Source organism: Eleutherodactylus coqui, chromosome 1, assembly GCF_035609145.1.
Source record: "Eleutherodactylus coqui strain aEleCoq1 chromosome 1, aEleCoq1.hap1, whole genome shotgun sequence".
Lineage (NCBI taxonomy): Eukaryota > Metazoa > Chordata > Amphibia > Anura > Eleutherodactylidae > Eleutherodactylus > Eleutherodactylus coqui.
This window is the reverse complement of record NC_089837.1, coordinates 6,310,070-6,382,158: the sequence shown is the minus strand read 5'-3', so window position 1 is coordinate 6,382,158 and position 72,089 is coordinate 6,310,070. Positions and strand designations below refer to the sequence as shown.

Genomic DNA, 72,089 nt, shown 5'->3' with positions numbered 1-72,089 from the left:
TGCTTGGCGAACTGTCGTTTTACCTTTTTTGCGTACATACAATGTATTGAAGAACTTTCATTATATTTTGCTGAAGGGCAAGAAGAAAACATCAATTCTGCCATTTTTACAGAACTAAGCATACAGCATAAATGACATGATTCATTTTTTTCTGCAGCTCTGTACGATTACCATGTTTTTTTTTTAGATTTTTCCACTATTACTTAATAAACACACTTTCATTGATAAGTATTTTTTTCAAATCACTGCATTAAAAGCCCAATAACTGTTTTATCCTCCCATGGATGGAGGTCTGCGAGGGCTTGTTTTCTTCAGTAACGAGCTGTAATTAGTACTACTACAGTTTTCAGGTATGTGTAGTTTTTATGATAAATTTTATAGCATTTTTTGGGAGGCAAAAATAAACAAAAAAGCTGCTTGGCTTTTTTTCTGCTTTTTTAAGTGCATGCTCTCAAAGATAAAAAGTATGTATCATTTATTCCACAGGATATTGAATTCAATGGGCAACTCGAGCATTTTTGTATGGGACCGATGCTTTGCATAGCTGATAACTTGTCAAACACCAGAAAACATCAGACAGTCATGTAAACACCACAGAAACGGATAGGGAAGGGCAGGGACAACATGCATGGCTGCATCTGAGGCTTCCAGGTTCCACTATTAGGCCAAAATAGGGGCAAGAGCCTGGCGGTCACCCCCCTAACTATTTACTTGGGACAGACCATAAGAAACAAGGCATACACGCTGGCACATCTTAGCTAAGCACCACACTAGCTGCAACCAAGGACAATCACTGCCTGCGGGTGACACCGCTGCCTCTTCTCCTGGGTTACATGCTGGCATTGCTGTCCCACCCCCCTCACAACCCGGCGTCCACAGCACACACAACATTTTCCCTGCACAGTATTCAGCTGGCCTCATGCCACACACTCACTTTATAGCCACACCACCCTCATGTCTATTTCTAAGTGCGTCTGCAATGAGGAGGAACGGGAGGCATACACTGCAGAGGGTTGGCAGGGCCAGGCGGCGACCCTCTTTGAAAGTGTGGGCGATAGCCCAGAATGCTGATGAGAATTGATGATAAATTGACGTACGATCATCATTCCGATCCCGTGTCACCTCCGTCACAAAATTGTCAGGAGCCGCAAACGTGGACATAAAGGGGACTCTGGTGCCAGCACTTCTACACATCTCCATGATGCAGCAGCACATACTAACACCAAGGACTGGTTTGAAGCAGGAGGTATCACAAAAGTAGCGACAACACGTATACAGTGACCCTGTGAACGTCTCATGAAATCAGTTCATTCTGTGTAGGTGACAGATAGTTACAGATAGACAAACACCGTAATGGAAAATCTTTGTGCACCCACAGCATTATTAACGGACGGTATTACACATGAAGAAATCAGAGTGCCCATACAAGGCCGAGTTTCCCCCCGTCAAGGACCTCAGCCTTGGCCCACATTTCTGTCCAATTCATTCTTTGTATGCGCCAGATAGCTGAACAACGCAATGGGAAAACCTTTGTGCACCCACAGTATAGGCGAGCCCCTGGAACATAGGGACAGAATTAAACAGGTAGAAAAGAGAGTGCCCAAACATGACAGAGTTTCACCCCACCAAGGACCTCAGCCTTGGCCCACATTTCTGCCCAATTCATTCTGTGTTTGTGTCAGATAGCTGAACAATGCAATGGGAAAGTCTTTGTGCACCCACAGCATAGGCGAGAACTTGAAACTCAAAGACAGTACTAAACATGAAGAAAAGAGAGTGCCCAAACCCTGCCCAGGTTCTCAGCCCGCACTTTTGTCCAAGTCATTCAGTGTATTAGTGCCAGATAGGTAAAATGACACAATGGGAAAGCCATCTGGACCCTAGCCAAGTCAGTCAGTGTAATTGTGCTAGACAGGTAAAACTCTGCAATGGGAAGTCTTTGTGCACCCACAGAATAGGCAAGCCCCTGGAACCCAAGGAAAGTATTAAACATGAAGCAATTACAGTGCCCAAACATGGCAGAGTTTCACCCCACCCAGGACCTCGGCCTCTGCCCATACTCTCAACAATCGTGGGCATAAAGCGGACTCGGATGCCAGTTCAGCTGTGAACGTCTCATTAATTCAGTTATGCTTCTTCTGATTGGTCCGAACAAGTGTCTCAGATAACTGTGGTAACACGAGAGATAATACATAGTGCCCAGCACTAATCCCCAGACTCCCAGAAGGGGGAGGAGGTGGCATAATAAGCCCGAGAAACCATGACCGAGGTAGCACCCGCAATACTCTGTGTGGGAAGCACGTGAGCGGGCCCAGGGTCAGGCTCGGCCCCAGCCTCCACCTTGTGTGACCCAAGGTGCCGTGAGTTACATAGCAATGGGAAATTCATGTGTCCCCACACACTTCATTCTGTGTATGTGTCAGATAGCTAAACACCGGGCTGGGAAATCTTTCTGCACTCTGTACCCTATCCAAGTCATTCAGTGTATTTTTGCCAGATAGGTAAAACACCGCAATGGGAAGTCTTTGTGTACCCACAGCATAGACGAGCCCATGAAACTCAAAAACAGTATTACACATGAAGAAATCAGAGTGCCCACATGGCAGAGTTTCACCCCGCCAAGGACCTCGGCCCACACTTCTGTAATTCTGTGTATTTCTGCCAGATAGCTGAACACCACTATGGGAAACTTTTGTAGCAAGTATATAGACGGACCCCCCAAACCTCTTAGTAGCAAATGTATAGGCGGACCCCTGAAACTTTTCTGTTGCAAGAGTATAAGCGAATTCCTTATACATTAGTGTACCAAGAGTATAGGCGAAAACCTGAAAAAGTTTGTTTGCCAAGAGTATGGGCGAGGGCAGGAAAACTTTGTTGGCTAAGACTATAGGCAAGGAGCTGAATAATTGGTGTACCAAGAGTATAAATGTACCCCTGAAAAATTGGTGTACCAAGAGTACAAGTGTACCCCTTAACAATTGCTTAACCCCGAGGGCAGGTGAAAGCAATAAACATTTTTTAAAGATGCAGCTCATTGTCACTTTATTTGTAACAGACCCTGGAGGCAGCCCTCTGAAAACATTGGTTTTAAGAAAGCCTTTTGGCCCGCAAAAAAATTCGTAGTTCAGCGTGGTGACATGCTGTTTTAGGAAGAGGGGGAGGAGTAAGTTCCGAAAGGGATAGACAAAGCAACTTTTCCCCTTTTTTGGGGTTAGAAAGAGGAAGCATATTTCTTGTATTGCAGCTAAAAGAACCATTATGTTCCACTGCTTTCCACTGGTGGAAAAGAGAAGTCTGGGGAAATCCAGCCTTTGTTCATCTTTATGAGTGTAAGCATGTCGGCGCTGGCAGTTGACAGGCGGGTACGCTTATCCGTGATGATTCCCCCAGCCGCACTAAACACCCTCTCTGACAAGACGCTAGCCGCAGGGCAGGCCAGCACCTCCAGTGCGAGAATTCGTGCCACGTGTCCAGCTTTGACACCCAATAGTTGTATGTAGCAGAGGGATAATAGAGGATTGTGGTACGATCAGCTATGTACTCCCTCACCATCCTTTTACATTGCTCCCTCCGACTCAGCCTTGACTGGGGAGTGCTTACACAGTCTTGCTGGGGAGCCATAAAACTGGCAAAGGCCTTGGAAAGTGTTCCCCTGCCTCGCTGGATATGCTGTCTGATCCTTGCGCCTCCACTGCTAGTTGGCCCTCGGAATTGCGTCCTCTGCCGTTAGCGATGTCAGATGGCAACATTAGCATCACTTTTTCCACCAGGGCCCTGTGGTATTGCATCACATTTGTACCCCTTTCCTCTTTGCGAATGCGAGTGGAAAGGTTCTCCTTATACCGTGGGTCTAGAAGGGTGTACACGCAGTAATCTGTGTTGGCCAGAATGCATCTAACGCGAGGGTCACGGGAAAGGTGACCTAACATGAAGTCAGCCATGTGTGCTAGAGTCTGATTACGCCACACATTGCTGTTCTCACCAGGAGGATGACTTTCAGGATCCTCCTCTTCAGCCCAAACATGCTGAACAATTGAGAGGCAAGCAGCATGACTACCCTCTGCATGTGGGCAGCAGTCTCTCCTCCTCCTCCTCACCCTCCCCTCCTCCTCCTCTTCCAAAACATGCTGAGAAATAGATATGAGGGTGGTTTGGCTATCAAGCGTCATACTGTCATCGACCTTAATGTTCAGCAGCAAACTTCTCAGCAGGCAAGGCAGCGGGATGGAAATGCTAATGTTGGCTGCATCGCTGCTCACCATTTGGGTAGACTCCTCAAAGTTTCCGAGATCCTGGCAGACGTCTGCCATCCATGCCCACTCCTCTGCAAAGAACTGCGGAGGCTGACTACCACTGTGCTGCCCATGTTGCAGCTGGTGCAGCGTAGAATTCCAGCGCGTGGGAACGTCGCACAGCAGTCAGTGCTCTTTACTGAGGAGTGGTCATGGGTGACAGATATCTGCTAGGTCCTTGGAAACTTTTAGGAGTCTACCCAGATGGTGAGCGGCGATGCGGCAATCATTAGTGTTATCATCCCGCTGCTTTGCCTGCTAAGAAGTTCGCTGAAAAGCATAAAGGCCGACACTTTGCGGTTGGAACAGAAGACGGGGGATGACAATATGTCACTTGATAGCCAGACCACCCTCATGTCTGTATCTCAGCATGTTTTGGAGGGAGAGAGGGAGGGGGAGGAGAGGAGGAGGAGGGAGAAGGGACAGTTGGGCGCACTGCAGAGGGTACCCAAGCTGCTTGCCTGTTCAGCGATGTGTTACGTACTGGGACCCTGGCACACATGGCTGACTTCAAGTTAGGCTGCCTTTCCTGTGACCCTCGCGTTAGACGCATTCTGGCCAACACAGATTACTGGATGTACACCCTTCTTGACCCCCGGTATAAGGAGAACCTTTCCACTCTCATTCCCGAAGAGGAAAGGGGTACGAGAGTGATGCAATACCACAGGGCCCTGGTGGAAAAAGTGATGCTAAACTTCCCATCTGAAAGCACTAGTGGCAGAAGATGCAGTTCAGAGGGCCAAATAGCAGGGGAGTAGCGGGAATCAGGCAGCATGTCCAGCGCAGGCAGGGGAACACTCTCCAAGGCCTTTGCCAGCTTTATGGCTCCCCAGCAAGACTGTGTCACCACTCCCCAGTTAAGGCTGAGTCGGAGAGAGCACTGTAAAAAGATTGTGAGGGAGTATGTAGCCGATCATACCACCGTCCTACGTGATGCCTCTATTCCATACAACTATTGGGTGTCAAAGCTGGACACGTGGCACCAACTTGCGCTGTACACCCTGGAGGTTCTGGCCTGCCCTGCTCCTAGCGTCTTGTCAGAGAGGGTGGTTAGTGCAGCTGGGGGAATCATCACGGATAAGCGTACCCGCCTATCAACTGACAGTGCCAACATGCTAACACTCGTAAAGTTGAACAAAGCCTGGATTTCCCCAGACTACTCTTCTTCGGAAAGCAGCAGAACCTAATGTCCTTTTTGCTGCAACAAGAGAAAAATGCATTCTCTATCATACTATACTTTTGCTACAGAAATGTTACTGTGGTCTCACCTATACTTTTGCTACAGAAATGTTACTGGGGTCCGCTTATACTTTTGCTATAGAAATGTTACTGGGGTCCGCCTATGCTCTTGGTACACCAATGTTTCAGGGGTTCGCCTACACTCTTGCTACAGAAATGTTAGAGTGGTCTGCCTATACTTCTGCGACAGGAATGTTACTGGGGTCGGCCTATACGTTTGCTACAGAAATGTTACTGGGGTCTGCCTATACTTTTGCTACAGAAATGTTACTGGGGTCTGTCTATTCTTTTGCTACAGAAATGCTACTGGGGTCTGCCTATACTTTTGTTACAGAAAGTTTACTGGGGTCTGCCTATACTTTTGCTACAGAAATGTTACTGGGCTCGGCCTATACTCTTGGTACACTAATGTTACTTGGGGTCGGCCTATACCCTTGGTACACCAATATTTCAGGGGTTCGTCTACACCTTTGCTACTGAATTGTTACTGGGGTCCGCCTATGCAGTTTCTACTGAATGGTTTGAGGGGTTCACCTATACTTTTGCAACAGACATGTTACAGGGGTCTGCCTATACTTTTGCTACAGAAATGTTACTGAGGTCCGCCTATACTCTAGGTACACCAGTGTTTCAGGGGTTCGCCTATACTCTTGCTACAGAAATGTTACAGGGGTCCGCCGATGCAGTTTCTACTGAATGATTTAAGGGGTCCGCCTATACTTTTGCTACAGAAATGTTACTTGGGTCTGCCTATACTTTTACTACAGAATTGTTACTGGGGTCTGCCTATACTTTTGCTATAGAAATGTTACTGTGGTCTGTCTATACTTTTGCTACAGAAATGTTACTGGGATCTTCCTATACTTTTGCTAAAGAAATGTTACTAGGTTTTGCCTATACTCTTGGTACAGAAATGTTACTGAGGTCCGCCTATACTCTAGGTACACCAGTGTTTCAGGGGTTCGCCTATACTCTTGCTACAGAAATGTTACAGGGGTCCTCCTATGCAGTTTCTACTGAATGATTTAAGGGGTTCGCCTATACTTTTACTACAGAATTGTTACTGGGGTCCGCCTATACTTTTGCTACAGAAATGTTACTTGGGTCTGCCTATACTTTTACTACATAAATGTTACTGGGGTCTGCCTATACTTTTGCTATAGAAATGTTACTGCGGTCTGTCTATACTTTTGCTACAGAAATGTTACTGGGATCTTCCTATACTTTTGCTAAAGAAATGTTACTAGGTTTTGCCTATACTCTTGGTACAGAAATGTTACAGGGATTTGTCTATACTGTGGGTGCACAAAGACTTCCCATTGCGGTGTTTTACACATCTGGCACAAATACACTGACTGACTAGGGTAGAAATGTGGGCCAAGGTCCTTGGCGGAGTGAAACTCTGCCATGTTTGGGCGCTCTGATTTCTTCCTGTGTAATACCATCTTTGTGCACCGACAGCATAGGCGAGCCCAAGGAACTCAAAGACTTCCCATTGCGATGTTGATCTATCTGACACCCACACAGAATTAATTGTGTGGGGACACATGGATTTCCCATTGCTAGGTAACTCTTGGCAACTTGGGTCACACAAGGTGGAGGCTGGGACCGAGCCTGACCCTGGGACCGCTCACGTGCTTCCCACACACAGTATTGCTGCATTGTGGAGATGTGTAGAAGTTGTGTAGAGTCCTCTTTATGCCCACGTTTGCGGCTCCTGACAATTTTGTGATGGAGGTGGCACAGGATTGGAATGATGATCGTACGTCAATTTATCATCAATTCTTAACAGCATTGTGAGTTATCGCCCACACTTTCAAAGAGGGTCGCTGCCTAGTCCTGCCAACCCTCTGCAGTGTGTGCTTCCGGTTCCTCCTCATCCAGTACGCACTTATAAATAGACATTAGGGTGGTGTGGCTATAAGCGAGTGTGTGGCATGAGGGTAGCTGAACGCTGCTCAGGGAAACTTTTGTGTGCGCTGTGGATGCAGGGGCATGCGTGGTCAGCAATGCCAGCATGTAACCCAGGAGAAGAGGTAGCGGTGTCACCCGCAGGCAGTGATTGTCCTTGGTTGCAGTTAGTGTGGTGCTTGAGTAAGATGTATGAGCACATGTGCCTTGCTAATGAGGGTTTGTCCAAAGTAAATTGTTAGGGGGGGTGACGCCAGACTCTTGCCCCCATTTTGGCTTAATAGTATGACGTGGGAGCCTCAGATGCAGCCATGTATGCGGCCCCTGCCCTTTCATATCCGTTTCCGTGGTGTTTCTATGACTTTCTGATGTTTTCTGGTGTTGCACAAGTCATGACCTATGCTGAGCATCGGTCCCATACAAAAATGCTCGAGTCGCCAGTTGACTTCAATGGGGTTCGTTACTCGAAACGAGCTCTCGAGCATTGTGAAAAGTTCGACTTAAGCAACGAGCACCCGAGCATTTTGGTGCTCGCTCATCTCTGTTTGTTGGTGATGAACTTTAGTGTAATATAGGTATATGCTTCCTGGACGCCATTGACTGGCAAACAGTTTCTGTAGTAACCCATTGGACCTCTGGGATTACATAGCGAAGGGTCAATGGTGTCACAAAGGTAGCACTCTGCGAATGTTTTACTGTACGTTGATCACAACATGATAGGGTTAACACTAGGGATCCATGTTCTTGCAGTTAGTTATATTTGGTACATAGTATATTAGCTATACATTCTACATGTTTAGGGAACTTTATATATATATATATATATATATATATATATATATATATATATATATATATATATATATATGTAATCAAATTTATCAATATAGCAAAAGGGGTCAAGAAGGGACCCTGGTAACTACAGGCTGGTAAGTCTTACTTCAATAATTAGAAAAAATATTCAAGGGGTTTCTGAGAGACGCCATCCTAGAATACCTCAATGAGAAAAACGGAATAACTCCTTACCAGCATGGGTTCATGAGGGGTCGATCATGTCAGACCAATCTGATCAGCATCTACAATGAAGTAAGTTCTAGGCTGGACCTAGGAGAGTCTGTTGATCCTGTATTTCTGGACCTCTCTAAAGCATTTGACACAGTGCCGCATAATAGGCTGATATATTGAAAACAAAGATCTGATATAGGCTGATATATAAAATGAGACAGCTCGGACTGGGTGAAAATGGGTAAATTACTGGCTCAGAGATAGAAAACAGAGGGGAGTAATAAATGGTTCATACTCTGATTGGGCCACCATCATCAGTAGGGGGCTACAGGGTTCAGTATTAGGCCCCATTCTGTTTAATATATTTATCAACAACCTGATAGCGGGGCTTCACAGTAAAAAATCAATATTTGCAGATGATAGAAAATTATATAATACAACAGAGGACAATGTGCGGCTACAAAAGGACCTAGATAAGCTGGGGGCTTGGGGAGAAAAAGGGTAAATGAAGTTCAATGTGGATAAATGTAAGGTTCTGCACATGGGCAGGAGAAACGGATGTCTCCAGTATACACTAAATGGGGTATTGCTAGGGAAAAGTGATATGGAAAAAGATCGGGGGTGGTGGAGCCTGGATGCCGAGCGGCATGGTAGTGTGAGAGCAGCGCTCCCGATAGTAGGCTTCTCCCGAGACCCATAGCAGCGGCAGACAGACAGCAACATGGGCAAAATCACAAAAAACAAGGCAGCAGAACATCAGGGAACCCGCTGGACATCTAAGGGGCAAGTGGATATGCAGCGTTTCTTCAGAGACCGGAGCGCTTGGCCCCTGCGCCCCCCCCCCCCTCCAAGATGGCGCCGGCTCGTGAGCTTGTTCCCGCTCCTAGCAAAGGAGATGAAGAAGAGACCCTGTCAAAGGAGGAGGACAGCGAAGGGGTGTCCAGAGGCTTTATGAAGGAGCTAATAACACAAGCCCTGCGCCCCATCAGCTCTGACTTGGCTGAAATCAAAGAGGTGCTCAGGCAGATGGGGCACAGAGTTAAAGATTTGGAATCTACTTCTGCAGCTATCTCTACCCATGCCATGCAGCTTGAGCAAGTGGTGAAGGACCAGCACTCACGCACACCTGAATAGGGTGCTATTGATGCAGGAAGACCTGGAAAATAGAAATCGCCGCAACAATGTGCGCATCAAGGGTCTTCCGGAAACCTTCACGGGTGAGTGCCTTCCTAACATTGCGAAATAAATTTTCAACACGTTACTAGGCGCGGATAGAGCTTCCACGATATGCATTGAAAGAATACATAGAGCTCTTAGGCCCCCACCTAGTGCGTCTGAACCACCTAGAGACGTCATTTGCAAACTGCTAGCCTTTCCTGACACAGCAGCTGTATTGAGAGCTACTGGAACCCACAAAGATTTAAAATATGCGGAGACCCCGATACAAATTTTCCAGGACTTGGCACCCTCCCCATTAGCAAAACGCCGCGTTCTACGCCCACTGCAGGATGTCCTCAGATCCATGGAGATAAAGTATGCGTGGCTCTTCCCCTTCGGACTTAGCATTATGCACAGCGGCAAAAGAGTGAGCGTGCGTATGCCCGAAGATCTTCAGAACCTGTGGAAATTGCTGGACATTGATCCCATAGAGCTCCCGAGCCGGCAACCGCTCCCTGAACCTCCTCAGCTACCCTATCTGGAGAACCCGGGGAGGTGGCTGGTTGCGGGTAGCTCTAAATCCCCAAAAGGCAAAGGAAGATGGGTTAGAATGTGAGACGACAGATCTGTTATCCGGCGAGACTAGACACCGTTCGTCTCCCACCCAGAGTGGTCCAATTTACCTTGGGCCCCATAATGATGGAGTGACATGCTCCCCTATCCAGTTTTACTACCCCACAGAGGAGACTCTGGAAGCCCCGAGGACACTTAAATACCCAGGCCGTACCACTCCTCCGGAAGCGAACTGGAGACTATACGTTCCCCCCCCCCTCAGGGGATTCACCCGAATAATCACACTCCTTTGTTTTCTCGCTTTGTGCCCGTTAACTTTTTCTTTCTCTTCTAGTAGTGCATAAATTGTTCTATTTGATGTTCTACACGATTTGTTCCTTGTTGAACCTGTCTGCCATAGCAGCATGCGACTGGGGAGCCCACCCAGTCACTTTCGCTCTCCCCCCTGTGGGTCAAGGGTGCTGCCTGTCTGTCCAGGCAGTGAAAAATTATTCTGACATCTCTGCAGGGTCTACGACTCTGTAGGATCTCAGTAATCTGCCCCGGGGTACTGGGTCCTCTGACCCCCCCCCCCCCCCCCCCCGGCCCACGCCTGTTTAAATTGATCAGTGGTATTTTTCTGCTGACTTAGTGTTGTTTACTTATTGTTTTGCTAATTATCTTTTATTTGTACCCTTCTGTGTCTTAATTTTTCCCTACCCCCCTCCTTCCTCTACCCCTTCTAACCCGTCCCCTCCTGATACCCTTGGGTGCTGCGTGGGGTGATTGGCAGCTGTCCACACCGCTCTTGGTACGCAACTCACTGTAACTATGTCTGACATTTCATCTCCCTCATCTATAGCTCAAGAACATCAGTATGAACGGACTCCGTCTCACGTCCTTTAATATCAGGGGCCTGAATGCACCACTCAAAAGGCATAACCTGGCGCTTCTTCTGAAAAGGTATGACACCAAAATTCTTTTCACACAGGAAACGCATTTCAAGGGCCATAAACACATGGACTTACCAGGAAAACAATTCCCTAAGGCCTTCCATAGCACTCACCCCTCGTCGGCCTCGAAGGGAGTCTCCATTTTCTTTCACAAATCGATTAATTTCGTAGAGGAGGCTCAATTCAGAGATGACGAGGGTAGAGTCCTTTTCGGAGGGTCTCTAAACAACGTTAAACTGACACTAGCTAACATATACGCCCCGAACGCTGACCAGGTACCCTGGCTTTTAAAACAGCTGGAGATATTAAAACACTTTAGAACAGGCCAGACAATTTTGGCGGGCGACTTTAATGTGACCCTCAACCCGCTGGATTCATCTTCCGGTCATTCCCAGACTTCACAGTCTAGACTAAGAAAACTCTGTAGGACTCTGCAGGAAATGGGACTAGTTGACGCCTGGCGTACATTACATCCGTCAAGGAGAGACTACTCATTTTTCTCCCCGGTGCACTCTACGTTCCAGAGATTGGACTACGTTCTGGTCTCCTCTGATCTCCTCACTTCCCTGATTAAGGTTGACATCGATACAATGTCAATCTCTGACCCCGCACCAGTACACGCGACCCTCAGAGCGCCAACCCCGCTCCCTCGGGAGTGGAGATGGTTTCTTAATGCCTCTTTACTGGACTCACCCGAGGAGAGGGAGCATTTATCCAAATTACTTGAGGAATACTTCCTCTTGAATTCATCAGACAAGATAGAGACACCAATGGTTTGGGAGGCTCACAAAGCCTACATGCGGGGCCTCCTGATTGCCCTGTGCACACGCATCAAAAAACGCTTACAAAAGGAAATCGACTAAAAATTAACGCAGATAGCAAAAATGGAACTGACAGCGAAACTCTCCCAAACAAAACAGAACTTGAATAATCTGTCGGCTCTAAGGGCAGAATTGAGATTCGTCATAACAACAAGATTTAATAAAAAACAAATGCAGTTTAAGCATAAGGTGTATGTGCAGGGCAACCGAGGGAGCAAGCTGATGACCGCGCTGATTAAAAAGACCAGGGCGAGGAATCAGATTAGCTAAATCAAATCTACCTCTGGTTTAACAATGACCTCATCCAAGGACATAGCATTAGAATTTCAGAGCTACTACTCCAACCTGTATAATTTGAAGGGTCCCCCGCAATCCGGGGCTCCGGATGATCCAGTCTCCCTGATAGACAAGCTCCTATGCCATCTTAACATTCCCAAACTAAATCTTGCAGATGATCTGCCTTGACTGCTCGGGTCACCCAACCCGAAGTAGAGAAATTGATAGCTTCATGCCCCCCAAACAAAAGCCCCTGCCCGGATGGCCTTCCCATTCAATATTATAAAGCTTTCATGCCTGTCTTAAAACCAAGACTGACGGACCTATTCAATAATCTATTAGATGGGGCAGCCCTGCCGAGACAATCTCAAGAGGCCCACATAACCCTGATTCATAAGGAAAATAAGGACCCAGAGTTATGTGGAAGCTATCGCCCAATATCCCTGATCAACTTAGATATGAAATTATGGGACAAGCTACTCGCCAGAAGACTTGAGCCTCTCATGCCTGGTTTGATTGATACTGAGCAGGTGGGCTTTGTCAAGGGAAGGGAGGGGAGAGACAACTGCATTAGATTACTCCATGCAACCCGCTATGCACAACACCATAAGATTCCACTAGCCTTAGTAGGCACGGACGCGGAAAAGGCTTTTGATCGAGTAGACTGGCGATATATGGAAAGCGTCTTATATCATTTTAACTTCCCGTCGGAGTTTATCCGAGCAGTGTTCTCTCTCTATGCGTGCCCCTATGCTAGACTCAAAATCAATGATATCCTCTCTCCCCCCTTTGATATAAGAAATGGTACTCGGCAGGGCTACCCCCTCTCTCCCTCCCTTTTTATTCTGGCATTGGAACCAATGCTATTGAAGGTCAGACAGGACCAGACAATCCGAGGACTGTCGCCTGACAGCCAATCCCTTCACACAGCGGCATTTGCTGACGACATCGTCTTTCTAGTAACTGACCCACATAAGAGCCTTACGCGTCTTATAGATTTACTGGAGGAGTTTAGTGCCGTATCCAACTTTAAGATCAACTTCGCAAAATCGACAGTGCTGAATGTATCTATTCCCGAGAACCAATGTAGGCTTTTAAGAACCAATTCCCCATTTACATGGTCGTCCTCCTCGTTGGACTTCCTCGGCATTAAGCTGTCCAAGCATGCAGAGGACCTATACAAAGAAAACTTTACCCCCTGCTGAGCCAAATTAAACATCTCCTCAAATCCTATGATGTGCCATTCATATCATGGTTTGACAGGAAAAATATTATCAAATCATATATACTACCTATCATTTTATATAAAATTAGAATGATCCCAATTCACCTCCCAGCCAACTTCTTCAAGACAATACGCTCGGCTTTTTCGAGCTTTGTGTGGAGACAGAGGAGACCGAGACTGGCACATAAACTGCTGACTAAGAGGCGCGCCGAGGGAGGTATTGATCTCCCGGATACGTACGACTTCTACCGAGCGTCTCAACTACGTTACTGGATAGACTTGTCACAGGGCCGCAGAGACACTCTTTTGTCCACGCTGGTGGAGGGTTACAGTGGCGCCACATTGTCGGAGGACCTTTGGCTCCCATCGGGGTCCCGCTATAAAACGAAAGCTTTCAACCCGTTACTCAGAGGTGCCTGCGGGGTGTGGGACGAGCTGAGGGTGGACCTTGCGCCGCTCCCCTCTTCCCATCCTTCCATTATACAATATTATCAACACGCTAGGTCTCCCACCGGACCTGAGTACTGCCTCGGTCTGGAAAAGATTCAAATCATCCATGATAGCTGACCTTCAAGCTCTAGCTAGCAATCTTCAGCCAGCAATCATTTTAAACAGGCTATTACCATCTGAAAAATTCTCCTTTCTACAGAGAGCCCATGTACTGGGGATATTCAAGAAATTCCTCCTAACATTTAGATCCACTAGGCCACGGACCGCCTTTGAGAAGGCCCTGACCGAAAATAAAGCCTCCCTCAGGAAAATCTCCTTTCTGCGGAAAAACTGTATAACTCCCCTCTCATTTTGTAAACCAGCATTTCTTACCTCGTGGGAAAGGAAGTTGAATATTGTACTCTCAGCAAGCGAGGTAGAGGCGATCCTAAAAACCTCCTTCGGGAGATCTCCTTGCATACTCGCTCAGGAATCACATTATAAACTATTAGCCAGATGGTACCGGACCCCCCAATGGCTACATGACCACAACCTCGCAACCCAGGGTTCTTGTTGGAGATGCGGGAGGGACATTGGATCATACTTACACCTGTGGTGGACGTGCCTATTAATAACCTCCTTTTGGAAAGAGGTAGAGAAAATTATTCAGAAACTGTACCCGAATTTATCCATCTCACCAGACATGGTCCTCCTGTGGAGACCGTCACACCAGTTTCACCCACTGAAGGACAAACTATTAGCCCTTCTATTTGATGCAGCTAAGTCCTTAATACCTTCTCTTTGGATGCAAAACACACACCCCTAGCTCAGACAATGGAAAGAAAAAGTTGATAACCTCTATAATTTAGAAGAGCTACACAGTTGGTCTACAAACTCCCACGATAAATTCACTCAAATCTGGGCGCCATGGATGAGACTTAGGTGACTGGTATGCTGGGACGAATGAGACGGTGCCCGTCTGCCCCTGGAAGGATGCCCATTATACACACCCTAATACTGTGTCAGGACTGCGACGGTAACAAGACGGCATCCTCTACGTCTAGAAGAAAGCAGGTTTCATCACCAACACAGGAGGGGTTCTTTACTGTAAGTGCAGTGAGACTGTGGAGCTTTCTGCCTGAGGACGTGGTGATGTAAAAATCCATAGAGTTTAAGAGGGATTAGATGTCTTTCTAGAACACTATGATATCACAGGATATAGACATTAAATAATCAGCAGGGTTGTTGATCACAAATGTTGATCCAAGGATTACTCTGGCTGCCATTATGGAGTCAGGAAGGATGTTTTTTCCCTCCATAGGAACTAATTGACTTGCTGTTTTTTTTTTTTTGCCTTCCTCTGGACCAACAAAGGAGGGTGGGGGGTTGAAACAGGCTGAACTAGATAGACATTGTCTTCATTCAGCCTAACATACCTTGTTACTATGTAAATCTCTCATCTGCTTCTTCCCTCCAGTAAACGTGTTCTTGTGTTGAGGTCCTGTCTCCATAGGATAATGTAGCACTTTGGGAAGAATATACACCCTAAAAGTCCAGCACATGAGGTCAATATGGCAAATATCTCCACAGCCACCATGTATTTCCCTCTGGTGCTCAGATAAGCTGGAATCATGGCAATCCAGACACTACAGAACACCAGCATGCTGAAGGTGATGTACTTGGCCTCATTAAAACTGTCCGGTAATGTCCGAGCTAAAAAAGCCATAATAAAGCTAACAGCCGCCAAGACCCCCATATAACCCAGGACAGAGTAGAACCCAATAACACAACCTTCATTACACTGCACAATGATCTTTCTCTGATAGGAATGAGTGTCCAGCTCCAGGAAGGGGGGCGCTAGAGCCAACCAACCCATACAGATTATTACTTGGATGGATGTGCAAAACACCACCAAAAAATTAGTCCACTTGCTTCCAATCCAGTGTTTCCAGAAACTGTCAGGCTTGGTGGCTCTGAAAGCAATGGAAACCATGATGGTCTTGGCCAAGACACAAGAAACGGCTACTGTGAAGAGGATTCCAAATGAGACCTGACGTAGTATGCAAGTGAGGTCCACGGGATGTCCAAGGAACGAGAAGACACAGAGGAAGCTCAGCATGATGGAGACCAGAAGGAGGAAGCTCAGGTTCCTGTTATTGGCCTTCACGATGGCCGTGTCTTGGTGCAAAATAAAAGCAACAAGAATCATGAATGTAAGGAAAGAAAATATAGTAGAGACCAGGGAAATAACCAGGACCATTGTGTCATCTGTGTAGGAGAGAAATTCCAGCTGCTTTGGCACACAACGGTCCTTCTTCTTGTTGGGCCAATCAAGGTCTGTACATTTCATGCAGGTTTCACTGTCTGGAAAATCAAAAAATAAAAACCATAAATATTCAGTATCTGAAGAATCATCAATATATCGTTAGTCCATAATCATCAGTGGAGCACACCTATGCGTAAGGTTTTCATACCTGTAATGTTGGAGATTTCTCCTGAGGAGCACTGGACACAATTATAGCAGCAGGTATGGATTTTGGAGTGGGAGACTTTACGAGTTCCTGGTAAACAGTTCTCTGAACATTGAGATGCAGGAATCTTGGGAGAAAGACAATTTACTTTGCATGAGTAAACTTCTAGAATGATCTATGTTCCCTGTGCAATAATTTCTCACAGTCCATATAACCATATCCAATACTTTTCTATGATGGGCGTGTAAGGGATTGTACACCATGCTGGAATGTCTCAAATACTCGTTGATGTAAACAAAAATTTTTATTATTTGCGCGTGGAAGCACACAAATGTAATAGAAACCACATAGTCTTGTAGATATATCTTTTAACCCGTTGCAATCCAATATATATATTATATAACGTATGTATATATATATATATATATACACATACATATGAAAAGGCACAGACATGGCGTGATTAATAAAAACAATTAATTAAAACAATACTAGAACAGGATGAGTAGCGGAGTAAATATTTAACTCGTCTGGTGATTAGGGGTGAAAATTTTATGGTCTCTAAATTGGTGTTAGGGGGTCACCAGGCCAGAGTGTTATCTCTGCTATAGATTTCTCATATTCTCCAATGATGCATGAAGCCACTTACAATGTGGATTTCTGTCTTCAGAGTGTCAAAGATGGCTATAAATTCGCACTCCAAAATTCATCTGGGACGTTGAGATTTAAAGTTGCCTTTTGATATAGTAACCTTCATATATTCTATGTTGTGTCTGTGGCTAGTAAAGTGCTCCGCCACAGGTAATTCAGTCTTTCCCTCTCTAATTGTGTGGTGATGAGATCTCATCCTTGCCAACACAACGGCTCCCCAAGAGGGCATTCACTGCACAGGATCAGGTACACAGCATTGGACATGGAACATGTGAATGTCCCTTGGATTTTGTAGTGCTGCTGTGTGTTGGGGATTTGTATCCTGTCCACGGTCCGTACATGTCAGCAGATCTTACAGCTCCTTACATTGCAGTGATAAGTTGCTTTTTGTGTGTCGGATGACAATGGACTCCTGATTATAAAGCTACTCAAATTTGCAGGTTGCCTGTAACACAGAGGGGAGAGTCCAGGAATATGGTGTTCAGATGGTCATTCTTGTGTAGGTATGGTGGAGTTTCTTTGGGGTTTTCCTTATCACCTCCGGATACGGATTGTAGGTCACAACTAGAGGTACACAGTCATTTCATTCCTTCTCTCTGTATTAGAGCAATTGATTCCTGGGTATCCTGGTGGCTCTTGTGATTTGGTCATCAATTGATGTGGGATGGTAGCCCCGATTTAAAAATGTTTTTTTTTTTTATGATGGTATAGATGTACTTCTCTGTCTTTTTGGTTGAAGTAGATCCGGTTGTATCTGATAGCCTGGCTGTAGACAATCGACTTTTTGATGTGTTTAGGATGGAAACTGTCCCATCTGAGGTATGTGTGCCAATCAATAGGTTTTCGGCACAGGGATGTTTGTACTGAGTTGTTTAAAATTTTTATGGTGGTGTTTTATGGTGAGTAGCTTAATGTCAGGTTTGTCATGGGATGGAATGCCTTACATCTCATGGAATTGTATTAGTTCTTGGTCAGAGCTGGTCCAGATGATTATGATGTCATTAATGTAGCAGAAGTAGACAAATGGTTTGATGGAGCAGGAAGCCAGAAGGTCACTTAGCAGTTTTGACATGAAAAAGTTGGCGTATTGCGGTGCCATTTTACTGCCCATGACAGTTCCAGTGAGTTGCAGGAATATCTCTATTTCAAAATAAGAAAAGATTGTGTGTTGTTCATCCTCAAACACAACTATTTCCTCTTTTGGCAAATAGATATACCATGAAAGTTAGTATATTAAAAGGTATCTTCAAATCTCAATGTCATAGAAGAACTTTGTAGTACAGGTTTATAACTAGAGATGAGCGAACGTACTCGTCCGAGCTTGATGCTCGCTCGAGTATTAGGGTACTCGAGAGGCTCGTTACTCGAGACGAGCACCACACGGTACTCGAGTCAATTCCATTTCCTTCCCTGTATGTTTTGCACCATTTTCTGGCCAATAGACATGCAGGGAAGGCATTACAACTTCCTCCTGTGACGTGCCAGCCCTATCCCACCCCCCTGCAGTGAGTGGCTGGCGAGATCAAGTGACCGCGGAGTATATAAAGCAGTCCCGCCCGCTGCTCGCCTCAGACACACACTGGGAGAGATTAGGGAGAGTGCTGCTGCTATAGGGAGAGTGTTAGTGTCTACAAGAACCCCAACGGTCCATCTTAGGGCCACATCTGACCGTGTGCATTACTGTTGTGGCTGGTTGGGAGCAGTTTTGCACAATTTTTTTTTTTCATCTCGGGCTGAGCAGGCCATTACAGCTATAGCGTTCTCAGTCTGCAGTCTATTATGCAGAGTATAGGGGCAGTGCTGGTCAGGCAGGGATAGTGGTAGTGTACAATTCTGTCAACAAGTACCCCAAAAAAACTTCTCCTTAGGGCTACCTGTGACCGTGTGCATTACTGTTGTAGTGGCTCACTATTAGCCAGCTAGGCCTTTCTGTAGCCCAGCGTATAATTTTTTCGGACCACAGTGTGCGTTACATAACCGCTGTCAGCCTCCAAGTGCAGGCCAATAATTGCCAATTTTTTTACACCGCTGTGTGCGTCCCATCAACTTCACGCACAGCGTGCAGCAACAGCCGTTGATAGAGCGAAAGACATATACATGCTATCTAGGCGGCTGTTTAAAAAAAAAAAAAATAAAAATGAACAAAACACTCCTTAGGGCTACCTGTGTGCGTGTGCAGTTTACTGCGTGGCAGCTAGGAGTTGTACTTGCTCACTATTAGCCAGCTAGGCCTTTCTGTAGCCCAGCGTATAATTTTTTCGGACCACAGTGTGCGTTACATAACCGCTGTGACCCTCCAAGTGCAGGCCAATAATTGCCAATTTTTTTACACCGCTGTGTGCGTCCCATCAACTTCACGCACAGCGTGCAGCAACAGCCGCTGATAGAGCGAAAGACATATACATGCTATCTAGGCGGCTGTTTTAAAAAAAAAAAAAAAAATGAACAAAACACTCCTTAGGGCTACCTGTGCGCGTGTGCAGTTTACTGCGTGGCAGCTAGGAGTTGTACTTGCTCACTATTAGCCAGCTAGGCCTTTCTGCAGCCTAGCGTATAATTTGTTTGGCCTACAGTGTGCGTAACATAACCGCTGTCAGCCTCCAAGTGCAGGCCAATAATTGCCTAATTTTTTACACCGCTCTGTGTCTGCTGTATTCTGTGTAGGCCCAGAGGATGTGGCCGTGGACGCGGGCGAGGACGCGGAGGTTCAAGTGAGGGTGTGGGCACAGGCCGAGTTCCTGGTCCAGGTGAATCACAGCCGGCTGCTGCAGGATTAGGAGAGAGGAAAGTTTCTGGGGTCCCCAGCTTCATATCACAATTTATGGGTCCACGTGTTGGACCTTTATTACAAAATGAGCAGTGTGAGCAGGTCCTGTCGTGGATAGCAGAAAATGCATCCAGCAATGTATCGACCACCCAGTCTTCTACGCAGTCCACTGCTGCAACTCTGAATCCTCTCTCTGCTGCTCCTCCTTCCTCCCAGCCTCCTCAGTCCATGAAAATGACACATTCTGATGAGCAGACAGACTCCCAGGAACTGTTCTCGGGCCCCTGCCTTGATTGGGAAAAAATGGTTCCTCTCCCACCTGAGGAGTTTGTCGTGACCGATACCCAACCTTTGGAAAGCTCCCGGGGTCCGGGTGATGGGGCTGGGGACTTCTGGCAACTGTCTCAAGAGCTTTCAGTGGGCGAGGAGGTCGATGATGATGAGACACAGTTGTCTATCTGTGAGGTAGTAGTAAGAGCAGTAAGTCCGAGGGAGGAGCGCACAGAGGATTCGGAGGAAGAGCCGCTGGACGATGAGGTGACTGACCCCACCTGGTTCGCTAAGCCAACTGAGGAGAGGTTTTCAGAGGGGGAGTCAAGTGCAGCAGCAGGACAGGTTGCAAGAGGCAGTGGGGTGGCCAGGAGTAGAGGCAGGGCCAGAGCGAAGACTCCCGCAACTATTTCCCAAAGCACCCCCTCGCGCCAAGTCACCCTGCAGAGGCCTAGGTCATCAAAAGGTGTGGATGTTTTCAGTGAGAGCGCTGACGACCGATGAACAGTGGTGTGCAACCTGTGTCGCGCCAAGATCAGCCGGGGAGCCACCAGTACCAGCCTCACCACCACCAGCATGCACAGGCATATGATGGCCAAGCACCCCACGAGGTGGGACGAAGGCGGTTCACCGCCTCCGGGTCACACCACTGCTTCTTCCCCTGGGCCCCAACCTGCCACTCAGATCCAACCCCTCTCTCAGGACACAGGCATGAGTGCCTCCGGGCCTGCACCCATACCCTCACCTCCACTGTCCTTGGCCCCATCCAGCAATGTCTCTCAGCGCAGCATCCAGCTGACGCTAGCGCAGGCCTTGTAGCACAAGCGCAAATGCACCGCCACGCACCCGCACGCTCAAGCTTTAAACGTGCACATTGTGAAATTGATCAGCCTGGAGATGCTGCCATACAGGCTTGTGGAAATGAAGGCTTTCAAAAACATGATGGCGGTGGCGGTCCCACGCTACTCGGTCCCCAGTCGCCACTATTTTTCCCGGTGTGCTGTCCCAGCCCTAAACCAGCAATCTCCCGCAACTTCAATCGTGCCCTCACCAACGCGATTACTGGAAGGTCCACTTAACCATGGACACGTGGACAAGTACTGGTGAGCAGGGCCAATATATCTCCCTGACGGCACATTGGGTGAATTTGGTGGAGGCTGGGACCGAGTCAGAGCCTGGGACCGCACACGTACTACCCACACCCAGAATTGCGGGTCCTTCCTCCGTTCTGGTATCTGCGGTGGTCTATGCCACCTCCTCTAAACCCTCTCCTCGTCCTCCTACGCAACCTCTACCTCTCAATTAAGAAATGTTAACAGCACGTCGCCAGCAGTCGGTAGAGCGCGGCAGCACAATGGTGGGCAAGCGTCAGCAGGCCGTGCTGAAACTACTCAGCCTAGGTGACAAGAGGCACATGACCCCCGAGCTGTTGCAGGGTCTGACTGAGAAGACCAACATCTGGCTTTTGCCGCTGAGCCTCCAACCGGGCATGGTCGTGTGTGACAACGGCCGTAACCTGGTGGCAGCTCTGCAGCTCGGCAGCCTCACGCACGTGCCATGCCTGGCCCACATCTTTAATTTGGTGGTTCAGCGGTTTCTGAAAAACTACCCACACTTGTCAGACCTCCTTGGCAAGGTGCGCCGGGTCAGCGCACATTTCCGCAAGTCCAACACGGACGCTGCCACCCTGCGGACCCTGCAACATCGGTTTAATCTGCCAGAGCACTGGCTGCTGTACGACATGCCCACATGGTGGAATTCTACGCTCCACAAGTTGGCCAGGCTCTATGAGCAGCGTAGAGCAATTGTGTAATACCAACTCCAACATGGGCGGCATAGTGGGAGTCAGCCTCCCCAATTCTTTACCGAGGAGTGGGCCTGGATAGCAGACATCTGCCAGGTCCTCAGAAACTTTGAGGAGTCTACCCAGATTGTGAGTGGCAATGCTGCAATCATTAGCATCACCATTCCTCTGCTATGCCTGCTGAGAAGTTTGCTGCAAAGCATAAAGACTGACGCTTTGCGATCGGAACAGAAGATGGGGGAAGAGAGTATGTCGCTTGATAGTTAAAGCACCCTCATGTCTATATCTCAGCGCGTTTTGGAGGAGGAGGAGGAGGAGGGGGAAGAGACAGCTGGGCCCACTGCTGAGGGAACCCATGCTGCTTGCCTCCCATCTGTTCAGCGTGTATGGCCTGTGGACGAGGAGGAGGAGGAGGAGTAGGATCCTGAAAGTGATCTTCCTAGTGAGGACAGCCATGTCTTGCGTACTGGCACCCTGGCACACATGGCTGATTTCATGTTAGCCTGCCTTTCTCGTGACCCTCGCGTTAGATGCATTCTGACCACTACGGATTACTGGGTGTACACCCTTCTCGACCCCCGGTATAGGGAGAACCTTTCCACTCTCATTAACGAAGAGGAAAGGGGTTCGAGAGTGATGTAATACCACAGGGCCCTGGTGGACAAACTGATGGTAAACTTCCCATCTGACAGCGCTAGTGGCAGAAGTCGCAGTTCCGAGGGCCAAGTAGCAGGGGAAGCGCGGAGATCAGGCAGCATGTTCAGGGGAACACTCTTCAAGGCCTTTGCCAGCTCTATGGCTCCCCAGCAAGACTCCGTCACCACTCCCCAGTCAAGGCTGAGTCGGAGGGAGCACTGTAAAAAGATGGTGAGGGAGTACTAAGCCGATCGTACCACCGTCCTCTGTGATGCCTCAGCTCCATGCAACTATTGGGTGTCAAAGCTTGAGACTCTTTATAATTTGGGATCCCACAGGCTCCAAATTGTCAGATCCTACAGAAATACTCTTCGGCTAAGGCTGTCCCATTTGCTTCAGTGACTCCGCACATATTGGAACATTGGACCAATATTCAAATTTGATATCTTTCTTTTATTTTGTCCCTGCTTATTTTAAAAATCTGCCTTGTTGTGTATTCATACTGCATTTCCTTATGCTCCCATGTTACAACCTTTTTTGTATATCTTTGTACATATCAGGTATCCTGCCCTGATAGACTTTTTCTAGATTAAATCTGCAATTTAGAAGTCTGCCTTGTGCATTTTAAAAATGAATCATAACGTCATAGATTATGTTCATAATTCATAGATCGTGTTTCAGTTTACAGATATCAAAACTGGTGGTGGCAGCGTGTATTTGTATGAGCATTGTAGAGATGTGGAGTGCGTTAGAATGGAATAGGTGGATGATTTGAGCTTTCGCTTTGCATGTGTGCATAAGCCTGGGAAAGCTGGGTATAAATTAGACAGTATTCTAATGACTTCAAGCTTTCAATACTGTTAGAATGATCGAGGACAGAGGCTCCTCTGGTCTGCTATGTGACAGATAGCATAAAACTTTCACATCCTTATTAGTGGACTCATCTACTCATCCTGTTCTGGTATTGACTTAAGTGCAAATTAATCACACCATGTCTGTGCACTTTCATGTGTATGTTTATAAATATTTATGCCTCTTCGGATCTGTTCCATTAAGCCTGAGAAAGAACCCTATGTAAATTTTAAAGCTTGCTGTAACATCATGTATTTTTGTTAGCCATTAAAAGGTCTCACATCTACAAGATTACTTGGTTTCTCTTGCTGAGAACAGTCATATTTTGCTAACATAATTCCAGACTTTTTTCTCTTTGCAAATATAATAATTACAGTCTCTAGAAGGGCACCGTAAACTAAATTTACAGTCTCTCAATTAAGTATGCCAAACCTGGCTGATGATTCCTGCCTAAACATTCTATGCCACTATGCGTGTAAGAGAGACTATTTCCTACCACAACATACTCCGCTTTTGCATTATTCACAGGTTTTAACCAGCCACTTGTACTTTATGTTGATGTCCTTGTGCCTCCATCTGATTCTAACATTAACGCTGACCACTCACAGCTGCATACATTTATGGATGCAGGAAAAAGTAAGTGAGCCCTTTGTACACCCCTAGATCTCCACATTGATTACTAATAAAATGTCATCTCATAGTTAATTAAGTCACAATTATGGACAAAATCTGACGAAACTAAAAACACACATATATTTGTACATGTGCTTAAATTGTTATTGCTATGGGACCATCGTGAATAAACTTCTTCCTTCAGACTTGTGGATGATATTCCACAATATTTCTTGGTGATCCCGATGTGACTCCAAAAATTTCTACCCTTCAAAGAGAAATGAAAAGGGGTAGATAAGGGGAGATAAGCTGTAAGGGTCATTCTTACTTCAGTTTCCAAGTTTTACTCTTTAGCACAGTAGCTCTCCTATATACTAGCTCTCAGGAACCGTATACTCAGTTCTGGTGTGTTGGATCTCCTCACTAACTAGTCAGAGATACTTTGCACCTCTACTCTAATATAACATATACTGCTGTCTGACACGATGGGTTTATTTTCGCCTCCATCATATAGCACCATATGGTGAGTCAAGAGAAATGTTTTGTGGTTGACCCGGAAGATGGCTGATTATATCATTCTAGTAAGTGACCTATAACTGTGACCACAAGTCCAGGACCAGAGGATTTTTCAGGATTTATTAGCTCAGTCTTCCAGTCCAACTTCCCTCCTCTCTCTTTTCACTAGCGATCCTACAATTCTTGCCCAGATTACCATAGTCTCACCTCGCTGACCCTGTTCTTCCACAAGATCTGATCCGCTTTGATATTAAATGCAGCATCATTTTGTTTTGTTGTTGTAGAACCAATATATTTTACGAACACCGATCCATTCTGTGAACTCAGCCAATTCACGATGGAATATTGGGAGATGAAATCTCCATTGTCGTAGAATAGCAGATTTCCAGTATTATCTTTCTGACTTCCCAGGTATCGGTGAAGCTGGAAGAATGAAGGAGGGAAATGTATCTGGTTATTTCCAGGAATCCCTTCACATATGTGTAATGTCTATTTGTGTTGAATATAAGGATTAAAGATGAGCGAACACCAAAATGTTCGGGTTCACGTTATTCGAAACGAACTTCCCGCGATGTTCGGGTGTTCGTTTCGAATAACGAACCCCATTGAAGTCAATGGGCGACCGGAACATTTTTGTATTTCGCCGATGCTCGCTAAGGTTTTCATGTGTGAAAATCTTGGCAATTCAAGAAAATGATGGGAACGACACAGCAAGTTCTCCTCTGCCACAGCTGTAACAGCTGTGGCAGAGAAGAACGATGTTAGCCCATTGAATTCAATGGAGCCGTCAATACAGCCGACTCCACTGAATGCAATGGGCTGCCGGCGATCGCGGGATGAATTGTCGGAAAGGGGTTAAATATATAAGCCCTTTCCTGCAATTCATCCAGAAATGTGTAAAAATAAAAAATATATATATACTCACCTGGTGCCGACAGACGGAGTTCAGCGCGGCAGGCTGCAGTTCTCCTGAACTGCTCTGAACAGCTGTGAGTAGTATTCAGCAGCCGGGGATTTAAAATCCCCGCCTGCTGAATAAGATGCCTCTGAATGGTCACAGCCTGACCAATCAGAGGCAGCCCTCACTCACCCATTCATGAATTCAGGAGAACTGCAGCCTGCCGCGCTGAACTCCGTCTGTCGGCACCAGGTGAGTATATATATATTTTTTATTTTTACACATTTCTGGATGAATTGCAGGAAAGGGCTTATATATTTAACCCCTTTCCGACAATTCATCCCGCGATCGCCGGCAGCCCATTGCATTCAGTGGAGTCGGCTGTATTGCCGGTTCCATTGAATTCAATGGGCAAACATCGTTCTTCTCTGTCACAGCTGTTACAGCTGTGGCAGAGAAGAAGGATTTGTCTTCTATATGTTCTCAATGGGGTTGGCGCTGCTGCCGCCGGCCCCATTGAGCGCATATAGAAAAGATTTCTCAGGGAAGAAAGTTAAAGTAACCCGAACATCCGAACATCGTGTGGTGTTCGTTACGAATAACGAACATCCCGAACACCCTAATATTCGCCCGAGCATCAAGCTCGGACGAGTACGTTCGCTCATCTCTAATAAGGGTACAAGCCAAAGAAGACACTTCTCCAGATAGGAAAGATGCCTTTCTGCAGACAGGCTGTTTTGGAGTGTTTGTGCCTTGTCAGTGCAGAGCAGGATATTGGTTCCTTGTGTGTGAGGCCTTGGATGTGGGTCTGAGGGGATATTGTTTCTTCTGAAGAAGCGCAAAGAGTCGATGTTACATTCATGTGTGAGAGGACCCTAAGACATAGTGTGACATGACAAGCAGTGAAGAACCTGTGAACTGTCTATATCATATATAGTATAGAAAAAAAGGGAAAAACCTTTATCCAGCTGTGCTCTGTCGCAGGACCTCAAGAGCATATAGGGAATAAGCTTCCACAACGGCCGGTAATAATGAGCCAAGTTTACTCCCATAAAAATAAAACAGAATAGTAACAGGTTTATAGTACCTCTACTACCGGGTAAGCAACGCGTTTCTGCGTCATCTGACGCCTTTATTAAGCATATAATCCTTATACCCAATCTCATATATATATATACAAAACATACCCTAATCAAAGATCCATATGGGGGACATCTGATTCCATCCCTTAACCACGCTAAACGCCATCAAAGCGTGTATGGGTGAAGGGCGGAAGCTAAAGTGGTTCCGCTTTCATCATCCAATGGATGCTGAAGCGCACCTGCGTTCCACATAGATAGCCTTCCATGCAATGTAAAAAAGATCCACGTAATGCGTCATCACACTGTAGGGGAGACGCATCGTGGATGAGGTTATCACGCTCCTGAAAGGAGCGCGCGGGGCTTGTCAATGCTCTGTGTAAATAACAACGTGCCGCGTCATCACGCTCTGCTCCGAGGTCCGCAGTGACTTAATTAGTCACGCTTCAGATGGAACGCACGGAGCGTGTCAATGCACGCTATAGACTGACAGTTTAGTTAATTGATCATAGATGGAGCACACGATGCATGTCAGTCTGTAAAACACCCTGGATCTATTCCCATACGTTACAGATGTTTGGGAATTGCCCACATTATATGTCAATTATCTCTTTCAACAGCTGGTGATACATTAACTTAATACCATACTTACAAACCCTATCTCCCAAATGGCAACTCCTGGTTCCCATGCAAAGGGTGATCAATAGATTATTCTAATAAAATATATATAGGGGAATTAAGTCACTGCGGACCTCGGAGCAGAGCGTGATGACGCGGCACGTTGTTATTTACACAGAGCATTGACAAGCCCCGCGCGCTCCTTTCAGGAGCGTGATAACCTCATCCACGATGCGTCCTCCCCTACAGCGTGATGACGCATTACGTGGATCTTTTTTACATTGCATGGAAGGCTATCTATGTGGAACGCAGGTGCGCTTCAGCATCCGTTGATGAAAGCGGAACCACTTTAGCTTCCGCCCTTCACCCATACACGCTTTGATGGCGTTTGGCGTGGTTAAGGGATGGAATCAGATGTCCCCCATATGGATCTTTGATTAGGGTATGTTTTGTGTATATATATATATATATATATATATATATATATAAGATTGGGTATAAGGTTTATATGCTTGACAAAGGCGTCAGATGACGCAGAAACGCGTTGCTTACACGATAGTAGAGGTACTATAAACCTGTTATTATTCTGTTCTATTTTTATGGGATTTAACTTGGCTTACTATTGTGGAAGCTTATTCCCTATATGCTCTTGAGGTCCTGCGACAGAGCACAGCTGGATAAAGTTTTTTTCCTTTTTTTCTATACTGTACTATCCCAATTTTTTCTGCCAGAGAATTGGGGTTTTCTTTAGAGCTGCTGCTCTCCAAAAAAGTTTATATTGTGTAGGATATCAGACACACATATATTTTTTGGATGATACGGAGGATCCTGACTAAAGATACCTATTGAAGGCTTACTTGGATTCCAGGTGTAGGCGGGACACAAAAAAATTTTTTTTGCTGTTCCGCCCAACACCGGGTAAGTGGAGTGGATTCACTATCTATTATTTTACCCAAGTGCAAGGCGCTCTTCCTAATTTGTGTCTCTATATCATATATAAAGATTCCATGGAGATGACAAGTTTATTATTAGAGTTTATAATTAGAGATGAGCGAGCCCACTGGTCTGAGCTTGATGCTCGTTCGAGCATTAGGGTGCTCGAGATGCTCGTTACTCGAGACGAGCACCACGCGGTACTTGAGCCAATTGCATTTCCTTCCCCGCATGTTTAGCACCATTTTCTAGCCAATAGACATGTGAGGTAGCCATTACCACTTCCTGCTGTGACTTGCCCGCCCTATCCCACCCCACAGTAGTGAGTGGCTGGTGAGATCAAGTGATCGCGAGTACTTAAAGCGGTCCCGCCCGCGACTCGCCTCAGACGCATGCTGGCAGAGGTTAGAGAAAGTGCTGCTGCTGACATAGGGAAAGTGTTAAACTAGGATCCAGTCTTCAAGAACCCCAACAGTCCTTCTTTGGGCTACTCATGCTTCATAGTGTGCATTACTGTTGTGGCTGGCTGGGAGCACACAGAGCAACACAGAGTGTTGGGGCACAGCCACTTTTATAGGGAAAGTTATACACTATACAGTCCTGATCCTCCGTGCCAAATACCCCAAAGCTCCTTCTTAGGGCTACATCTGACCGTGTGCATTATACTTGTGGCTTGCTGGGAGTAGTAGGGAGTGTATTACGCATCTAGGCCAGTTCCCAGCCTTTCAGTAATAGCGTTCTCAGGCTGCAGTGCCATACAACCAGCTCTCACCGTGAAACAGCACTCTAACATCTCCTAGCCTACTGCAAGTGACTTCATTTATACCACTCTGTGTCTGCAGTGCATTAGACAGAGGTCTCACCGCTAAACAGTACTGTAATATTTCCTGGGCCACTACAAAATATTTCAGCTCTGCCGCTGTGCAGAGTGTTCCACAATACCTTTTCCTTGGTGGGGTTGAAATAGCCGCAGTTACCAGCACTAGCCACTGGCTTTAGAGTCTTCTCCCACTCCACACAGCCTCTATAATCTACAAGTCCCTGCGAGCAGTAAATTACCCCTAGGTATCAGCGCAAGACAGCGGGTTACTTTTTCCTAGTCATAGCATAGAGCCTCCGCTATCTACAAGTCTCTGTGTGCGGTGAATTAAGCCACAGTTGTTAGTGCTGTACAGTGGGGTAATTTATTTGGCCCCTGCTATATTCTTAATCCGCCATGATGAGGAATAGGGGTAAGGGTCGAAGATGTGGACGTGGATGCGGATGTGGACGTCCAAGTGAAGGTGTGGGTACAGGCCGAGTTTATGGTCGTGGTGATTCACTGCCGGCTGCTGCGGGATTAGGAGAGAGGCAAGATTCTGGGCTGTCCAGCTTCATATCACAATTTGCGGGTCCGCGTGGCAGACCTTTATTGCAAACAGAGCAGTGTGAGCAGGTCCTGTCGTGGAATGCAGGAAATGCTTCCAGCAATGTATCGACCACCCAGTCTTCTACGCAGTCTACTACTCCTGGCCTAGGGACTGCAACTCTGAATCCTCTGGCTGCTGCTCCTCCTTCCTTCCAGCCTCCTCACTCCATGAAAATGACATATTCTGATGAGCAGGCAGACTCCCAGGAACTGTTCTTGGGTCCCTGCCATGAGTGGGAAAAAATGTTTCCTCTCACACCTGAGGATTTTGTCGTGACCGATGCCCAACCTTTGAAAAGTTCCCGGAGTCCGGGTGATGAGGCTGGGGATCTCCGGCAACTGTCTCAAGAGCTTTTTGTGGATGATAACACAGTTGTCTATCAGTGAGGTAGTAGTAAGGGCAGTAAGTCCAAGGGAGGAGCACACATAGGATTCAGAGGAAGAGCAGCTGGACGATGAGGTGACTGACCCCACCTGGTTTGTTAAGCATACCAAGGACAGGGCTTCAGAGGGGGAGGCAAGTGCAGCAGCAGGACAGGTTGGAAGATGCAGTGGAGTGGCCAGGGGTAGAGGCACGGCCAGAATGAAGAATCCCCCAACTGTTTCCCAAAGCACCCCCTCGCGCCAAGCCTCCATGCAGAGGGCTAGGTGTTCAAAGGTGTGGATGTTTTTTAGTGAGAGTGCGGACGACTGACGAACAGGGGTGGTCAACCTGTGTCGCACGAAGATCAGCCAGGAAGCCACCAGTACCAGCCTCACCACCCCCCAGCACCCCTGGGACTTGGACGAAGGCCATTAACCATCTACGGGTCACATCACTGCCTCTTCCCCTGTGCCCCAGCTTGCCACACTGATCCAATCCCCCTCCCAGGACACAGGCACGAGCGCCTCCGGGCCTGCACCCATACCCTTATCTCCACTGTCCTCCACTCCATCCAGCAATGTCTCTCAGTGCAGCGTTTAGCTGTCGCTAACAGAAGCATTGCAGCGAAAGAGCAAACACGGCGCCACCCACCCTCACGCACAAGCTTTAAACGTGCACATAGCCAAATTAATTAGCCTGGAGATGCTGTCGTACAGGCTTGTGGAAACGGAGGCTTTCAAAAACATGATGGCGGCAGTGGTCCCCCGCTACTCGGTCCCCAGTCGCCACTATTTTTCCTGGTGTGCCGTCCCAGCCCTACACCAGCACGTCTCCCACAACATAAATTGTGCCCTCACCAACACGGTTACTGGGAAGGTCCACTTAACCATGGACACGTGGACAAAGACTGGCGGGCAGGGCCACTATATCTCCCTGACGGCACATTGGGTGGATTTGGTGGAGGCTGGGACTGAATCAGAGCCTGGGACTGCTCACCTCCTACCCACACCCAGAATAGCGGGTCCTACCTCGGTGCTGGTGTCTGCTGCGTTTTATGCCACTTCCTCCAAACCCTCCCCCTTTTCCTCCTCTGCCACCTATACCTCTCAATTAAGAAGTGTGAGCACGTCGCCAACAGTCGGTAGCGCGCGGCAGCACAGCGGTGGGCAAGCGCCATCAAGCCATGCTGAAACTAATCAACTTAGGTGACAAGAGGCACACGGCCCCCAAGCAGTTGCAGATTCAGACAGAGCAGGCCAACCTTTGGCCTTCGCTGCTGAGCCTCCAACCGGGCATGGTCGTGTGAGACAACGGCCGTAACCTGGTGGCGGCTCTGCAGGTCGGCAGCCTCACACACGTGCCATGCCTGGCCCACGTCTTCAATCTGGTGGTTCAGCGGTTTCTGAAAAACTACCCCCACTTGTCTGAACTGCTCAGCAAGGTGTGCCGTGTCTGCGCACATTTCCGCAAGTCTACCAGGGACGCTGCAACCCTGAGGACCCTGCAACATCGGTTTCATCTGTCAGAGCCCCGACTGCTGTGTGACGTGCCCACTTGCTGGAATTCTATGCTGCACATGTTGGCCAAAATGTACAAGCAGCGTAGAGCAATAGGGGAAAACCAGCCGTAACATGGGCGGTGGAGTGGTAGTCATCCTCTGCAATTCTTTACTGAGGAGTGGGCATGGATGGCAGACATCTGCCTGGTCCTTGGAAACTTTGAGGAGTCTACCCAGATGTGACCGGCAGTGCGGTAATCATTAGTGTTACCATCCCGCTGCTTTGCCTGCTGAGAAGTTTGCTCCAAAACATAAACGTCGACGCTTTGCAGTTGGAACAGGACACAGGGGGTGACAGTATGTCACTTCATAGCCAGACCACCCTCAAGTCTATATCTCAGCATGTTCTGGAGGAGAGGGAGGAGCAGGAGGAGGAGGAGGAAGAGACAGCTGGGCACACTGCAGAGGGTACCCATACTGCTTGCCTCTCATCTGTTCAGCGTGTATGGGCCGTAGAGTAGAACAGGAGGAGGAGGATCCCGAAAGTCATCTTCCTAGTGAGGACAACGATGTGTTGCGTACTGATACTCTGCAACACATGGCTGACTTCATGTGAGGCTGCCTTTCCCATGACCCTCACCATTCTGGCCAACACGGATTACTGGGTGTACACCCTTCTCAACCCACAGTTTAAGGAGAACCTTTCCACTTTCATTCCCGAAGAGAAAAGGGCTACGTGAATGATGCAATACCACAGGGCCCTGGTGGAAAAAGTGATGCTAAACTTCCCATCTAACAGTACTAGTTGCAGAAGATGCAGTTCCGAGTGCCAAGTAGCAGCGGGGGCGCGGAGATCAGGCATCATGTCGAGCGCAGGCTGGAGAACACTCTCCAAGGCCTTTGCCAGCTTTATGGCTCCCCAGCAAGACTGTGTCACAACTCCCTAGTCAAGGCTGAGTTGGAGGGAGCACTGTAAAAAGATGGTGAGGGACTACGTAGACAATCGTACCACCGTCCTCCGTGATGCCTCAGCTCCATACAACTATTGGGTGTCAAAGCTGGACATGTGGCATGAAATTGCGCTGTACGCCCTGGAGGTGCTTGCCTGCCCTGCCGCTAGTGTCTTGTCAAAGAGCGTGTTTATTGCAGCTGGGGGAATCATCACGGATAAGCGTACCCGCCTGTCAACTGCCAGTGCCGACATGCTTACACTCAAAACGATGAACAAAGGCTGGATTTCCCCAGACTTCTCTTCTCACTGGCGGAAAGCAGCGGAACCTAATGATTCTTTTCACTGCAACAGGAGAAAAAACCATTCTCTATCACCAGAAAAAAGGGGGTATAAGCTTTGTCAATCACTCTCGGATATTATTACTCCTCCTACTCCTCCTCCTAAAACAGCATGTCATCACGCTGAACTGCCAATTTTTCTGAGGCCCAAAAGGCTCTGTTTATAAATTTTTTTACAATTTTTAAAAGTTTCAAAAGTATTGATACTTTAACAGAAACCTATTTTTTTCACAGGGCTACCTCCAGGCTCTGTTACAAATTACGCAACAGCGAGTTATGGGTTTCACCTGCCCTCGCGGTTGAGCGATTTTTCAGGGGTGCACTTGTACTCTTAGTACACCAATTTTTCTGGCCCTTGCCTATACTGTTATCTAACTAATTTTTACGGCCTTCGCCTACACTCTTGGTAACAACATTTTTTCAGGTGTTCGCCTACACTCTTGGTACACCAATGTTTCGCTTATACTCTTGCTACAGAAATGTTAATGGGGTCTGCCTATACTCTTACTACAGAAATGTTACTGGGGTCCAACTATAATCTTGCTACAGAAATGTTACAGGGGTCTGCCTATACTTTTGCTACCAAAATGTTACTGGGGTCTGCCTATAGTTTTGGTACACCAATGTTTCAGGGGTCCTCCTATACTTCTGCCACAGGAATGTTACAGGGGTCTACCTATACTTCTGCTACAGGAATGTTACTGGGGTCCGCCTATACTTTTACTACAGAAATGTTACTCGGGTCGACCTACACTTCTGCTACAGGAATGTTACTCGGATCCACCTACACTTCTGCTACAGGAATGTTACTGGGGTCCACCCATACTCTTGCTACAGAAATGTTACAGGGGTTTGCCTATAATTTTGCTACAGGTATGTTACTGGGGTCTGCCTATACTTTTATTACAGAAATGTTACAGGGGTCTGCCTATACTTTTGCTAGAGGAATGTTACAGGGGTCTGCCTATACTTCTGCTACAGGAATGTTACTGGGGTCTGCCTATACTTCTGCTACAGGAATGTTACTGGGGTCTGCCTATACTTCTGCTACAGGAATGTTACTGGGGTCTGCCTATACTTCTGCTACAGGAATGTTACTGGGGTCTGCCTATACTTTTACTACAGAAATCTTACAGGGGTCTGCCTATACTTCTGCTACAGGAATGTTACTGGGGTCTGCCTATACTTTTACTACAGAAATCTTACAGGGGTCTGCCTATATTTCTGCTAGATGAATGTTACAGGGGTCTGCCTATACTTCTGCTACAGGAATTTTACTGGGGTCTGCCTATACTTCTGCTACAGGAATGTTACAGGGGTCTGACTATACTTCTGCTACTGTAATGTTACTGGTGTCCGCCTACACTTTTACTACAGAAATGTTACAGGGGTCTGCCTATACTGTGGATGCCCAAAGACTACCCATTGCAGTGTTTTACCTATTTGGTACAAATACACTGACTGACTAGGGCAGAAATGTGGGCTGAGTCCAAGGTCCTTGGCGGGGTGAAACTGTGCCATGTTTGGGCACTCTGATTTCATCCTATATAATACTATCATTGTGGACTGAAAGCATAGGCGAGCCCAAGTAACTCAAAGACTTCCCCTTGCGGTGTTGAGCTATCTGACACCTACACAGAATGAATAGTGTGTGGACACATGGATTTCCTATTGCTATGTAACTCGTGGCACCTTGGGTCACACAAGGTGGAAGCTAGGACCAAGCCTGCCCCAGGGTCTACTCACGTACTTTCCACACAGACTATTGCGGGTCCTAGCTTGGTCATGGTGTCTTGGCCTTGAAAGGCCACCTCCTCCTCTTACTTGGGGTCAGGGGATCAGCACTGGGCAACATGCATTTTCCCTTGTGTTACCACAGTTATCTGAGGAACTGGTTTGGGCCAAACAAAAGGAACGTTACTGCATTAATGAGACGGTCACAGCTACACTAGCATCCGAGTCCGCTTTATGACCACGATTACTGAGGGTGTGAGCCGTGGTGGAGGTCCTTGGCAGGGTGAAACTTCCTTGTTTGGGTGCTCTGATTTCTTTATGTGTAATACTTTCCTTGGTTTCCAGGGGCTCGTCTATGCTGTGGGTGCACATAGACTTCCCATTGAGTTGTATTACCTGTCTGGCCGAAACACACTGACTGACTATGGCAGAAATGTGGGCCGAGGCCAAGGCTCTTAGCAGGGTGAAACTCTGCCATATTTGGGTGCTGTGATTTCTTTAGGCGTAATATCATCTTTAATTTCCTTGGGCTCACCTATGCTGTGGGTGCACAAAGACTTCCCATTGCGTTGTATTACCTGTCTGGCACAAACACACTGACTGACTAGGGTAGAAATGTAGGCAGAGGCTCTTAACAGGGTGAAACTCTGCCATGTTTGGGCACGCTGATTTCCTCAAGTGTAATACCATGCTTGAGTTCCTTGAGCTTGCCTATGCTGTGAGTGCACAAAGACTTCCCATTGCTGTGTTTTACCTGTCTGGCACAAATACACTGACTGACTAGGGTAGAAATGTGGGCCGAGGCCCTTAGCAGGGGGAAACTCTGCCATATTTGGGTGCTGTGATTTCTTTAGGCGTAATATCATCTTTAATTTCCTTGGGCTCACCTATGCTGTGGGTGCACAAAGACTTCCCATTGCGTTGTATTACCTGTCTGGCACAAACACACTGACTGACTAGGGTAGAAATGTAGGCAGAGGTTTTTAACAGGGTGAAACTCTGCCATGTTTGGGCACGCTGATTTCCTCAAGTGTAATACCATGCTTGAGTTCCTTGGGCTTGCCTATGCTGTGAGTGCACAAAGACTTCCCATTGCGGTGTTTTTCCTGTCTGACACAAATACACTGACTGACTAGGATAGAAATGTGGGCCGAGGCCCTTGGCGGGGGTGAAACTCTGCCATGTTTGGGCACTCTGATTTCTTCATGTGTAATACTTTTCTTGGGATCCAGGGGCTTGGATATGCTGTGGGTGCACAAACACTTCCCATTACTTGTAGTAACCTTCAGTATAGACTGTGAGTTATCCAAAAAGAATTGTGGACCAATCTTGCAGAGAAAAATCAGCTCCTCACAGAGATTGATGAATGCATGGTGTTTTATGAGGCTCTGAAGATGATATATAGGTTTTTTTACACAGAATTCAAAGTCCCTTGCACGGTGTAGATGGTCTAACACTTCTAGAAGACAAGACATCTATCCTAAATCAGTGGTCAGCACCAACACATGGTACAGGACTCAGCAATACATTGCATCCCAAAACAGTCAGAGGAAACAGAACTTAATGAGATCCCCACCTTGGAGGAGACATCAAGGCTAGCAAACAGCTGAAAAGTGGCAAGGCAGCAAGAACTGCTGAAATTCCACATGAGGTTTGGGTACATGGTGGTTCAGTGTTACACACTAAAGTCCATCTGCTGTTTGTCTCCTGTTAAAGGGGTTGTCCTGCGAAAGCAAGTGGGGTTAAGTACTTCTGTATGGCCATATTAATGCACTTTGTAATATACATCGTGCATTAAATATTGGCCATACAGAAGTTATACACTTACCCCCTCCGGTGCTGGCGTCCCCGTCTCCATGGCTCCGTTTAATTTCTGTGTCTTCTGGCTTCTTTAGACGCGCTTGCGCTGTGCGGTCTTCTGCCTGGTGAATGGGGCCGCTCCGGCACGCTCGCGCCATAGAGCTGGTCTGCGCGTCGTCATCGTAGCTCAGCCTCCATCACGTGGTGCCGATCAGCCAATTAGGTGGCTGTATTGGCAGTGGAACGCAAGGAAGGAGAAGACAATCCATGGTGCACCATGGGAGAAGACCCGCGGTGCACCATGGGAGAAAACCGCGGTGCATCATTGGGAAAGTACCGGCGGCCATCTTTAAAAGAAGAAAAGAAGATTCTGCGCGAACTGGGAAGGAGGTAAGTGATTTTTTTTTTTTTTAATTTCAAACGGTATTGATTTTAACGGTGCAGAATGCGGGGGTAGGTTGAAAAAAAAAAATTGCATTTCGCCGCGTGACAACCCCTTTAAGAACAAAGCAAATTATCCCAGGACCACTGAGATGCCCTCATAATCACCCTATATCTAATATAAATAAGCCTACATGCTTTTTCTTGCACCGCACTTTGACCAGTCTGCCTCACCTTAGGACTTTTGTGTCATTCAATTCTTTAGATCTTGACCGCAGCCATAAAATCCAAACTTTGAGGCAAAACAAAACTTGAAATAGCGCTCCATAGTTTAGAAATCCAATAAGAGAAAAAAAAGAAAGGAGGTGGTAGATTGACTTACCAGGTGCCAGATGAGACACACCCTGCCCAAGGGGACCCACCGCCACCCAACATCCAAGAACGCATATATCAGTAACCCGATGTTCCAGTGGTATACCGGAGAGCCAGCTTGAATCAGTTAAGACTAGAGATGAGCGAGCACTAAAATGCTCGGGTGCTCAGTACTCGAGTCGAACTTTCCGTAATGCTCGAGAGCTCGTTTCGAGTAACGAACCCTATTGAAGTCAAACGGGGCCTCGAGCATTTTTGTATGGGACCGATGCTCCGCATAGGGGATGATTTGTGAAACACCAGAAAACCTCAGAAAGTCATGGAAACACCACAGAAACGGATAGGGAAGGGCAGGGGCAGCATGCATGGCTGCATCTGAGTCTCCCAGGTCCCACACTAAGCCACAATAGGGGCAAGAGTCTGGCGGTCACCCCCCTAAGAATTTACATCGGACAAACCCTCATTAACAATGCACACCTCAGCTAAGCACCACACTACCTGCAACCAAGGACAATCACTGTCTGCGGGTGACACCGCTGCCTCTTCTCCTGGGTTACATGCTGCCCAACCCCCCGCACAACCCTGCGTCCACAGCACACACAAATTTTCCCTGCGCAGCGTTCAGCTGCCCTCATGCCACACGCTGGCTGCATAGCCACACCACCCTCATGTCTATTTATAAGTGCGTACTGGATGAGGAGGAACCGGAGACTAACACTACAGAGGGTTGGCATGGCTAGGCAGCGACCCTCTTCGAAAGTGCGGGCGATAGCCCACAATGCTGTTGAGAATTGATGATAAATTGCGTACGATCATCATTCCAATCCCGTGCCACCTCCGTCACAAAATTGTCCGGAACCGCTAACGTGGGCATAAAGGGGACTCAGGTGCCAGTACTTCTACACATCTCCACAATGCAGCAGCACATACTAACACCAAAGATTGGTTTGCAGCAGGAGGTGTCGCAAAAGTAGCCACCACAGGTATACAGTGACCCTGTGAAAGTCTCATGAAATCACTAACGCTTCCTGTGGATGCTCCAATCCAGTATCTCGGATAACTGTGGTAATTTGTAGCACGAGAGATAATACATGCCGACCAACGCAGATCCCCAGACCCCAAGCAGCAGGGGGAGGTGGCATAATAAGCCCGAGAAACCATGACCGAGGTAGGAGCCACAATACTTTGTGTGGGAAGCACGTGAGCGGGCCCTGGGTCAGGCTCAGTTCCAGCATCCACCTTGTGTGACGCAAGGTGCCGTGAGTTACATAGCTATGGGAAATCCATGTGTCCTCACACAATTCATTCTGTGTAGGTGTTAGATAGTTAAACACCGCAATGGGAAAGCCATCTGCACTCTGCACCCTACCCTAGTCAGTCAGTGTATTTTTGCCAAATAGGTAAAACTCCGCAATGGGAAGTCTTTGTGCACCCACAGCATAGGCGAGCCCATGAAGCTCAAAAACAGTATTACACATGAAGAAATCAGAGTGACCACACATGGCAGAGTTTCACCCCACCCTGAATCTCGGCCCACACCTTTGCCCTAGTCATTCTGTGTATTCATGCCAGACAGCTGAACACAGCTATGGGAAACCTTTGTGCACCCACAGTTGGGGCAAACCCCTCAAACCTTTCTGTAGCAATTGTATAGGCAGACCCCCTCAAACCTCTTAGTAGCAAGTGTATAGGCGGACCCCTGAAACTTTTCTGTTGCAAGAGTATAGGCGAATCCCTCAAACCTTTTATTAGGAAGTGTATAGCCGGACCCCTGAAACATTTCTGTAGCAAGTGTATAGGCGGACCCCACCAAACTTTTAGTAGCAAGTGTATAGGCGAACCCCTCAAACCTTTTAGTAGCAAGTGTATAGGTGGACCCCGCAAACCTCTTAGTAGCAAGTGTATAAGCGGACCCCTGAAACTTTTCTGTTGCAAGAGTATAAGAGAATCCCTCAAACCTTTTAGTAGCAAGTGTATACACGGACCCCCAAACTTCTTAGCAGCAAGTGTACAGGCGAACCCCCCAAACCATTCTATAGCAAGTGTATAGGTGGACCTCCTAAACCTCTTAGTAGCAAGTGTATAGCCAGACCCCTGAAACTTTTCTGTTGTAAGAGTATAGATGGACCCCTGAAAATTTTCTGTTGCAAGAGTATAGGCCAGTGATGATGAACCTATGGCACGTGTGCCAGAGGCGGCACGCAGAGCCCTCCCTGATGGCACGTGCCACCTTCGGCCGCTCACCACGTTAGTGATTACTGGCAGGGGCCGCAGCTCCCTTGCCAGCGTTCACTCAGCAGCGCTGATCCCGGCGCACACAGTGTCGTCAATGTGCAGCCGGGATACCCCTCCCCTGCTGTCTCTCTTAGGTTCCACGGGAGCAGGGGGTTGAGGCGTCCTGAAGCACACTGTCATCACAGTGTGCACCCGGAATGGGCGCCAGCAGCAGCGCCGAGCAGAGTAGGAGGGGGTAAGTATATAGGTCTCGGTCTCACTATTACTACTGGGGCTGCTATGGGATGTCACCATTACTATTGGGGGCCGCTGTGGGGTGTCACCATTACTACTGGGGGCACTGTGGGGTTTCACATTACTACTGGGGGCCGCTGTGGGGTGTCACCATTACTACTGGGGGCTGCTGTGGGGTGTCACTATTACTACTGGGGGCCGCTGTGGGGTGTCACTATTACTACTGGGGGCCGCTGTGGGGTGTCACCATTACTACTGGGGCTGCACTGGGGTGGGTCACTATTACCACTGGGGCCGCTCTGGGGGGTCACTATCACTGCTGGGATATGTTTACACGAGGTGAAAATGCTGCAGAATGTCCTCAGCGGAAATTACCATGGCAAATTCCACAGCATTTCCGCATCCAAAAGAAGTCAAAATCTGCACCTGGTCTATTTCCAAACGGCCCTGTTCTTTTAAGAACGATGGAGGTAAAAATCATATGTCGTCATAAGCCCCGCCCCCTGATGTGTTGCCACTTTGCAATAAATAAGTAGGCTTTAGGTTGCAGTTTGGGCACTCGATCTCTAAAAAGTTTGCCATCACTGGTATAGGCGAACCGCTCAGACCTTTTAGTAACAAGTGCACAGGCGGACCCCCAAAACCTCTTAGTAGCAAGTGTATATGCAGACCCCTGAAAAACTTTTCTGTTGCAAGAGTATAGCCGAACCCCTCAAACCTTTAAGCAGAAATTGTATAGGCGAACCCCTTCAACCTTTTAGTAGCAAGTGTATAGGCGACTTCCTCAAACCTTTTAGTAGCAAGTGTATAGACAGACCCCTCCAACCTTTTAGTAGCAAGTGTATAGGTGGACCCCCCAAACCTTTTAGTAGCAAATGTATGGATGGACCCCTGAAACCTTTCTGTTGCAAGAGTATAGCCGAACTCCTTAAACCTTTTAGTAGCAAGTGTATAGGCGGACCCCCCCAAACCTCTTAGTAGCAAGTGTATAGGCAGACCCCTCCAACCTTTTAGTAGCAAGTGTATAGGTGGACCCCCCAAACCTTTTAGTAGCAAATGTATGGATGGACCCCTGAAACCTTTCTGTTGCAAGAGTATAGCCGAACTCCTTAAACCTTTTAGTAGCAAGTGTATAGGCGGACCCCCCAAAACTCTTAGTAGCAAGGGTATAGGCGGACCCCTGAAACCTTTCTGTTGCAAGAGTATAGCCGAACCCCTCAAACCTTTTAGTAGCAAGTGTATAGGCGGACCCCTGAAACTTTTCTGTTGCAAGTGTATAGCCAAACCCATCAAACCTTTTAGTAGCAAGTGTATAGGCAGACCCCCCAAACCTCTTAGTAGTAAGTGTATAGGCAGACCCCCCCAAACCGCTTCGTAGCAAATGCATAGGCAGACCCCTGAAACATTTCTGTTGCAAATGTATAGGCAAATCCCAGAAACATTTCTGTAACAAGAGTATAGGTGAACCCTGAAAATTTTCTGTTGCAAGTGTACAGGTGAACCCCTCAAAGCTCTTAGTAGCAAGTGTATAGGCGAACCCCTGATTTTTATTTTTTTTTGCAAGAGTATAGACGAACCCCTCAAACCTTTTATTAGCAAGTGTATAGCCGGACCCCTGAAACTTTTCTGTTGCAAGAGTATAGGCGAATCCCTCAAACCTTTTATTAGCAAGTGTATAGCCGGACCCCTGAAACATTTCTGTAGCAAGTGTATAGGCGGACCCCACCAAACTTTTAGTAGCAAGTGTATAGGCGAACCCCTCAAACCTTTTAGTAGCAAGTGTATAGGTGGACCCCGCAAACCTCTTAGTAGCAAGTGTATAAGCGGACCCCTGAAACTTTTCTGTTGCAAGAGTATAAGAGAATCCCTCAAACCTTTTAGTAGCAAGTGTATACACGGACCCCCAAACTTCTTAGCAGCAAGTGTACAGGCGAACCCCCCAAACCATTCTATAGCAAGTGTATAGGTGGACCTCCTAAACCTCTTAGTAGCAAGTGTATAGCCAGACCCCTGAAACTTTTCTGTTGTAAGAGTATAGATGGACCCCTGAAAATTTTCTGTTGCAAGAGTATAGGCCAGTGATGATGAACCTATGGCACGTGTGCCAGAGGCGGCACGCAGAGCCCTCCCTGATGGCACGTGCCACCTTCGGCCGCTCACCACGTTAGTGATTACTGGCAGGGGCCGCAGCTCCCTTGCCAGCGTTCACTCAGCAGCGCTGATCCCGGCGCACACAGTGTCGTCAATGTGCAGCCGGGATACCCCTCCCCTGCTGTCTCTCTTAGGTTCCACGGGAGCAGGGGGTTGAGGCGTCCTGAAGCACACTGTCATCACAGTGTGCACCCGGAATGGGCGCCAGCAGCAGCGCCGAGCAGAGTAGGAGGGGGTAAGTATATAGGTCTCGGTCTCACTATTACTACTGGGGCTGCTATGGGATGTCACCATTACTATTGGGGGCCGCTGTGGGGTGTCACCATTACTACTGGGGGCACTGTGGGGTTTCACATTACTACTGGGGGCCGCTGTGGGGTGTCACCATTACTACTGGGGGCTGCTGTGGGGTGTCACTATTACTACTGGGGGCCGCTGTGGGGTGTCACTATTACTACTGGGGGCCGCTGTGGGGTGTCACCATTACTACTGGGGCTGCACTGGGGTGGGTCACTATTACCACTGGGGCCGCTCTGGGGGGTCACTATCACTGCTGGGATATGTTTACACGAGGTGAAAATGCTGCAGAATGTCCTCAGCGGAAATTACCATGGCAAATTCCACAGCATTTCCGCATCCAAAAGAAGTCAAAATCTGCACCTGGTCTATTTCCAAACGGCCCTGTTCTTTTAAGAACGATGGAGGTAAAAATCATATGTCGTCATAAGCCCCGCCCCCTGATGTGTTGCCACTTTGCAATAAATAAGTAGGCTTTAGGTTGCAGTTTGGGCACTCGATCTCTAAAAAGTTTGCCATCACTGGTATAGGCGAACCGCTCAGACCTTTTAGTAACAAGTGCACAGGCGGACCCCCAAAACCTCTTAGTAGCAAGTGTATATGCAGACCCCTGAAAAACTTTTCTGTTGCAAGAGTATAGCCGAACCCCTCAAACCTTTAAGCAGAAATTGTATAGGCGAACCCCTTCAACCTTTTAGTAGCAAGTGTATAGGCGACTCCCTCAAACCTCTTAGTAGCAAGTGTATAGGCAGACCCCTCCAACCTTTTAGTAGCAAGTGTATAGGTGGACCCCCCAAACCTTTTAGTAGCAAATGTATGGATGGACCCCTGAAACCTTTCTGTTGCAAGAGTATAGCCGAACTCCTTAAACCTTTTAGTAGCAAGTGTATAGGCGGACCCCCCCAAACCTCTTAGTAGCAAGTGTATAGGCAGACCCCTCCAACCTTTTAGTAGCAAGTGTATAGGAGAACCCACCAAACCTTTTAGTAGCAAGTGTTTAGGCGAACCCCTCAAACCTCTTAGTAGCAAATGTATAGACGGACCCCTGAAACTTTTCTGTTGCAAATGTATAGGTAAACCCCAGAAACATATCTGTAGCAAAAGTATAGGTGAAGTCCTGAAAATTTTCTGTTGCAAGAGTACAGGTGAACCCCTTAAACCTTTCTGTAGCAAGTGTACAGGCAGACCCCCCAAACCTCTTAGTAGCAAGTGTATAGGCCGACCCCTGAAACTTTTCTGTTGCAAGAGTATAGCCGGACCCCTCAAACCTTTTTGTAGCAAGTGCATAGGCGGACCCTTCTAACCTTTTAGTAGCAAGTGTATAGGCGAAACCATCAAACCTTTCTGTAGCAAGTGTATAGGTGGACCCCCCAAACTTCTTAGTAGCAAGTGAATAGGCGGACCCCTGAAACTTTTCTGTTGCAAGAGTATAGGAGAACCCCTCAAACCTTTTAGTAGCAAGTGTATAGGTGGACCACCCAAACCTTTTAGCAGCAAGTGTATGGGTGGACCCCCGAAAATTTTCTCTTGCAAGAGTATAGGCGAACCCGTCAAACCTTTTAGTAGCAAGTGCATAGGCAGACCCCCAAAACCTCTTAGTAGCAAGTGTATAGGCGGACCCCCCAAACCTCTTAGTAGCAAGTGTATAGGCGGACCCCTGAAACTTTTCTTTTGCAAGTGTACAGGCGAACCCCTCAAACATTGGTGTACCATGAGCATAGGCGAACCCCTCAAACATTGGTGTACCATGAGTATCAGCGAACACCTGAAAAAATTTGTTTGCCAAGAGTATAGGCGAGGGTAAGAAAAATTTGTTGGGTAAGAGTATAGGCGAGGGCCTGAAAAATCGGTGTACCAAGAGTACAAGTGTACCCCTGAAAAATTGCTTAACCCTGAAAGCAGGTAAAAGCCATAAACATTTTTTTTTTAATGTAGCTGTCGCTTTATTTGCAACAGAGCCTGGAGACAGCCCTCCGACAACATTTGTTTTAACCCCCGTAAAATTGGCGTTTCAGCACAATGACATGCTGTTTTAGGAGGAGGAGGAAGTTCCGAAAGGGATAGACCAAGTTACTTCTTCCTTTTTTGGGGGTTAGAGAGAGGATGCATATTTCTCCTGTTGCAGCTAAAAGAATCTTTAGGTTCCACTGCTTTCCACCGGTGGAGAAGAGAAGTCTGGAGAAATCCAGCCTTTGTTCATCTTTATGAGTGTAAGCATGTCGGCGCTGGCAGTTGATACCCCAGCTGCACTAAACACCCTCTCTGACAAGACGCTAGCGGCAGGGCAGGCCAGCACCTCCAAGGTGTACAGTGCAAGTTTGTGCCACATGTCCAGCTTTGACACCCAATAGTTGTATAGAGCAGAGGGATCATGGAGGATGGTGGTATGATCGGCTATGTACTCCCTCATCATCTTTTTACATTGCTCCCTCCGACTCAGCCTTGACTGGGGAGTGGTGACACAGTCTTGCTGGGGAGACATAAAACTGGCAAAGGCCTTGGAGAGTGTTCCCCTGCCTGTGCTGGACATGCTGCCTGATCCCCGCGCTTCCCCTGCCACTTGGCCCTCGGAACTGCGTCTTCTGCCACTAGCGCTGTCAGATGGAAACTTTAGCATCACTTTTTCCACCAGGGCCCTGTGGTATTGCATCACTCTCGTACCCCTTTCCTCTTCGGGAATGAAAATGGAAAGGTTCTCCTTATAACGTGGGTCTAGAAGGGTGTACACCCAGTAATCCATGTTTGGCCAGAATGCGTCTAACGCGAGGGTCACGGGAAAGGCAGCCTAACATGAAGTCAGCCATGTGTGCCAGGGTACCAGTACGCAACACATCGCTCTCCTCACTAGCCCATACGTGCTGAACAGATGAGAGGCAAGCAGCATGGGTACCCTCTGCAGTGTGGCCAGCAGGCTCTTACCCCTCCTCCTTCTCCTCCTCCCCCTCCTCCTCCAAACCGCACTGAAATATAGACATGAGGGTGGTCTGGCTATTAAGCGACATACTGTCATCCCCGTCTCCTGTTCCAACCACAAAGCGTTGGCCTTTATGCTTAGCAGCAAACTTCTCAGAAGGCAAAGCAGTGGGATGGTAACGCTAATGATGGTAACGTGGAATGAGGAAAATCCTGGGCGCTCCGGGCCGAGCAGCGTTTCCCAGAAAGCGGAAGGAGCAGGCCAGTTTCCCCTGATAGAGCCGACGTCGGTAAAGTAAGGACTCGCAAAACGTCACAACGAGCACCTTGTCGGGGCCAATGGGAAAGAGCTGTGGTCTTTGACACATTTTCTCAAAGTGCTGAGGAGTGGGGACGCACTCAGTCAATGCACCACAGCCTTCCCCCACCGCTGCCTCCCTTGGGGCAGAGCGACTGAGTCCCCCTCTTCCCTGCCAAGTCCCCACTCTGCTTGTCTGGCCGTGGGGCCAATGTGTGGCCATTTCAAGCCTGGGCTCCCCCTCCGAGAAGTCGGGCAAGGCTGAGGTGGGCGCCTGCCCATATCTGCCATGTGACCCCTTGTGAGCCCCTCTCCCACGCAATCGGTGCGAAGATGAGGCGACCGCTCCAAGCCTGGGCATCCCCACTGAGAAGCAGGGCAAGGTGGATGTGGGCGCCTGCCCGTCTCCGCCGTGTGACCCCCATGTGAGCCCCTCTCGCACGCAGTGGTGCGACGATGAGGTGACCGCCGCAAGCCCAGACACAAGCTCTGAGAAGCCGGGCAAGGTAGAGGCGGTGGCCCTCGCCCACCTCTGCCATGTGAGCCCCTGCGAGCCCCTCTCCCACACTGCGGTGCAAGGATGAGGCGGCCGCCCCAAGCCTAGACACCCCCTTCGAGAAGCTGGGCAAAGTAGAGGCGGGGGCCTGCCCGTCTCCACCGTCTGACTCTCTGTGATCCCCTCTCCCATGCAGTGGTGTGAGAATGAGGTGACTGCCCCAAGCCTGGGCACCCCCTCCGAGAAGCTGGGCAAGGTAGAGGCGGGGGCCCTCGCCTGCCTCTGCTAACCTTTTCTCGTGGGTTAGCTTAGCACGGCACGTCACAGCGCAAGAAGAACGTGTTCTCTCTCTCCTCCCAGAAAACGCTCTGAGAGGGCAGAGCATCATACAGCACTAATCTTGTGCATAATTCTCAAAACACATGCCATCTATGGCTGTGATATGACTATCACAGCCATCCATGTCTCCATGGACCAATCACAAGGGTCCCTGGTAGTTTCTATTTACAAAATATGGATTTGGCAGCTTTCTATATTTCCAGGTGCACTAAAACTTTTTGCTTTGGGGTGCAGGGGAGGGGCAGGGGGTTCAGGGGAGGGGCAGGGGGTTTAGGAGAGAGCCAGCTTGGGAGGCCGTCAAAAGGCATATTGGCGGTCGTTAAGGGGTGTATTTTTCAAAATAGGGTCATTTGTGTCGGTATCTATCATTCTGACACCTCTGAGCGTTTGCAAACTTGGCTTCGTGCAGGAAAACAAAATATTCCTCAAAATTTTAATAATGAATGTTAAATCTGTATGTCTCTAAGGGTGACTACCCACTAGCATTTTTTTCCCGCTGTTAATTCACTGCGTTTTTGTTTTTTTTCAAATATCAATGGGACTTTCTAATGTTAAAATGGTAACGCAGCAAAAACGTCAACTGCATTGAGATTTTAACATTACAAAGTCCCATTGACATCTGGAAAAAAAAACAACGCAGCGAATTCGCGAGTGGAAAAACGCTAGTGGATATTCACCTTTAAATGCTAAAAAAAAAATAAACTAAAGTTTTGTAAATGCGCTTCCAGAATAAAGTAAACACATGGAGTATATATCTTATCAAAAATCTGGACAGTATGTTTGCACATATTTGAGATATTGCAATTAAAAAAAAAAGACAATTTTTCCCCAATTTTCCCAATTGTGTTGCTTTTAACAAATGTACACAAGTTATATCAGTCTATTTTTACGACCAAAGTGAAGCACAATATGTGGCGAAAAAGTAATGTCAGAATCACTTGGAGATGCAAAACCTTTACGGAGTTATTCTATGTTACAGTTACACATGTTAGGTTTCCAAAAATTTGCCTGGTTATTAAGGTACAAGTAGGCTTGGTTACCAAGGGGTTAAATTAAAGGTGCCCACACACCTTCAACAGCTGTTGGCTGAATGATCATTGTGTCCCTCAGCTCTGTTGGGCTTGGCTGGGTGTTTACATCTTTAGGGGGGATAGGTCACAGCCATACAAACTTTCTTCAAGAGAACAAAAGGATCAAGCATTAAAATAAAAAAATCTTGCTATTTGTATAGCACCAACGTATTCTGCAGCACTTTCAGGTAATTATTTATTTATTTTACAGACCCCAGAAGGATGGAAGGCTGAGTCAACCTTGAGCCAGCCACCTGAACCACACAAGGATTGAACTTGCAACCTTCTAATTGTAGGTGAGAGCTTACACTCTGCACCACACGAGGCTCAGACATCAAGGTCCCTGATACTTTTTTTCTCCAAACTCATCTGTCAGAGGAAGTTGAGGAGCCCACATAGAAATTAGAGATTTGTCTGGCCCAGCTGTAATAGGTGGATTGGATGACTAAACACTAATGTGTATGAGAGCCTTTACTGTGTACAATTACTACCATCATGGAGTATGTACATCGTACATATATCTCTGCCAACAGCTTGTGAATAAAGTGAATGTTAGGAGAGGGAGAACATCATTAGCAGTGCAATATAATGGCAGTAGATACACAACGCCGGCGTATGTGCCAACGATCAACTATTCACAGTACAGTTGGGCATACATATCAGTTATACCATAAGATGTTTATGGGCACTCGCATTTTGCACTTACCAGGTGACTGTACTTATAATTTATCTCTGCAGATTGACAGTTCCTGGTGAGGCGTAGATCATGTAGAGCCTGAGCCAATATGTACACAGCTTTATAGACTCGGTCGGAGAGACCAGGGTCTTGGAAGTTATAAAAGTCTGTGACCCTTTCTGTCCCAGTACAGTTATGAAGAGATTTATTGTATGCAAACTGATGTAATTCATTCATTCGGGGATGTCTTGATAGACAGTGGACATTTACCAGCCAAATATGAACCAGTAACATGTCTTCTGTATGATTTACAGTCTGGAAACTTTCATAGAAGCTGCTCATATCTGGAAGAGGCAGCCGAGAAGGTTCAATAGCCAAACTCCCATTTAATGCTTCTTTGTGATGTTCTATAAGAGCTGCCATTAAAGCAAATGGAGGACCGAAGACCAGAGTCTTATCCCGCAACACAATTCGTAATGCGTGTAACCAATCTGCAAGGTATACAGAATACGTCCCACAGAGTATGATAACCTGGGCTGATGACTTGCTGATGATCTCCATGTTTTTTCTTTCTATCTCATGTATAGCATTTAAGCTCACACGCTTTACTTTTATGGTGTAGGCCACACAGATTTCATTCATGGTCAGATATTGTGTCAAAATCCGAATCTCCTCATTACCGCTGTCATCGTCTGAAGATACAATCCCAACCCATGTCCATCTAAAGAACTTCATTATCTTGGATAACACCAAACAACTGATCTGGGCACTTTGACTGGTCCTATAGAAAGTTGGGTAGCGATGTCGATCATTTAAAACAGAACTTGTTGCCCCATAACTGATCTATAAAGAGTAATGATATAAAACAAGTATTAATGCCAAATAAACAGCCTAGAATCTAATGGAAAACCAAAAGAAATAGAAATGATTGCTGGTATGAAATAGCAGCCTAGCCCACACATAGGGCAGAACCTCCGCTCTTGGACTCTAACTGCAGATGGAAGAAACAGTAAATGAAGTCCATACATTTCTGCACTGATTATAAAATGTGGTCGGGTTGCATCTAAGTTACAATTATAGCCAGACACAATGGGGAACATTTTCTGCAAGGGCCGTTTGCACAAAAATGTCGTGACTTTTAAGCCTTCTGCGTCAGCCCTGCAACCTTCTTTGAAAAGTGGGTGCAGCTTGTTTGGAGGGTGTACCAAGAAACTTATGAATAATTTATCCCAGACACTGGCCTAAGTTATGCCAGAAATGTGGGCCTGTTGGGAACAGGCATACATTTCTGTCGAGGCACACAGAGGATGGGAGTATGCACTGAGTGCCTAAAGAAGCATGTGTTTCATGTATTCAGCGCACCGTCCGCACGAGAAACTGTAACAGGGCCCCATAACTATAATGCTTTATTTATAGTATTGGGCTTTCTATATTGCCTTATGGCCCCCTAATGCTCCTTGGCCTAGGTGCAACTGCATCCCCTATAGTTATGCCCCTGCCTATAGTCCACCATCAGGGCTACAGGTCACGTCTCATCTTTTATTATTTTTAAATCATATTTATCTAGATCCTGGACACAGGGCATACGTTAAGGAGTTGAGACGACAAGATGCTGGCTTGTCACGGCGGCACTTACCACGCTCCCTTCCAGAGGACTGCATGTAGCCACAGCCAGGGCACTGCTGGGCTTCTTCCGGACACTCCTTGGAAAGGGATGCCCAATAAACATAGCGAACAGTGATTGAGGTGTTGTCATGGGTGACACTACTTTTCTGTTACACACTGGAATGACCTTTGGCAGAGAATAAATGAGCCACAGACAGATATAATGTACCTCAGGTCCATGGGAACAGTCAGGGCTTGGCGAAACTTTACTTGAAATGAACTTCCATCAGTACAAGGCAAAAAAAAATATTCCAAGTGCAAGCATTAAGACAGACTTGAGTAGAAGTACCTCCACACAGCGATCCCAGACTTCAGAACACCTGTGTGTTAACAATTGAAGATGTGTACCTCCACCCAGTGGTCCCAGACTTCAGGACGCTCAGGTGTGAACAATTGAAGAAGAGTAGCTCTACGTGGGGATCCCAGACTTTAGGAGGCTCATGTAGGAAGTTCAGAAATAACTAGAGTACCTCTGCACTGGGCCTTGGACAATTAGTCTCATGTTCAGCTCATGCTTTCTCTCTCTTTGGGGATCACTCCTCTAGCATTCATGGTCCTTTCACAATGGGAAACCTCTCCTCCTCTTCCATCTTCACCACATTAGGGTTAAAGGTACCCCCATGTTGCTCTGTGCTTTCCTCTCCTAGACTAGGAAGATGAACCCTGAATGGAACTAACTTTCCCGCTCTCAATCACACACATTTATAATCTCAGACACACCATGTGACAGGACATAAATTGCTACTTTTAAGGGACAGTCATATCCCAGTCTCATGCAAACAGTTAACCCATCACGTGCTGCAGCTGTGCAATACACATAGCACGATGACTTGACAGTTTTTGCACAGTACATCAACATTAGACATAGCAAATATGATATTCATGGAGGGGGCAGGAAAGCATATGCTGTGCCACTACACAAGAACTTAAGCTTCATACAGCCAGGTGTTATGCTTCCATCTACTATTTAGCTGAGCTAACCTGGTCCTAGCCCTCTAGGTCCAGGAACAGCCTTAGCTGCGTAACCTGGTTGTTCTAAGCTAGCCTAGAAATGATTTTAGGGTGCGAGTACTCCTCAAAGGGACTTAGTTTTTGTGGTTATACTAACTACAAGGTGAAGGTTGATATAGAGCAGACATTGAGAAATGGGGGTCTAACATAGATAGTTTATTATCCCACCTCTCCCTCAGAGATTAATTTGAAAACCCAGTTATTTCTTCCTCTTTACTTCCTAACCGAGTCTCTGTATGACTATATTATTAGCCGAAGGTTGAGAAAACTCTCACTATCTAACTGCCTATTAGGACCGAGTATTCAGACAACCCCTTAGGTCGGGTCCTGTTACATATAGATCCTATAGTTGATTCCTCCCAAAATCTGGGAAGTTTTCATTGCCTTTTTCTCTATTGAGAGAATAGGTTCTGTAGGTTCCTGATGAGCTGTTGTTGTGGTGAAACACGTCAAACCATGAACCAACGTGTACTAAATAGAGATGAGCGAGCACCAAAATGCTCGAGTGCTCATTACTCGAGTCGAACTTCCCGCGATGCTCGAGGGTTCGTTTCGAGTAACGAACCCCATTAAAGTCAATGGGCGACTCGAGCATTTTTGTATATCGCCGATGCTCACTAAGGTTTTCATTTGTGAAAATCTGGGAAATTCACGAAAGTGATGGGAACGACACAGAAACAGATAGGGCAGGCAAGGGGCTACATGTTGGGCTGCATCTCAAGTTCCCAGGTCCCACTATTAAGCCACAATAGCGACAAGAGTGCCCCCCGCCCCCCCCCCGCATTGTCAGCATAAAGATCGTTCTCCTCTGCCACAGCTGAATGAGCTGCCTCTGATTGGTCACAGCCTCACCAATCAGAGGCAGCTCTTACTCACACCCATTCATGAATTCATGAATGGGTGAGTGAGTGCTGCCTCTGATTGACAGCTGAGAGCTGCCCCTGATTGGTCCCTGCGCTGAGCCAATCAGAGGCAGCACTCACCCATTCATGAATTCATGAATGGGTGTGAGTGAGAGCTGCCTCTGATTGGTGAGGCTGTGACCAATCAGAGGCAGCTCATTCAGCAGGCAGGGATTTTAAATCCCCGGCTGCTGAATACTACACAGAGCAGTTCAGGAGAACTGCCGGCCGGATGCGGCTGAACTCCGGCTGCAGTGGAAAGGTGAGTATACATTTTTTTTTTTTTTTTTTTACACATTTTAGGATGATTTTCAGGTAAGGGCTTATATTTTTAAGCCCTTCCCAAAAATTCATCCTGAGATCGCCCGCAGCCCATTGCTTTCCAGAGCATCTCGAGCACCCTAATACTCGAACGAGCATCAAGCTCGGACGAGTATGCTCGCTCATCTCTAGTACTAAACCATGAATGAATTCACTCTGTAAAGTAAAAATCATTCTAGGTTACATTTGAAAATCACAAATCAACTTACTGTTTAATCCAAGGATCATATTTTAGATCTGTGTTGAATGAATGAAGGCAGTAAGACAATCCTGGCCCTGTCATTCTCAGTGTACTAACCTTACATTGTAACCCATTTACTGGTTGGCATGCCTTAAACCACATCTCTTTCCTTTTACCAATATTTGCTTTATGGGTCATTGTGTTCTGTATACTGTATAGGGATTCCTTCATCTTGGATACCAACAGGGGTTTGTCTATGTAGATTTATGTAATGTGTATGTCTCAAAGTTTACAGCCCTGCACTTTCCAAACTTCATGTGTGGGTACTACTCAGCTTCTGTATGTGTTTTCAGCCTGAATTTTTTAATAGTTTGACTACAATTTAGTTTTAAATATGTCTATTCTGCGATGGGCTGTAGCTGCAAATAAGATTTGCACAATATTGAGAAATGCTGGGCCATTTATCCTTGAAAATGTTTTACAGGTTATCATTATTTCTGGGATGCCTTGTGTGAGCATCCCTCTTCAGTTGATGTCCCAGCATCTCTATAACATTAAGGCCAGGATTGACTTTGCCATTCTAAAACATTTTTTTTTTTACCACCATTGTTTATGTTATCACTTGTGTACTTTGGATCCTTGCCTTGTTGCATCACCCTTCAGTTTGATCATTGTTTCCTCTGTGATCACATGCCAAAGCCACCAAAACCATGAAACCCCTCCATCATAGCCCTAAATCATGATACTTTCTCCACTGTAGCCCCAAACTATAGTAGAAAGTGAGGTCCACAGCAGTTTAAGTTGATGCATAAAAACGTATTTTATTCCTCCATGTAGATCGCCGCAATCTACATGGAGGACTAAAATACAAAGATTTTATGCATCAACTTATGCTGCTGTGGACCTCACTTTCTACTATATGCTGTTTATGTGGAACTGAGATCTGGGATGCCGATTCCGTGGCATTGCATGGGATTTTGGTCCTGCCTTTGTGGATGTTGAGTGAGTGCTGCCTGAAAAAACCTTTTGCTTCTATCATAGCCCCAAACCATGATGCTCCTTCCACTATTTGCTCCAAACCATGATCCGCCTTCCACAAGGCTCCACAGTTGCATTAGCTTTTGGTGTTGGTGTTGAGTGCTCTCTTTTCCTTCAAATATAACATTGTGCATTTGTACAAAAAGGTCCACTTTTGTTTCATCTTCCCAAATCGATGTAACTTTTTATCAAGTCTTAATAATGATTGGGAATAGGAAACCAAACCAGAAAAACAGCAGCTGTCTGTGGATGGTTTCCTGCCTTGGTTTTCTATTCCCAATTATTGTTAAGACTTGTGAAAAAGTCCCGTTAATTTGAAGGAATGCCACCCTCCTATAGGTGGCGCTGCAGAGGTATTTTTCCATATTCCTTATTTGGAAAATGGCATACTCAGTATAGACGTCATGGGTATCCTTATAATAACAAGGTATCACTGAAAGGATAATCAAACTACTAACGACCACTTGTCTGTGAGTATGTATATGGGTAGGGGTGTGGGAATGCAGGAATTGCACTTGAGCAGATGGGTTTTATTTCACAGTCTTATCTAACACAGACAACCTCCTCTTCATCATACACTAATCTATTACATGGACGACCTCCTCCTCCTGAAATACTAATCTATTACACAGACCTCCTGCTCCTCCGATATCTTACACAGACAACCTCCTCCTCTGCTCCAACTACCACACAGCTTCCCACTAGCACTGAGCCACTAAGTACCACACAGAAATGAGTCCAGCACCCACTCTTATGAAAGCTGTCCGAAAGGAAGTCTGTGTTACCCATAGGCACCAATCACAGTGCAGCTTTCATTTTACCCCAGCGGTATAAGAAATAGCCATTGGCAACAAAAATTACAGGAGAAGTCAGTGAGTATAAAAAGAAATACACAGGCAACGCCGGGTAATCAGCTAGTAGGTGACAAACGATCAGATGTCGTATCAATAGTTTGTGTTAAATGTCATATAGTTTAAGCTTTGGTTGTATTGTTATTAGGCCTAGATCAATAGACCTTACACGCATCCGTTGTGGTACCCATCTAGTGACGTGATGAGCGGTAAACTCTTTTTATAACATCCATTAATTGACTCGTCTTTTGTAACAATCATTATTTGACCCTACGCATGTTTCAACCAAACTATCAGCGGTCCTATATCAGAAAGTACCAGTTTCTTTTTTGGTTCATTGATCCTTGGTACCTCATATCCTACTAGGAGTGGCCGTTCAGTGACAGTAATGTGGATGTAACAACTATAATACTAGCATAAAATGGATACGTAGAACTCAAATCTGATGTAAATGATGGAACAGGGAATCGCCCTGCAGCTCGAAATATACGAGGAATACTAAATAGTGCTAAGATCGGGTGTAGGAATGCGGGGGTTAGACCTAGAAGTTCATTGCATTTTGTGCTTATGGTTATAAATGTTACGTCCACATATAGGACCCCTGATGATACCATTAACGTGGTTGCAATGTGCGTAGTGTCAAACAACGGTTGTTATAAAAAGAGTTTATCGCTCATCACGTCACTAGATGGGTACCACAACGGATGCGTGTAAGGTCTATTGATAGTGGCCTAATAACAACAATACAACCAAAGCTTACACTTTAGGACATTTAACACAAACTATTGATACGACATCTGATGGTTCATCACCGATGAGGTCGCATTCGCATGGTGGCATTTGCCAATAAACAGTGTGCTTTCACCTCCATGATCAATCATTATGATGCCAAGGGCCTGTGACTGCAACACACATGATTTAATAAATGAAGGATCGCGGTGTGTATTACACAAATTATCACATTTTGTGCTTGGAAACCCATTAGAGGCCATTTTTGTATACGCCTATGGGGATAACCAACTACAAAAGGAGATCCAGCCATTTCATGGTGCGTTCCCCCCGTCCTCCCTTCTTTTGTGTTGTTTTTGGTTTTGTGTTTTTGGGTTTATGCTTTGCTTCATATTAATGTCATCACTGTTAGCTATGAGCAGTTCCTGATTTTTAATTCTAAGTATTAAAAGTCATATTTTATCATTATCCTTTCAGTGATACCGACCTATGCAGCTAAGATCCGAGTCTCAATGATCAATGAGAACCAGAAACATGTTTTTCTGACAGAGCTAAGGACATGAGGATGCCACCTACCTGTGAGTATGGGTATATGGCGAGTATTTGAGCCATGGACACCGTAGATACTGAACCCAGGTCTCCAATAAATCCGACTACATTCCTCTGCTCTCTACAACAATAATTGGGGACGGTCCTTCCGGGTCCTGATAAAATCTGTAGGACACTTCTCACAGATTTCTTGCTGTCGGAGCACGAGTCGTATACATGATATCCCAGAGAGATGTTGGGTAGAATTGTCTGATCTCGGTTAATTTCCTCAATAGCGAAACGGAAAGTCAGAAGATACCTGTAGTACTGAGGCACGGGTCTATGGAGATGAGATAAAGTGGTAGGAGATGAATGGAGGTCGTGTTGGCGACCATCTGATCAGTAAGTATTAACCCTACTGATATTTTTACCATTTTGATATTTTTATGTTCTATTGTGGAAAAACCTTCATGACAACTATGGATTCTAGATTTTCAGGAAATCAGATGGCTAAGGTTGTGTAGTTTTTATGGTGTGTAAAGATACACTGTGTGATGAAATGTTGCAGAAGGTTAGTCGCTGCATGTATTTTTAAGAATACTCCGCCATGTTTTAACGTATGATGTTCATGAAACTGTAATAGACGGAAGAACTCATACCCTTTTGTTTTATGCCATGTTGCCTGAGGAAATTCTTGAAGTTTCTGTACTGATTGTTTGTATCACGTTGGCAATTATCTGTTTTTGTTGGCTTTGCTATAACATCACCAAAAGTTCCCTGAGAGGCAAAGTGTGGTCTCCCCTGAACCCTCCGAAGTAATCTGTGTGATTGCTGGAAGATGCTGTAAAACTATTCCTGGACAAGGAAGACTGTGTGTCCTCCTATAAAGTACTGTGTGATATAGTGTCCTGTATACTTCGTGAAGAATAGTGAGCATATGAAGATGGGGGCAGAACAGTCTAAAACTTATCTTACCCTTATTGAGATAATAAGAGAGAGGGCGGGGTAGGATATCAGTAAATAAGCTTATAAGATATACAGACAAATAGGACTTAAAAAGGCAGGAACTTTCAATTATGAATTTTGGTCCCAATTTAAAAATAAAAATGTTAAAATGCTACGTGACTTAAAGCTAGAAAAAGGTATCGAGGCCTTAATAGACTTATCTAGGAAAGCCCAAGACGAACACTGGGACACGGAGGCCAGGGAAGGCATAGTTGTTTATTGTCCTCTGGCCCCTCCACCAACCCCGTCAATTCCTACGGGTCTTTATCCAAACCTTGCAGAAGAGCTTCCACCTGCCTACCCAACTCCCGCATCTTCTACGGCTCCCCCAGCACCGGACAATAATCCTTTCAGGGGTCCAGCTTGGGATTGTCCCAGATGCAGGCAGCAGAATCCCTGCTATCTGGAAGATTGTCTTGCTTGTGGGGGCCCCAGACCCCATGGACAATGTGTCCCCGGCAATAGGCCCCCTTCTAATGTTACCCACCAAATGTTCCCTGTAACCTCCACCACTACCACGGGAAAAGGGGTCACGGCTAACGTAGATGTTACTATGGACGAAGAAGGAGCTGCAGGGGGAGCGCCCCCCCCCCTTCCTTTACACAGACTGAACAGACTAAAACTGTCTCGTCATGGCGTCCCTGGTCAGTCACGGACCAAATGGCCTTATGCCAACAGTTACCAGACCCAGAGACTGAACCAGCAGCCTTCCGTAGAAAAATAGAAGTAATACAGAAAAATTACAATGCAGCATGGACAGACATGGACTGTCTGACTAAATGTCCCGATGGGTTATATGCTAACATTTCCACCCATTGTAAACTGGACAGGCCGCCACGGGATACACGCACCCTTGACAGCGGCAGAGTATTCTTAGACCACTTAAGTCCCTGGCTAGAAAAACAATCAAGAGACAGACAGGTAGCCTTAACCACCTGTAAGAAAGAGAAAAATGAGACTATTGATTGTTATTATGGGCGGCTAGAACAGTGTACCAGAGACATGAATCTACAAAATTGTCCTGATAACATACATGACACCTTGTTCACGGAAGCTTTTATGCAAGGCATAAAAAAGAGCCTGGCCAACAAAATCAAAGCTTTACAAGAAAGCGGTGGGCTTCGCCATGGATGATAAACGATCCGGTGGTGTGGCTGTTAAAAATTATACCATGGATGGTGACCGAGTACGCATAAGTGACCAGCCCCAACAGAGAGAGACCCGTAAATGCTTCAATTGCAGGAAACCCGGTCACCTGGCACGCAACTGTAGAGTCCCTAAACGCCCGCGAAATCAGCAGCCGCCCGTCGCCACACGCCAGCCACCAGACATGCCACCACCTCCGCCAGCCCCAGGAGGTTATGTAAATTATCAATTAAGGTCCGGCAATCCTGCCCCCATAGCCCTTATGGCAGCGGCTGAATGTGGAATACAGGTTTTTCAACCTCTAACTTTAGCGGGGGAGGAGGTGCTCTTTTTGATAGACGCTGGGGCTACTAAGTCTTGTATAAGTAGAAAGAAAGTTCAGGACCTTCAGCTACCATTATCTGACACTATACATGTGGCATTTGGTATTTCTGGCGATCCCACCCCGATGAGAGAGACGGAGACTGTGGAAGTCTGCTTTCAAGGGTCACGAGTCCTCACTCGCTTCCTGGTGTCACCTGCTGGGGATTGCATCATAGGAACCGATGTGATGGGACCCCTGGGGTGCTGCATACAGCTTCACCCTTCGGGTGAGGCTCATGTCAGCACCACTGCGGCCGACCACCAGGTATTCTGTCTCATGGCAGCAGACTTGGTCACTCCGCCTCCTTCTTTTGCTGTCTATATGTTAACCCCAGAAGATGCACAGGTTCTTTCAGCAGTTCCAGAGACTCTATGGGCAAGGGGGAAGATGGACTTGGGGCATCTCCAAGTACCCCCGGTCATGGTGTACCTCAAAGATGGGGAAAAAGCCCCCATGATTCGCCAGTATCCTCTTGCCATGGCACAAGAAGACGCAATAGCCTCCACCGTCACAGAGTTATGTGCCTTGAATGCTTTAAAATCTTGTGTCTCCTCCGCTAACACGCCACTCTTCCCAGTGAAAAAGAAAGGAAAGAAGGGCGAGCCCGACACCTACTGTATGGTTCACGATTTAAGAGAAATTAACAAAGTAACTGTTTTAGAAACACCGTTGGTTTCCAACCCACATACTTTGTTGTCAACCGTACCTTCTGGAACTTGCTGGTATACAGTGGTGGATTTAGTAAACGCCTTCTTTTCAGTTCTATTGCACCCTGACTGTCAGTATTTGTTTGCATTTACATTCCGAGGGAAACAGCATTGTTGGACCGTCCTACCGCAAGGGACGCAAAATAGCCCCAATCAGATGTATGATGTTAGTGCTTGATGCTTGGGCCGCCCCGCCTGGAGTGGTCCTCCTACAGTATGTTGATGACTTACTGCTCTGTGCACCGGACAGGTCTATATGCATAGATGCTTCCCTAAGCCTTCTTTGTTTCCTTGCAGACAGCGGGTGTAAAGCCAGTAAAGACAAATTGCAGTTTTGCAAATCTCATGTTGTGTTTCTTGGTCACTGCCTAGGTTCTGGTACAAAACACCTCACGCCAGAACGTACCAAGGTGGTGGAGGACATGCCACTCCCTACCTCACATGCTCAGTTGCAGACATTTCTGGAGTTAGTTTCATATTGTCGGCCGTGGATTCGCTCTGCCTCCATGACCATGCAGCCTCTGTATGACTGCCTGGGTTCCAAGCCATTTGCTTTGACCCCGGAAACCGAGTCAGCTTTCCATCAGCTGAAAATACAGATTACCAGTGCTCCGGCACTGGGCCTGCCAGACTATGACAAACCCTTTCAAATGTTCGTGACTGAGATGGCGGGACATGCTACTGCCGTCCTCACACAAGAGCATGGTGATAAAAAGCGCCCTGTAGCATACTACAGTGCAAATCTTGACGCAGTAGCCAGGTGTTCACCCTCCTGTGTAACAGCAGTTCTGGCAGTACAAACACTACTTGAGAAAGCCTCTGAGATGGTCCTAGACTACCCTCTGGTGGTTCTGACACCCCATGATGTACATGGAATTCTGACCCAGGTAAGCCGTAGACATCTGTCTCTTGCTAGACAGATTAAAATGGAACTTGCGGTACACTCTTCATCCAATGTCTCATTTCAACATTGCACCACCTTGAATCCGGCCACCTTATTACCATTAGGTGACACTGATTAAAATGGGGAAGTAAGTACAGGGGACCAGCTTTTTGCAAATTCCCTGACTGATGAGGAGGAGGCCTTTGACACAGAACACCAGCATGATTGTGCAGCGCTCATGGAGCAGGAAACAGCTGGGTTCGCACATGTCACTGACAAACCCCTCATAACCCCCCCCCCCCCCTTGAAATGTTTGTGGATGGATCTAGATACCTGAATGAGAAAGGCGGTTTTGTGACAGGTTTTGCTGTAGTAACTCTGCAGGAGGTACTGGTAAGTCAACCACTGCCCCCACATGTGTCAGCACAAGAAGCGGAACTGTGCGCTTTGACTGAAGCCTGTAAACTAGCCGAGGGCGTAACTGCCAACATCTACACTGACTCCAGGTACGCGTTTGGTGTGGCACACGACTATGGGCCTATCTGGCGCGCACGGAGCTTCCTCACAGCTCAAGGCAAGCCGATCAAGAATGGAAAAGCTGTACGTTTACTGATGGAAGCTATCATGTTGCCAGAACAGGTAGCTATAGTAAAAGTTAAAGCACACACCCAGGGTCAGTCCATGGAGAGCAAGGGCAACGAGAAGGCCGATAGAGCAGCCAAGGCTGCAGCCCTGCTGGACAGAGAGGACCGAGTGCGCAGGGTTAGTACCCGGCAAAGATCCTGCCCACCTGAGGACACCGGGGTACCTGCCGGCATTTCTTCTTTAGCCGCTTCTACCGAGGTGGTACTGAAGCCCACCAGAAGGGAAGAGGAGAGATGGGCCATGGCAGGAGGGAGGAAAGTGAAGGATGTGTGGATGATGAGAGAGAGAGCGTGTTTACCGGCTGCTGCCTATCCTAGTTTGGCGTCACTAGCCCATGGAAAGGTCCACGCCTCTCACAATGCCATGGTAGCTCTTGTGGATAAGGTTTGGTACGCTCCAGGGTTTGACAGGATGGCAAAGGCATATGTCAGGGCATGTGAAGTGTGTGCACTACACAACCCAGGGCAGGTTGTCAAAACTCCTAAGAAATGTACACCTCGGCCCTTGTACCCCTTTCAGAGACTACAGATAGACTACATCCAACTGCCCAGGTCAGGAAGGTATGAGTACGTGCTCGTCTGCATGGACCTCTTCTCTGGGTGGCCTGAGGCTTACGCAATGGGGAGTGCCACCGCTCAAGTCACCCCCAAGAAACTGGTGATGGAATTGGTGTGTAGATTTGGGGTGCCAGAAACAATTGAAAGTGACAGAGGAACTCACTTCACTGGTGAAATAATGCAGCAGGTAATGGCTGCTTTGGGGGTAGAGCAAGCTTTCCACACCCCCTACCACCCACAAAGTTCAGGGAAAGTTGAGAGACTAAATGGTATCCTGAAATTGAAGTTACAAAAAGCCATGGCTGAGACAGGGAAGCCATGGCCAGAGTGTCTCCCGATGGCCCTTAACTCTGTACGTACCACCCCCAATCGAAAGACAGGACTTTCTCCATATGAAGTACTGTTTGGCTCAGTGCCAAGATTAGGCCTGTACCATCCACAGGCTCTTCAGCAAGGATGTGATAAAGTTACTGAATATGTACAAGAACTATGCCGTAAGCTGAAAATAACACACGATCTAGTGTTTTCTTCAATTCCAGACCCTGATAACCTAGAAGGAACTCACTCCTTGCAGCCTGGAGATTGGGTGGTCGTAAAAAGACACATGAGAAAGGCTTTGGAACCTCACTTTGACGGACCATATCAAGTGCTGCTGACCACTCCCACTTCAGTTAAACTCGAAGGAAAAGCCTCTTGGATTCACACCTCCCACTGCAAGAAAGTGCCCGAGCCTGTCACAGAATGAAAGGGAGGGTTGCGGTCAGGAGACCAGGGTGGGATGCGGCACTTATGCCAGGGTGGACAATACTGGGTATTTTGACCCTGATATCTGCAGTTTGTCTTATTGGACTGTCCTTTTATCGGGATGCACCCCCACCAACGATCCATATTGAAAGAAGATGGACTGGATGGGCAGAAGGACACCCCAATATGTGGGAATACCTCACAAAAGACGTATTAAATATTTCCCACATGTGTATGCCCAACCTTCGGAGTGGGGAAGATATTTTGCGGACTTGTCTACTGTCTGTCCCCACTCCTGTAAAAACACTTCGTGATATATATTCAATAGTGCATAATGATAGCTATGTGGGAGATGGTAATGTTGTTCAAGAAAATACCTTCCTAAATGTATATGAATATTGTCCCCATTGCGATGCCATCGAACACACACTTTGGTCAAATATGACTCGGTTTCAGGTAAGGAATGTTGCTCCGGCTGAGGTGTGTTATAACTTCACATGTGATAAAAGGTATATTGGAGGGTGTGCGCCAGGGCACACAGTAACTAATGATTCCCAGATACTTTGTAACTGTACAAAGGAGCAATGCAAGAGAATACAGACCCCTATGCTCTGCAACTACACGGTCCGAAGCCCCAGTCATTTTAGGCATGTCAAACTGCCGGTGGGATGGGTCTTATCCTGTGGTAATCAAACCTATACATACATCCCTGGTAATATTTCAGGTGGACTGTGTGCATTGTCCAGGCTAAGTATACTAATGTACCAAAAACCTAACAGCCTGGGATCCATGAATAGACAAAGACGGGAGTTGAAGGGGCTAGATAGCAAGTGTGAAGGAACACCCACTTTACTGAGTTTTTCGGAACACAGGGCACTTGCTGTCAGTATTGTGGGTGTTCCCGGGCTGGCCCAATATAAGGCAAGAGTAATTAATGGCCGAGCATGTGATATGGTAAAAGGTCTGAATGCCACATCTCAGGCTTTGGATCTTCTTCTATTAGATATACAGGGAGTTAGAAAAGCAGCCCTACAGAACAGGGCCACCATAGATTACTTGCTACTTGCGCTAAACCACGGATGTGAGGAATTTGAGGGGATGTGTTGTTTTAACCTTTCTGATCACTCAGAATCCATACACCAAAGAATCAATAACTTAGGGAAAATAGCCGCCAGCATAAAACAAGATAAAGATCAGGGGTGGTTTAGTTTCCTCAATCCTGCAAATTGGTTCTCGGGGTTAGGAGGTTGGTTTATGGGGATCCTACAAAGTATATTACAAGTTGTGATGATTTTATTATGCATGTATATAGCTATAAAAATTGTAATCTCATGTGTCACCAAATGTACTGAAAAAGCTTTCTCTGCACCAATATGAAGCACGTGTTTATGGACTAGGAGTCGTGCTTGCCTTGACTCCATGTCCAAATGGGGGATTATGTATGGGGTTAATTATGTTGCTAAGCTATCAAAATAAGAATAAATAGTTGAAAAACAAAGTATGCTTTGGTTAGTGGAGATAGGAACCAGCTGGTTGAAAACTGATTTCTCCGAGCTTCTCAAGGTCTTGCTTATCTCCTGTAACTGGACGCAGCGGACCACGAACATCTGTGCTAGACTAACAGGATGTTCTGTCTCTAAGTTTTAGAAATAATAGCTCATTAAGAAAGAATATGTTTATGCAATAATATGCTGGCTGTAAGATAACCGCCTCCTGCATGGGCGATGGTCTATGGTCTATATAATCTGATGTGTTTGCTTCAATAAAGAAGAATTCATTCTGATTTCACCACACTGCATGTGGTGTCATTTTATGTCTTCTCCGAGTACTCGCTGATCAGACGCATTGATTTGGACCCGGCAACATTCGCAGTGGTCTCCCTTGAAAGACCCCCTAAAGTATCCACTTGTAGGTTAAAACATGGTGGCCATATCTCACCTATTTGAGGGCCTGCTAGGGAAATATGGCTGAAATGTTACATTGGTTTTCCATCTGGAAGATCTGTGCACATATTCAGCTAACCCTCAGTGAAGTCATGAAGAGGATGGTGGAGGTGGGACCCTCATAGACTTTAAAACAAAAGGGGGATCTTCCCACACTCACAGACTCAGGAGATGCATCTAAATGCAGAACTGTCCACCTTTCTACTCACTCCGCGCCCCAAGACTGTGTGAAACAGCTTCATAGACTGGTATTTTCTATTACTTTTTCCCTTTTTGCTTTCATATGTTGTGTGTCTGTGTTTCACAGTATATACCTTATTCTAAAAAGAACTTTATTGATATTTGCTTAAAAACATTTACCACAATAGGGCACACCCAACATACATGAACACAAAACAAATAACCATTTGGGCAATGAACCGAAGTTGCTGGCACTCACGATATATGTTTTAAAAACTAATGCCAACACTACTCCTTATCCTAAAGTGTGCTGCTGGGATACTCTCTCCAAGATAATACTAGGTGGGAGGCTCAAGTGAGAAGAAATACCTCTCTTGATACAGCCTAATCCAAGAGCACCCAGGGCAGTGTTAATTATTCAAATTTATGGAATCACTGCTCCATGTAAGGAGCTATAGCATATATTAATGCTTCTTGCGACTTGGAACTAATATGCAGCTCGGATAGTATATTCAGCCTCATGCGGGGGGCTTAATGATGGATTGCCCGCCTCTACTAATGCATCCAGGTCTAAATATGGAAGGCAAACATGGATAATTTTGAATTTATTGCATCAATGTTTTTTCTGCGCATATCATTATTTTTGCACCTTTCAAAACCCACAGGGTCTTTTTGCAAAATTGCAATTCAGAGGATCATGACTCCCTGTGTAAGTATATGTATATGTGTTATGACTCGAAACTTCGACGCGTTTCCCCATGGATCTCATAGATCATCAGGAAGTAATTGTCAGTGGCATAGCCAAAACTCAATTAACTGCCCAAACTAATGAAGACAGACCATCTGCCAGCTAGTGTAATTTACAGAGAGCTGTAACACGATGGGGGCACACAGAAGAGCACATTTGTGCTAGGGGGAAGCTACTAATACACACACGGGCCTAAGTGTTATGGGCTGCTGATAATATGGCGCCCAAATCACAGCTCCCGTAGTGTAGAATGTGCTAAGAGAGGGGGAGTGTTAGGGGCTGATAATAGTGGTGCACCCAAATCACAACTCCCGTAATATAGCATGCACTGTCTGAGAGGGAGTATTAAGATCTTGTAGGAGCCATAATATTGCAGGCTACTATGTTCTATGTCTCCAATTAACTGCTCCTATGGTGGCACCCAATTTGTTAGAAGGTGGAATAGTTGGTGATCCACCCTAATCCAGTAGATAGTGCTATGCCACCCTCGGTGCTACTAAGCCCCAGATTAACGCTAACTAGGGCTGCGAGTAAAGTCGCCTCTTAAAGATCACCCCCTCTATCAGAGATAAAAAATAAAAAAGTACTCATAGCCCGGATGGTGGACTAGAGTATCAACCGCCAAAGAGGAGTTGCAGGGAATATATGGCATTTGTGCTCCACCCATAGGAGGGGGTACATGATTGACACTCCCCCTCATTACTGATGTAAACAATGAACGATACCAGGATCATTGCTCACTACCACCATGTCCCCTCTCATAGGTATTAGTAATGTTTGCAGTATAGAGAAGCCCATTACTGTGGTGAAGATAAGACGTCCCTGAGTGTCCGGTCAATCGCCGCATAATGATCGCCATGATGACTGCTTATCAGACGTCAGTGGGAGGCCCGGCCCAGTTCAACCCATTTGTAAAATGGGAATTGCCGTGACGTCCTAACGGGTCACGTTATATGATCGTCTGTGTGCTGTGGTGACATCACTGTGCTGGGCATCCTGAGAGGCCACGTGACATGATCGGCGGCGTGACGTGATGATGTCACCATGCTCAGCGCCACTGATGACATGACAAGACCAGCGTGTTGTCATAGGAGACCCTGGCATACGCCAGAGGCAGGCCGGCCGTGTGATGACGTGATAGATGGATGAATCCCTGTCGGCCATCTTGAAAAAGGGTATGAACTCAGTTGATTTAGAAAATAGATGTTTGCCAACCAGAACACATTAATTGTGGAGGAAAACATTTCTGAGGGACTGTGAATCATAATTATGCTCCTACTATATGGCCAATACATGGTCAGTTACACCAAAGCGATTTGATATTTAAATGCTAGCATACAATGTTCCTAGTAGAGACAGAAGTGTCATCCTTCTATCTGAACCAGAATCGGTTACAAGATAATTCTTCTCAAATAAGAACACATAATAAAGTGTACATGCAGAAAGGTGGCATGCCAATACTTTTAATAAAAGAATCTAAATCATAAAATAAGTATTTGGAATTAATGTGTCCATAAAAGTCTGATCTATCAAAGTAGTGGCTTATTTACCCCAAATGGTGAACATCGTCCGGAAAAAAATAAAGAACCTCAAAAACGCACTTTCAGTCACCCCGTCTCCCAGAAAAAAATACAATAAGAAGCGATCAAAAAGGTGTATGTATTCCAAAATGTCTGAAAAAAAAATAGTGCAACGAAAAAAAACTGTATAACTTTGGAATCGTAGTAATCATAGTGACCCATAGAATAAAGATGTCATTTTGGTGCAGTTTGTGCGCCGTAGAAACAAGATGCACTGAAAGATGGCGGAATGTTGTTTTGCCTTCTTTTTTTTCATTTTACTCCACTTACAGTTTTTTAAAAGTTTTTCAATACATTTTCTAGTACCATTAGCAAATACAACTCGTCCCACAAAAAACAAGCCCTCCTACGTTGATGGATAAATAAATGAGTTAGGATTTTTAAAAAGAGGGCAGTGAAAACAAAAATGGATTATAAAAAGGGTCCGCGGCATTAAGGGGTTAATATAAGGTTGTTCCCCTTTTACTATCTTCACTGTATCTTATGTAAATGAGTTGAACACAAATACAAATAATGTAACTGAAATAAGCCTCATTATGTCCTCATATGACCCCTCTATAGAGCTCAGGCTATGAGGCAGAGCATGGAGCGCCTACAGCTCTGGAGATCGTAGCCTACTGTACTTGGTCCCAGAAGTTCATTCTATACATCGAAGTGCTGGAATCTGATGGCCGATGGAATGTTGTGCCTCCCTGCTGCAGAGGCCCAGATATACCCAGTAATTAAAGGGGCTGCATTACTGCCTGTGAAGTGAAAGCATCCTACAATCCAGCATTACACATAGAAACCATATTCTGCTCACCTTTTATTCATTATCTTCTCCTTGTACAGCTGACCTATACAAACTTTCAAAGATGGCACCGCTGGGGTAGTACCCATGATGCACTGCTCTCTCTCCTCCTTAGCGGGCGCGGTCCCGATGATGGTGGTCACATGACTGGAAGACCGACGAGAGGTGCACGCTGAAAGAAAGCATCGCCATCTCCTGCTAGAGCTGTGACAGATGTAGCAGGAGGTTCCTTCATCTCCCCGGCATGTCCCCTCATCACTGGCCACTGGGACAGCACAGTCACATCATTGTGTCCCCGCACGACATTGTGTCCCCACAGTGCACCCCCACATAGTATAGTGCACCCACATGACATTGCCCCCCCCCCCCACAGTGTGCCCCCAGATAACATAGTGCCCCCCACACATTGCCCCCACATGACATGGTGCCCCCACAGTGCCCCCCCATGCTTTACCTACATAGTTCCCCCACAGTGTGTCCCCACATAATAAAGTACCACCACACACTGCCCCCACATAGTGCCCCCGCATAACATGGTGCCCCCACAGTGCACCCCCACATAACATGATGCTCCTACACTGCCCCCACATAGTGCCACCACATGGTACTCCCACAGTGTCTCCTAACGGTGCCCCCCCCAGTGACCTCACATAACATAGTGCTCCCACATAACACGGTGCTCCCACAGTCCCTCACATGGTACTCTCACATAGTGCCCACACAATTGTAGCCACAGCAGCATCAGTGCCCCCACAATATAGCCCAAACAGCATCAGTGCCCAAATTATTATTGCCACAGCAGTAATAGTGCCCAATAAAAATACCCACAGCAGCATCTATGCCCACACAATTGTAGCCATAGCAGCATCAGCCCCCGACAATTGTAACCACGACAGCATAAGTTTCCCCACAATTATAGCCTCAGCAGCATCAGTGCCCCTACAATACTATCCCCAGTAATAGTGCCCCCAAAATTGTAGCCACAGCAGCATTAGTGCCCCCACAATTATAGCCACAACAGTAATAGTGCCCCCACAATAGTGGCCACGGGAGCATCAGTGCCCCCACAATTGTAGCCACAGCAGCATCAGCCCCCCACAATTGTAGCCACGACAGCATAGGTTTCCCCACAATTATAGCCACAGCAGCATCAGTGCCCCCACAATAGTGGCCACAGGAGCATCAGTGCCCCCACAATTGTAGCCACAGCAGCATTAGCCCCCCACAATTGTATCAACAACAGCATTAGTTACCCCCAATCATAGCTCAGCAGCATCAGTGCCCCCACAATAGTAGCCCTAACAGCATCAGTGCCCCCACAATTATAGTCACAGCAGTAATAGTAACCCCACAATAGTAGCCCAAGCAGCATCAGTCCACCCCCCCACAACAAATTACTGTGACAGCACCCTTCCCCCATGACAAATTACTGTGACAGCCCCCACCCCCATGAAAAATTGCTGTGACAGCACCCTTCCCCCTACCCCCGCAGCAAATTACTGTGACAGCACCCCTTCCCTCACACTACAATTTACTGTGATAGCCCCCCACCCTGACAAATTACTGTGACAGCAACCCTCCCTCCACTACAAATTACTGTGACAGCACCCCTTCCCTCACACTACAATTTACTGTGATAGCCCCCCACCCTGACAAATTACTGTGACAGCAACCCTCCCTCCACTACAAATTACTGTGACAGCAACCCTCCCCCCACTACCCCCACTACAAATTACTGTGAAAGAAACCCTTCCCCCCACCCCCACGACAAATTACTGTGACAGTCTCCCTGCCTGACAAATTACTATGACAGCCCCGCAAGAAAAATTACTGTGACAGCCCCTTTCCCCCGGCCCGACAAATTGCTCTGACAGCCCCCCTCCCCAGCACATAAACAGTAACATACATAAGCCCCCCATCCCAAACTTACCCTACAGCTGAGGACAGTTCACAGGGGGAAGCCGCTGTTCTTCCTCATCTTAAGGTCCAGACCGTCAGTGAGAGCCATGGGGTGAGTGGACTGTGCATGCGCGTGCATGAGACACTGCTGGAATTGCTGTATCCAAGGACATTGGACAGGTAAATATAGGGGGGGGGGGTACTTGATCAGGTAAGTATAGATGTATTTGTCACAGAGGGACAACCCCTTTAAGAATCGCTTCTCAATGTCAGAAGATATCTATATATATGAAGGTGAAAGCCCTCACTAACTGACTGACTGACTAACTAACTCGCTGACTGAATGATTTGCTGCCTGACTGACTCACTAGTGACTCACTGCCTGACTGGCTCACTGACTGACTCACTGACTGACTGCTTGCTGAGTGACTCACTGACTAACTTACTTACTGCCTAACTGACTCGCTGACTGACTGACTGACTAACTTAATAACTGACTGACTCACTAACTGACTAACTCGCTGACTGACTCCCTCACTGACTGACTGACTCGCTGACTGACTGACTAAGGGCTCCCACACACTTGCGTTTGCGTTTTTTGTTAAGGCGATTGTCAATGGGACTTTCTAATGTTAAAAACGCAACGCAGCGCAACTTGCGTTTTTGGTGCATTGCGTTGCGTTTTTAACATTAGAAAGTCCCATTGACAATCACGTTAACAAAAAATGCAAACGCAAGTTTGTGGGAGCCCTCACTCACTCACTACCTGAGTGACTCACTGACTGACTCACTGTCTCACTCCTTGACTGACTGACTCACTCACTACCTGAGTGACTCACTGACTGACTCACTGTCTCACTCCTTGACTGACTGACTCACTGACTGACTCACTGTCTCACTCACTACCTGACTCACTGTCTCACTCCTTGACTGACTGACTCACTGACTGACTGACTCACTGACTGACTGACTGGCTCTCTGACTGACTGGCTCTAACTGACCAAGTGACTTACTGACTAACTTGCTGACTGACTAACTCACTGCCTGACTGACACACTGACTGACAGCTCCCCCTGCTAACTCGCTGACTGACTCACTACCTGACTGACTCACTGACTGAATGACTCGGTGATAGAGATGATCGAGCACACTCGTCTGAGCTTGATACTCGTTCGAGTATTAGGGTACTCGAGTTGCTCGTTATTCGAGACGAACACCACGCGGTACTCGAGTCAATTGCATTTCCTTCCCCGCATGTTCCGCACCATTTTCTAGCCAATAGACATGCGGGGAAGGCATTAACACTTCCTGCTGTGACGTGCCAGCCCTCTCTCCTCCCCACAGTAGTGAGTAGCTGGCGAGATCAGGTGACCGCTGAGTACTTAAACTGGTCCCGTCTGCGGCTCGCCTCAAACGCATGCTGGCAGAGGTTAGGGAAATTGCTGCTGCTCATTCAGGGATAGTGTTAGCGTAGGATCCTGTCTTCAAGAACCCCAACGGTCCTTCTTAGGGCTACTCTTCATAGTGTGTATTACTGCTGTGGCTAGCTGGGAGCAGTAGTGCACCTTTTTTTTTTTTTAAGCATCTCGGGCTGTGCAGGCCATTCCAGCTATAGCGTTCTCAGTCTGCAGTATATTATGCAGAGTTTAGGGACAGTGCTGCCTATATAGGGAAAGTTATACAGCCCTCCTGATCCTCTGTGCAAGATTCCCAACAGTCCTTCTTAGGGCTACATCTGACCATGTGCATTATAGTTGTGGCCTGCTGGGAGTAGTAGTGCATTCATTTTTTATTACGCATCTAGGCCTGTTCCCAGCCTTTCAGTAATAGCTTTCTCAGCCTACAGTGCCGTACAACCAGCTCTCACCGTGAAACTGCTCTCTAATATTTCCTAGCCTACTGCAAACTATTTCAGCTATATTGTTCAATGTCTGCAGTGCATTAGACAGAGGTCTCACCGATAAACAGTACTGTAATATTTCCTGGGCCACTGCAAAGTATTTCAGCTCTGCCGCTGTGTAGAGCATCTCACAATACCCTTTCCTTGGTGAGGTTGAGATTACCGCAGTTACAAGCACTAGCCACTCGCTTTAGAGTCTTCTCCCACTCCATACAGCCTCTATTATCTACAAGTCTCTGCGAGCGGTAAATTACCCCTAGGTATCAGCGCAAAACAGCGGGTTAATTTTTTGAAGTCACAGCATAGAGGCTCCGCTATTTCCAAGTCTTTGTGTGCAGTGAATTAAGCACAGTTGTCAATGCTGTACAGTGGGATAATAAATGTGGGCCCTGCTCTATTCTTAATCTGCCATGATGAGGAGTAGGGGTAAGGGTCAAGGATGCGGACATCCAAGTGAGGGTGTTGGCACAGGCCGAGTTCCTTGGCGTGGTGAATCACAGCCGACTGCTGTGGGATTACAAGAGAGGCAAGTTTCTGGGCTCCTCAGCTTCATATCACAATTTACGGGTCCGTGTGGTAGACCTTTATTACAAACAGAGCAGTGTGAGCAGGTCCTGTCGTGGATGGCAGAAAACGCGTCCAGCAATGTATCGACCAACCAGTCTTCTACGCAGTCCACTACTTCCGGCCCAGGGACTGCAACTCTGAATACTCTGGCTGCTCCTCCTTCATCCCAACCTCCTCACTCCATCAAAATGACATATTCTAATCAGGGAGACTCCCGGGAACTGTTCACGGGTCCCTGACATGAGTGGGAAAAAACTGGTTCCTCTCTCACTTGAGGAGTTTGTCGTGACCGATGCCCAACCTTTGGAAAGATCCCGGAGTCCGGGTGATGAGGCTGGGGACTTCCGGCAACTGTCTCAAGAGCTTTCTGTGGTTGAGGATGATGAGACACAATTGTCTGTCAGTGAGGTAGTAGTAAGGGCAGTAGGTCCGAGGGAGGAGCGCACAGAGGATTCGGAGAAAGAGCAGCTGGACGATGAGGTGACTGACCCCACCTGGTTTGCTAAGCCTACTGAGGACAGGGCTTCAGAGGGGGGGGGCAAGTGCAGCAGCAGGACAGGTTGAAAGAGCCAGTGGGGTGGCCAGGGGTAGAGGCAGTGCCAGAGTGAAGAATCCCCCAACTGTTTCCCAAAACACCCCCTTGCGGCAAGCCTCCGTGCAGAGGGCTAGGTGTTCAAGGGTGTGGATGTTTTTAGTGAGAGCGTGAACGACCGACGAACAGTGGTGTGCAACCAGTGTCGCACCAAGATCAGCTGGGAAGCCACCAGTACCAGCCTCACCACCACCAGCATGTGCAGGTATATGATGGCCAAGCACTCCACAAGGTGGGACGAAGGCCATTCACCGCCTCCAGGTCACACCACTGCCTCTTCCCCAGTGCCCCAACCTGGCACACAGATCCAATCCCCCTCCCAGGACACAGGCACGAGCGCCTCCTGGCCTGCACCCACATTCTCACCTCCACCGCCCTCCACTCCATCCAGCAATGTCTCTCAGTGCAGCGTTCAGCTGTCGCTAACACAAGCGTTGGAGCGAAAGTGCAAACACGCCGCCACCCACCCGCATGCACAAGCTTTTAACGTGCACATTGCCAAATTAATAAGCCTGGAGATGCTGCCATACAGGCTTGTGGAAACGGAGGCTTTAAAAAACATGATGGCGGTCCCCAGTCGCCACTATTTTTCCCGGAGTGCCATTCCTGCCCTACACCAGCACGTCTCCCGCAACATAAATCGTGCACTCACCAACGCAGTTACTGGGAAGGTCCACTTAACCACGGACACATAGACAAGTACTGGCGGGCAGGGCCACTATATCTCCCTAATGGCACATTGGGTGAACTTGGTCAGAGCCTGGGGCTGCTCACGTCCTACCCACACCCAAAATAGCGGGTCCTACCTTGGTGCTGGTATCTGCAGCGTTTTATGCCACCTCCTCCGAACCCTCCCCTCCTCCTCCTCTGCCACCTCTACCTCTCAATTAAGTATGAGCACATCGCCAGCAGTCGGTAGCGCGCGGCGCGTCAGCACAGCGGTGGGCAAGCGTCAGCAAGCCGTGCTGAAAATAATCAGCTTAGGTGACAAGAGGCGCATGGCCCCCGAGCTGCTGCAGGGTCTGCCAGAGCAGAACAACCTCTGGCTTTCACCGCTGAGCTTCCAACCGGGCATGGTGGTGTGTGACA

General features: G+C 47.0%; 1 protein-coding gene across 1 annotated transcript; it reads right to left on the bottom strand.

Annotated features, from left to right (window-relative positions):
• Window positions 1-15,317: 15,317 nt before the first annotated feature.
• LOC136578455 (vomeronasal type-2 receptor 26-like) lies at window positions 15,318-68,517 on the bottom strand (the record flags this gene model as incomplete). The annotated part of the gene is made up of 6 exons (XM_066578541.1): window positions 15,318-16,225; window positions 16,336-16,459; window positions 24,648-24,863; window positions 47,555-48,367; window positions 54,799-55,077; window positions 68,500-68,517. Coding segments are annotated over 6 exons (2,358 nt in total), but the record flags the coding sequence as incomplete, so codon positions are not given.
• Window positions 68,518-72,089: the final 3,572 nt, after the last annotated feature.